Here is a 72,089-nt window from a genome sequence, read left to right as displayed (position 1 = left end):
ACAGCAGATCTAGTTCTTAACCCCATCTGGCCATAGAAGAGCTATTTGCTAGGCTGTAGGGGTGCAGAGGTCTCCATGGGGGAACAGAAAGCTATTCTTGCTTTGAGCATGCCAGGGCTTCTTGCCTTTTAAATTTTTGCCCCCTTCTACTGTGCTCTTGTTTCTTGGTTGGTCACCTTGGACAAGGTCATATTAACACTATAGTTGTTATCTCATAAACGGGAGCTGAAAGGTGCAAAATTTCAGTCCTTTAGAATGAGTTAGGATCAGGAAAGAGATGGCAAAAGAAGTTTCATCTAAAGGAAGAGAGGGAAAATAATGCTTTTCCTCTGCAAATTATCTTTCTTTAAATAAGTTGTCATATCCTTAAGTAAGTAGATTTTCCTAGTAAATGTAAAAGAGGAAGGGATTTTCTAGAGCAAAATAACTTAACATATTAGATACTTTTACATGTTCTATTCACTTAATCCCTGCAATCCTCCCAAACAAGACTTTTTCTTTTCTTTCGGTACCAGGGATTGAACTGAGGAGAGTTTAACCACTTAACTACATCCCCAGCTCTTTTGATGTTTTATTTTGAGACAGGGTCTCACAAAATTGCTTAGGGCCTCCATAAGTTGCTGAGGTTGTCCTCAAACTTGCGATCCTCCTGCCTCAGCTTCCCAAGCTGCTGGGATTCCAGGCATGTGTCACCACACCTGGCTGTAAGATATTTTTGTTTCCATTTTGCAGATAGGAAACTGAGGCTCAGACTGATTAAGTAACTTGTCAAATTACAAACAGCTACGACATAACAGAGACTAGATTTGTTTTATTCTAAAGTTCCAAACCACAAAGGAAATAAATAATTTTTTTTTAATGGAAGACTGGGAATGCTTTAAAGGAATTTGATTGATTGTCTTTTCAGTTTTGCTCAGATATTCCAGCCTGGTGTCACTGGTGGTAAATCTTTCAAGAAAGCTGAGCTACTTCGTGGATTCTCAACAGAAGAAATTTAGAGAATCACTTCTTCAACCTAGCAGGAAAGACTATTGTAAACCTACCACCACATTATCTTTACAAGTGCTCCAACATCTCTGTGCCAGCCTCCTGAGCAGTAAAAAACCTCCCCAAGCACTCCTCATATCCTTAAACAAATACTGGGAAGTTCCAAGTAAATATCCAGAAAGCAAAGGTTGAACTGAGAGCTAAACAACATTAAATTATTCAAATTTCTGAATATCAAACAAAAGAATCAGACACTGGGTAAATTAGTGGGTTGTTTACACACCAACTGGATAATTTCTAATCTAATTTGCACTGGCATTTGGAACATTGCTGACCATTTGAAATAAATAACATGTTGTCTTAGATTTCGATGATTAGAATACTTTGCAAAGATCTGTTTTATGGTACAATGCAGTCTAGCAAAGGAATATTGCTTTAGAAACAACTATGGCCAAATTGGGAATTGTTTACAGAATATACAGGGCTGACGATAATTGTGTGCAACATCAATCTTATCACAGTACAGAAAACTCAAACAAGCTTTCATGCATAGTAGCTGAAACTGAAATAAATATGATTTAGAGTGCTTTTATTCCAGAGAGTAATTGTGCACTCTGACCAGCAGTTGAGAACTATAAACAATGTTCTGGAAGTCAGAAACAAATGTTTTAATTTTAGTGAGTTTAAAAAGTTTGTGAAAGAACATCTGAATAGAACAAGACTGCACTCAAAAGCAAGAGTAGAAACTGACTACTCCCTTAGAAGGGCAGCTGTCCAGACAAGGGCTTTGAGAATTGGAAAATTGGACTCACTTCAGCCCAGTTTCCTAGTTTCTGAATCTCTGGTTTCCTCTTCTGCCAACAGAAAAGCAAGGCATGCATGAAAATAGAAAATGTGCACTTTTCAGCAAGGCTTGCAGATTTTACAGCATTCACGTATCTCAAAGTAAAGGGCATAATGGATAATGGCAGTGCTATGCCATCAAGAACAAATTTTAGTCTGTACCTGTTCCAAACTAATCTTTAAGTACCAATGAGTGGGGTACAATGAAAGTTTGCTGTAATAAGTAGGTTACTAGATATTATAATTTTACAATATTGATTTAAGAAAGGAATAATATTATGGATCAAGGGTACATAAATATACATATTTGATGTCAGATTCGAAGGTGTGGGTCTCTAGGTCAACCATGTTCTGGTCAATAAGTATTGATTAAGAAATACTATATGATTGCATCTAATACCCACTATGAAGAAGACAATGTTATTAGATCACCTTCAACCTTTTCTTTAAAGAGGAAGGGAAGGAGATGGAAACTCATCAAAGGTCAACTGTAGACCAGACACAATTCCAAGCACTCTACTTTTTTAAAAAATTTTTGTTGTTGTTGTTGTTGTTGTTGGGTTTTAGTTGTATATGGACTCAATGTCTTTATTTGTTTTTATGTGGTGCTAGAATTGAATTCAGTGCCTCACACTTGCGAGGCAAGTGCTCTACCACTGAGCTACAACTCCAGCCCAAGCAAGCAATGTACTTTTAATGTGACAATCCTTCAAGGGAGTTGTTAGGAATTTCTATTTAATGAATGAAACATGTATGAAAACAATTGCAAAATGATACAAGATAGCATATAATGAAGTCTTACATTGAACATCATCGGGTCCTGTAGTTGGTGATTCTCAAGAAGCAGTTTAGATACTTCAGAAGGGATGAGGGTATTTACTCACATGACCATCATGGAGAAGCTGGTCCCTGGAATAAACTTTTAAAAACACAGTGAAGATTAGAATAGATGAAACAATGTCTGGTTGGTCTAAGATTTGGCATGGGGAGAAAAACCACATCATCAAAAGTAAAAATTTATTAATAAAAATAATGTGTGGAACAGTGGCCATCTGAAGAGCCAATCAGATGATGGGCAGTCTTATAGGAAGAGAGAAGGTGTATTCGGGAGAGCATCAGAGAATAAAATTAGAGTAGGAGCATTGAATGCTTAAATTCTGGTTGATACAAAAACAACAGAGGAGGCAATTATAGATTCTTGAGAATAAATGATAAGATTCTGATTTCCAGCCAGGCTGCTGAGTAAACTCTTAGGCATGGAGGCAGTCCAATTTTTGTCATTATTCAGGACACATCTGCAGAAAATATGTTATGATGACATTGACGTTTTAGGAAGACTTCACTTGTGTCTGATACAGCAGAGATTAGTGCAGGAATAAAACCTGACACAGGAAGATCACGTGTTGTCCCTACAGTGGCCACAGTGGCCTGAAGTAGAGTTGCAGCAGTAGAAGAAGTGACTAGGGAAAGCTTTGGGCTAGTTGAAAGGAAGACTCTGGTGAGAGATGTAGGGTGGTATCGGGAAATCACGCAGGTGACTCTTGGATATCTTGCTAGGCAACCAAAGAGCCCCTGGCAATGTAAGTATCAGTACAGAGACAGCACATAAAATTCATCTCTGCTGCGCCAGGCCTGCAGCAGGGTTTTAACTAAGCATCTTGTCTTTGCCCACAATTCAGAGATAGATTCAGAAAGAATAGAGGGAATGGAATGTAGCATTTACTTTTCAGTACAAATATGTATCTTTCCCTAAGAGAATATGAAGGTGGGGACAGAGGGTTTACAGAGGGTGACTTCTACATGTCCATACTACCTGATTAAAGATTAACATGACTATTTGAGTCCCATTGGCCTTCAGAAGATCTCACATCAACCTATTATCAGCGACCTCACCAATACCCACCATCCTGCCTTCACGGTAGTTTTTCCACTACCATGAAAAACCAGATATTTTATTTGAGAGCAACAAAACCTACAGGGAATATTTAGTTGAGTTAAAAAATAATAGTAAATATTTAGTTGAGTTAAAAAACAATACCAAAGCAAGAATTCTGACCAAATTGAGGGTTTGATCCTCAGCAATATACTGTGTGTCTTTAAATCGGTTGCTAAAATAATGATTCAGCACTGGGAGCAGTAATCTGGCCACAAATCAGAGCCCAGTAAATGTGTGATAAATGAATAAATTGATTTTCTCATTTTCATCTTCTTTTTGCCTTATGTGTTCACTTTGTTTGAACTTCTCTAAAGGCTTCTATCACTATGGCACTCTGAAGAATAGCAGAGAATACCTAGACTTAAGATAGCTGTGAAATTTTTTTCTGTACAGTGGAGTGGAGGGAACATTTGGCTCAGGACATCTGGCCCTCGATCCAGGCTTTGCCTCAAATCATGTGTGTGACCAATCACTTCCTTTCTCTGGGTCTCCATTTTCTCGGTGGAAGAAGAGGAGGCTGGACCAGGACAGACCTCAGGCTTACTCTGCTCTAACAACCTCTGAGTCTGTGCAAGCTTGCTGAGCCAGCTCTAAGATCAGCCCTTCCCAGAGCATCTGGTTGGCTAAAATTTCTGCTCTGGCCTTAAAATATGACTTACTAGGATTTTCTTTTCATCACCTGACATGTGTCATTCAAAGGGTCTTCTGTGACAACTACAATGAATGTGGCCTCCAAACCCTTGCAAGTTCCTTAAATAAACGTAATAATTATTCTGTGACATTCATGAGTCACCCATGAATCTTACCACCCCAGGCATAGGATTTGTGATCATTATTGGTACAGCCCTTTTTACAGGAAACACCTGCCCGAGATGTAGGTCAGCCCAGCTGCTCTAAATATGAAACACTTCTACTCATGTCCCTGCAGAGACACAGATAAGCATACCAGAGTCAGCTTCCTCTTCACTCTCCCTTTGTTCTATCAGGGGCCTACCCTTTCTCCTAGAGACCCCACTATATAACTTCATCCTAGGAAAAAGAGCATCATTAACCTGTGCCCTTCCACCGAATTCTACCTTATTTAATTATCCTAGTAATATTTGGGTTTACTTTTTTTTCTTTCCCATTAAAAACAGCAACAAGTTAGTGTACATTTTTCTTGATGGGTCGTGTGATAGGAAATGTTTCCCAACATAATGGATGGCTTTAGAGCTATTTCTCACTCTATCTCCCATGACAGCCTTTTCATCCCCTCTGAACAGCTCTAGGACTAGAGAATTATGTCCCAGTAACCCTGACTCCTTGAAGCCAATTGTTTTTGTCTGGGCTCCCTTTTCTGAGACTCTGGGCTATTCAGTCCCTGCCTCTCCCCACAAGGCCTTCCTCATTCTCTTATGGCTTTAAAATATTAGCCTAGGTTCCCCTCTTCCTTTTCATTTTTCTTTTGGTACCAGGGATTGAACCTGGAGGCACTCAACCACTGAGCCATATCCCCAGTCCTTTTTAATATTTTATTCAGAGACAGGATCTTGCTGAGTTGCTTACAGCCTTGCTATTGCTGAGGCTGGCTTTGAACTCTGGATCCGGATCCTCCTGCCTCATCCTCCAAAGCCTCTGGGATTACTGGCGTGCACCACTGCACCCGGCTAGATTTCCCTCTTTCTATACATCTTCTCTTTTCAGGAAATCCAGTGTCAGACTTTAGAGTTGATACAGCTTCAATCCCCTTACAAAGCATGCTTCTGGAATTTATTCATTTTACAAATATTTATTCAAATATACTCAGTTCTGGGCCAGGTGTGAAAACATGGCAACAAGTGAACCAGTGAAGAGGAGGAGGAGCAGGAAGCGGATGTAAGACCCTTCATGAAGGAGGCAGAGTAGGGCTGAGAGAATGTACTGGGAGGAGTAGTGTCGCCTCAAGGTTCATGTCTATCTGCAACCTGTGCACGTGACCTTATTTGGAAATAGGATCTTTGCTGCCTCAAGGTTCATGTCTATCTGCAACCTATGCACATGACCTTATTTGGAAATAGCATCTTTGCTGATGCTGTCAAATCAAGATGCAGTCATAAAAACTGAATTAAAGTGGGCCCTAAATTCAGTGTGTCTAATGTCTTTATAAAAAGGAAAATTTGGACACGGAGACACACAGGGAGAAGACCATGTGACTGTGGAAGGAGGATTGGAGAACTGTCAAGTCAAGGGGTACCACGGATTGCCAGCGAAGGCTGGATGGGAGGAAGAGGACAGGGAGGATCCTCCCCTAGAGTCTTCAGAGGGAGCAGGGCCCTCCTGCCACCTTGATTTCAGACTTTGTTTTAAGCCACCAAATTTATGTTAATTTATTGCAATCACCCTAGAAAGTTGATTGGGGTTATTAAGGTGGAGGGCAAACTCCTAAGAACCTTGCCCTGGAGAACAGCAGAAGAAGAGGCTCTGAGACCAAGACACTCCCTCTGTTAGGAGGCAGGACTTATGTTATTCTAAACCATGTGGGTATCAGCATTTGGGGGAGATGAAGGTGGTGACAAGGATGGCTACTATTGTCACTAAGATAAAGAAAAAGAGAAGCAGCAGAAAAGGAGAGAGACCAAAGAAAAGTAAATTATGGAGAAAAGAATGATTTTAGAGAAAAATGACAACATCGTTATGACTTTGCATCTATGGCCAGAGTCAAAGTAGAATGAGGAAGAAAATACCCAAATTGGGCTTTGCTGGATGAAACTATTAATTATGCAAGCTGCATACCATTTATGCTTAATAACTTTGTAGCACAATAACAATTATGTGTATCAGTCAATGTTAGATTTTAATTATTGTAAATTTTACATGATGAAAGCCATCAACTTTATGTAAACAGCCTTTATAAATAATGACTTCCACCATGTGCTCATCAGCTCACAACCTAAAAACAAAAAGCAAAGACTATAGGCATATTGCTTCCTACTGCTTAAGTACAGAAAATATGGCATTGACACTCAGTGTCACTTATGGGTTTTACCACAATAATAAAGATGGGGAAAAACGTAGCATGTCATTCCACATGAAAATAAGAATGCAGCAAGTCCACGTTGATATATCCTTTTGTATATAATATTGTTTGCCCCAAATAAAAGTGTTATGTGTTCAACAGAGGAGTGTTCGACTTTCTTTGGCACCCCTCGGACACCGCGGCTGCTTGGGTTCAAACAAAGACTGTTTGTCGCCAGTGTGTGCTCTCTGGTTTGTACACCAGTCCCACATACAAAATAAGGTCTCTTTTCATGCTCCCACCAAGACTTAAGGAAAATATCCTGTGAGTGTGAATGCACAATCATGCTTAATTGTTGGAACTCAGCTGAACTTTGTCTCTCTCATTTGGAGACCATGAACACAGTCTCAAAGTTTTCCTCTCCCAAATACGCCGGATTTTTTTTTTTTGTTTAATGATCAGTCTGGGTTTAAACAAGATGCAATTTGTTTTTAGAGATATTTGAAACTAAAATAGGAAGTCTCGTTATTGGTTTATTGGTCTATAACCAGGTTCTTTCCCGTAGAGAGACGTTTTTTAACGTTTGGCGCAGAACCCAGATCCCAGGGATGGGGTGTTGGTGCCCTCTGGAGGAAAAAGGAGCAAGGTGGATGTAAAAGAATTGGAGGAAAGAAGCAGCTGGAAACAGAAGAATATTTAGGTCAGGGCTGTGCTACAGATAAATCCCAAGCATCTCAACCACAATCCGGTTGCCACCTGGGCTACAACCAAAAGATTTTTGCATTTTTTTTTACAACTCAAACACACATATCATAATATTTGTAAGAACGACCTGCTTTGCTCCTGCTTTTTATTTACAATGTGTTTCCCAAGGTGATACCATTTTGATGAAGCAGTGCCCTTCCTGGCTCACAGGTTAAGAGGGGTTTCAGATGATTCAGTCCACACTGTCACCCTGACATGATATTTGCCATGCATTCCCTGCTAGCAATGCCTGGGGATTTCAGATCTCAAGGTGCTGCTTCTGTCTTATCCTCCGTCCCCACTTCATACTCTGCCTCCATCTGACTCTGCACTTTAGCTCTTTCCTTGTTCTTCACTTCTGCCAAGTTCCTAATCATTTGTCTTGTGCTACTTTGGGCTCAGTCCAATTTTCAGCCTAATTCTGATTCCAGGAATGTGGGCTAAGAGAATTTTTTTTTTTAATGTAGGACAAGTAATAAAATTCCCCTAAAACATCCCTCGTAGAGTGTTTGTGAGGATTCAGTGAAATCATGGTTGTGACACACTCATCCAGAGGTGTCGTGATATGATTGTACTCCATAGATATTTGTCACTATTTTTAGGGACGCTTTCCTCTCTGGCTAGAAATGTCTCAACAGGGGAAATGAAGGACTAAGCTTGGGACTTAAGCTGCCCTCAGGGACACCACAGCACAGGGAAGTTTGCTGTCCTAGAAGGGACACAGGACAAGATGACAGGATGTCCATCCCTTTAAGTCCAGGCAGGGTTGAGCATGTATGTCTCCTGCACATTCAAGTCCACCTTCACCCCGTAGGTCCTGTCTCAACATGGGCTCGAGGGTTCTGCGTATGGATGCCTCTGACATCTTCTGCGGCATGTTCTGCAGCTCATCTCAACTATCTCCAACATCTGGTTCCTTGCTCACCCGCCAGAAGGAACGCCTCCCTACACATGTTGAAATGTGCTTTCCCACTGTCTCTGCTAACAAACACCTGGAGGGTTGCACATGTTAGTCATTATGTGCTATTGATTATTTTATTGATGCAATTCTGGCTTCTTAAAGAAGAGGATTTCCATGAATAAGGTTGTGTTGTTGTTTTTTTTTCCCTTAAGTAAGGCAAATTTTTTCCCCCATAAGCCTTAACTCTTCTGCAGGTTTCGACTGTTTGGATTTGGAGGCAGCACAAAGTTTGTTTTCCTCACATTGTTACTTGTAAGCGTAACTTTGCCCACTGAGTTTATTCTGTGAAATGTTATAAAAGATCCAATATCAGTGATAGTGAGAAATGTTCAATTTTCCTGGGCTTGGCCTCTCACCTCTCTATGTATATTAATCGACTGCAGATCTGACTCATTCGGAGGGCTGTATTAACAACGTTTCAGATCAGAAGAGGACAGAAAAAGGATGTTTGGGGATATTTTTGCTATGTATTAGTGATACTTGGAGGCAGCTAGCCAAGAAGAAAAGGACAGCCCCTTTTCCAGAATATTCCCAGAATCTGCCCCATCTGTTTCTCATAAAACCCACAAAAGCAACAGGATTTTTCTTTTGCCTCAAGTGGGACATTAGCTTACACAGGCATCCTTGAGGTTTAAAATACAATCAAGGGCGATTGAAATTTTAACTTATGCAATACGTGCATGGATAAGGACGTGACAATGGACCAGGGCCTGGTTTATTTTTCCAGAGAGCTAATGTTATTGTTTAATCATCTCTCTGCTTCTAACAAGCAAATGCCAAGGATCCAAGATCTCAATTTCACCCTCTAGAGTTTTTTTTCCCTGTTGCTATAGAATTCCTGTAATGGGGTCTCTTCATCACTAAAAATCAGTGATCACACATATTCCATTCTGTGGAAATGTTTTCTGAGATAAGCCTTGTTGTTCTTCAAGCTGGGTAGCCAGAAAAAAAAAAAAGAAAAAAAAAGACTAGCCAGAATCACTAGATGCCATCAATCACAGAGATTAAACAAGGCTATCAAATTCTGTTCTAATATTTTTTAAGCTGTGTTCCAAATAGACTGTTCAGTCTGCAGCCAGAGACTCTAAAATATGAACTGAATATGAAAACATTTTAACTTTCATGTTTTAATGATAAGAGTGTTGTTGGCATTAATATTTGAACATTTCAGCATACCTAGTTCTGAAAGCTATGTCATGGCAGGCTCAGAATCCACTGGCAGACTATAAATAAAATCTTTCTATAAATATACTTTATGCCAAACTACCCGCAGAATACATTTTTCATCTTCTAAGCAGATGGTATAAGAGAAAAATCATGCATGTATATGATTAATCAAACACATTTTTGCTGATAGAATTTTCATTACCCTTACCAGCATGGGTTTTGTGAAATTTCCACGTTTTATATTTTCTTTTGAGAAAAAGTTTATTTAAGGAAACGATTAATATAAATGAAGACGGAAAGATGATAGGACTTTATATGTTTGGCTTCTTTGAGGTCCAGTAGGCTGGAGATTTAAGGGCTTTTTTCCACTCCCTGCATAAAGAGAGCCAGCCAGGACTTTTTAGGCCTGTGTTTCAACCACATCCTCAGGTCCTTACCATTTTATGATCCTGGTCCCACTCCAAACCCTCAATGGTGATTTGTCCAAACTGTTCTGCTAAGATGTTGGCCTTTATCAAAGTCCCTCTTCTCTTGATGATGATCTCCAATATGTAAAATACCAAAAGCAAAGAAGACCTTACTGGGGAAATGCCATGATGAAGGGTTTGGGAATATCACAAAATAGCATTCAGGGCGGGTACTGTATAGTCCTGAGAGAGCAAGGGCTCCTCTAGGGTTAAACAATCCAGGCTCCAACCCAGTCCCCCCACTGCAGGCAAGAATGCTATTGCTCACCCCTATATCCATTCTCCTCTTTGTCCTTTACAGAATAACACACATTTTTACCAGGGCATATTGCCATCTAGATCAAAAGACTATTTTCTAGCCACCCTACTGGTTAGGTGAGGCCATGGAACTAGGTTGCAACCTGATATTAAATTTTAGCCAAAGAGATAGAAATAGGGTAAATGGCCTCTATTGTTATTGTTGTTGTTCTTCTTCTTCCTCCTCCTCCTTCCTCGCCTCCTCCTCCTCCTTTCCCTCCTCCTTCTCCTCCTCCTCCTTCTGTAATTTTTCCTGCTTCTCAGTTGCAATGTGTATAGATGGCTAGAGTGCCAGCAGCTATTTTGAACCATGAGGTAACCATGAGAATACACACAGTGGGCTCGCATGGTATGCAAAAATTTAGAACTGGAGTCCCCAAAGTCACCCAGGGGCTACTATATCAGATCCATCCTGCTTCCTGCTAAGCTTCTTTCATGTGAATAAAAGACAGACCTACATATTTTAGCATAAATGGCTATGGGATTTTGGCAAGTTGTTCTCTCAACACTTTAGTTTCCACAACTCTAAGCGAGAATAGGTTTTAGAGGATTGTTGTAGGTGTTAAATAAGATGATATATGTAAAGTACCAAGAGTAGGAACCTGAACATGGTAAGTACTGAGCAATACAAGCCTTTACCCTCATAACAGATGCCCTGACATTTGAGTATAGAACAGTCAGTTTCAATAATTGAAAAGTAACCGGGGAAGTTCCTCAGCAAGTTATTATTTTTAAATGTTCTGAAGCATGAATTTGAATCATGCCCTCTGAGAGGGTGTGAGTCATCTAGCTGTCAGGGAGGCTGGCATCTGTATCTCACCATTGTGTGGCTGTCCTTTGCTTATGCAATAATACTCATGGAATGACTCAACCTTTGTTTCTTTATGCAAACAGCCCTGGAAAAAGCCAAATTCCAGCACTAGGGACCATGATAAAGAAAATATTTAAAGACCCACTAAGGGAATAAATGAAATTTCCTAGTTAGAAAATCGATTGTGTGTGTGTGTGTGTGTGTGTGTGTGTGTGTGTGTGTACACACCAGGGATTGTACCCAAGGACATTCAACCACTGAGCCACATCCCCAACCTTTCTTATTTTTTTTTTTATTTTGAGTCAGGGTCTCACTAGGTTGCATACAGCCTCACTAAGTTGCTGAGGCTGGTTTTGAACCTGGAATCCTCCTGCTCAGTCTCCCAAGCTGCTGGTATTACTGGTGTGGGCTGCAGCACCCAGCTAAAAAATTGAAATTGTGGCTAAAGTTCTGAGCCATGACATGCACTCACCCACCATAGGCTCCATGCCAAGAGAGTTACGAACTATAGAGAACATTTCAAGTGTGACCACTTTCAAACGTCCCTAAGCATCTAAACATTAAGGGCCTGCTAGGATGTGTGATCCATAAGCAAAACCCACAGGTAATAACATGACAAAGTGAAAGAACTGAGAGGTACTAGAGCCTGCAGAATTATGACACTGGACACATTCCTTTTGCTTCAGAAAAGTGCTGAGAGAGAAGAAGAATTTTTTTTTTCCTAATTTTACCCACTGACTCTCCCAGTTCCCCAAAGACTTAAAACTTTTAACCATGAAAGACACTGAATCAACCAAAGCACGGAAGTATTAGAGAAGGGGGAAAAAATGATGAAAGGGGGTGGTTGAGAGGGGAATAATTATGATCAGACGACCTGATTCCCAGTCTAGGGTTTTAGATGGACCATGGGTAATGCTTACTAACACACATTAGAGCAGAAACTCAACCTTGGTGGTCTTGCTGGATCTTTCCATTTGCCCTTGGATGCCACCCTACTCCTTGCCCACAGAGGCTGACCTGATGGCCCACATCCAACACTCCCCTGCTCTCTGACTTCTGGTTGGATTCAGCCTTGGTGAACCCTGGCAGAAAATCAGAGGAAGAGAAAAGATTGAGATCACAGTTTTGTATTTATTCTCAGGTTCCCTTCCTGTTAGGTAGCCTTGAATTATCTGCATCTCCAGACAGAAACTTTCTACTTCTCTCAAAATAGCTACGTGACTCTCTCCATACAGGTTCTCCTCTCTTCCTTTCCCTTTGAGTCACATTTAGCAAATACCAATACCTGGTTGGCTAGTGAAATTTGAATTTCAGATAAGCAGTGGATTTTTAAATATATGTCCCACGCAGTATTTGAGTCATACTTATACTGAGATTTTTTCAGTATTTTCCTCAATTTCAAGTTTACCGGGGGCACCCTGTATTTTAGGTGGCAACTCTAGCCTCAGGGTACCGTCAGTTGCTAGCCCTGATCTCCTGCTCTACTCTGATGGTCTGCCTACACCCTGCCCACACCTTTGATATGAGTCCCTTTGTCTGTAAGCCATCCTCAAATCACCCCGACTTCAGCATGCCATCTGTTTTCCCTCAGGATCCTGATACCGTCAGCACACCTCTTAGTTAATCCCTGTCAAGGTGATTTCGTCTCAGGCACCTCTCATATGTCATTCCTTTCAGAAGATTTTCACAAAGGTTCTACAGCAGACAACCCAGTGAGTCTGACAGGAGATCTTACTCTGCAGACACACAGATGATACAGAGAAGGCAAAGCTGACATCTTTGCATGAAGCTCTAAGAGCTCGATTAGATCCTTGTGTTAATGTCTCTTACCTTGGGCTCCCCTGAAAGCAGAGTCTGAGACCAAGGTGGCTGGTTTCTGAATGTGACGTCAGAGAGTGGAAGCACAGGGTGGGGAGAGTGCCAAAAGGAAGGGGACAAAGCCCACGTGAAGAAGTGACAGTGGGTTGACTGTAGGCAATTGACGTTTGATCCCACCGAGACCTTCTGAAGACCCTTACAAGAGTGGCTCAGACCATCTACCATGGAATCAAAAAGGGAGGCCTTTGTCAAGGCTCCTGTCCTCCAGTGGTCATGAATGACCCCAAGCACTCTCTGCACTTCTGAGTTAAACATAAGGAATGCTAGACCTGTTCTGTGGATTTCTATGCTGAAAAACCAGAGAAACCTCAACACACACACACACACACACACACACACACACACTAAAAGAAAAGAAATCCTTGGCCCAGGACTTAAGTACTATCCATTGGCAACAGATTGAAGATAATAAAAACCTCCCTAGCCCTGGTTGGAGCCACAAGGAATTTGAACGAGGGACAAGTTGTCTACCACATCCAAAGGAAGGAAGGTGAGATATACTCTTACATAGAGAAGTGCCAAGACATTAGTGAATAGACTTAGAAGCTAATGTCTTACCACTGAAGATACGCCCTTCTTAAGATGGGAATCTCTGGAGGAGCTGCCTCAGTTGGTGGTGGCTGGAATTCGGACATTTCTCAGTCATGGACTGTGAGGACAGATGCTTGAGAGGAGCCAAACAACACTCTTCCATAGGACCAGGGCTTACCATTGTGTGTGGTTATAATGGCCATATCTAAATCAGCCCAGAGAAAGCTCACAAGTGGACATCCATGGGAAATTTCTGGACTTTCTGACACCAGCTATAGTTAAAGGGCATTTAGCCCAGACCTGGCACAAAAATAATTTTAAGGGCTAAAATCAATTTTGGTGCAGAGTAGAAGAATCATGACCTTATATGGTGGGCTAAGTGGTTTCTGGGTGAAACTATGGCTGTGAGTATAAAGCAGTCTATACTTCTCTGGCCTGGCAGACATTTCCTTCCAACCACATAACCAAGATCACCAACCTCAGGTTTATTTCCATGATAAACACAGGCAGAATGGGAAATCACCATCACCTGCATTTTCCCCTTGTTTTGGTAAAGTCACTAGTGAAAAAGAAATTCTCGAACTCAGTGCAAGCTGTTATCCTTGAACCCAAATCATATTCCATGGTCTAATGAGAAAATAAATCATTAAATAGTGGGCAGAAGATTTAGTGGCTAGGTATTGATAAAATAGTAAAAAGTAGAGCATTGCCAAGAAAGCATGATTTATCCATAATCATACTTCTAAGCCTGCCCAGTGGCTTGCAGTAGGGAACAAAGAAGTTTTAGTCTGATTCTCTTTCTATTTTGGGGTTGAAAGAGTGATAGCAGAAAACCCTCATATCCAAGCTCAGCATATAACTCTGCTCCCCAAATAGCAAGCTGGAACATATACTTTGTAAGTGTGTGTTAGTTCAGATTACTATCACCATGGGGATTACTCAACTTTTCACCCTGTGGCAAATAAAGAGACCTGAGCAGTACTTTAAATATTTTTGTCCTTCATGTGAAATGCGCTAGTGTGAAATACAGCTACAATAATTTGAAACTGCTCAGATAGCTTAGCTTTTCTAGCACCATCTGACAGAGACCCCCACACACTAAAATAATCCTTGAAAAATACTTATAATTAACCCTTTAAATAAAAAAAGAGGTAAGTGTGGCATTTGAGCAGCTTAAAAGTATAAAATGATGGTTCTTCTCCACTTCTTTTCACCTTCTTCCAGCATTGAGCAAAGATGAAAAGATGCATTAGCCACCAACCTACCTGACCTCAGAAGATTTGGAAAATTGAAGTCTCATTTTATCTTGCATCTTGCTCCAGAACTTGTGAGCTTTTGACCTATCAGTAGGATCACACTCAAATCACATCCCTTGAAAGAGTTTCACTTCAACCACTGTAGTTAAATGACAAGCCTACGATGATTAAGACTGCCTTCCATCCATAGAAATTTTAATTTCATCTCGCCTTCCCATTAGACCAATACGTCAGCCATAGATTGCTTTTCCTTCCAAAACTTCACAACCCATAAGGTATTTAAATGTCACAAGTGGGAGTACCTGTGCAATTGTTATGGTTTAGATGTGAGATATCCCCCCCAAAAAAGGTCTGTGTTAATGGAGGAATGTTCAGAGTTCAAGGGATTGGATTGTGAGAGCTGTAACCTAATCAGTCTGTTCTAGTTTGAGTAACTAAGTGGTAGGCAGATAGATGGAGCATGACTGGGGACATGCATGTTCTCTGCAGGCCCCCTTCTCTTCTCTTCCCTCTCCTTCTCTCTTTCCCTCCCTCTCTCCTCTCCCCCTTTCTCTCCTTCCCTCTGCTTCCTGAGCCCTCCCATGAGTTGAGCAGTTTTCTTCTGCTGGAAACTTCTCCCATGTTGTGCAGCTTCATTTGGACCCCAAGCAATGGAGTCAACCATCTATAGACTGAGACCTCTGAAACTGAACCCCAAATAAACTTTTCCTCTGCTAAGTTTTTATTTTCAGGTATTTTGGTCACAGTGATGTAAACGCTGACGAAAACAATGTTCTAAGGGCTGAGTAAGTGTCTTGAGTATGATCAACAGGACTTATCATTTCAAGATATCACAGGTATCAAACTTCCTCCAAATGATCTTATGTCACCCATATCTTGCTGAGCAATCATGAAGCTGAAATATTCAAATTATTTGGCTTCCCTATGATCTGCACTGCTATATTTCTTTATAAGCCTAAAACTATACAATAACAAAAATGACAGAGAAATTCATCAATTGAGGACTTTGGTGAAAAGGAGAGGAGTGATTTGTGGGTAAACAACTATCAGATAGAATTGGAGCTGCAGTTAAAATAATTTTTGACTTATGAATAATTGATTTCACTTGACAAGTGTTGAAAGAATTCTGAGATTGATAATGCCCTGGTTTATGGTCAGTGAGGACAGGGTATTAATCTGAGAAGCAACTCTTAACTTCCTTAACCAAATATCTGACTCCGGGGACGCAGTGAGTGATTAGAATAAGCTGTGAAGGTTGTGACCATGTGCCTTGCTTTCCTGCTGCATGGTGACCACAGAAGGGGTCAAGGGATGGGGGACCAAGAAGGAACTGGTAAACTGAAATTCACTTATGACTTCTAGCCTCAGCTACGTAGAAGAGCTTGGAAATTGTCACCACCATTTTTGTGACAAGAAGAAAAAACAAATTGAAAATCAATGACTTTTCTTGGACCTCTCTGGGAGCCAAGGTTGCAGAGCAAACGACAGCCTTGAAATCTGAAGAGATGGGGCCTGCAGAGAAACACAGTCAAGATCTGCTTTCCTGGAATGAAAGCTACTGGAGCCATAAACTGGCAAATACATTTAAATGGACATTTTGATGGACTGCAGGAGGCTGAGTGTGGAGTGAGATGAGAGTGAGAAATTCCTGGAGACCATGGTCTTACAGAGGACCCACAACTTCATGAGCTTTCCTGGGAGGAACCATAATAGGGCTCCTGATAAAGATCTGAGAAAGATGCCCTCTAGGCTCACGGAGAGAGGACAAGTCCTTTAGTGAAACACACCAGAGCCTTCTCCATACAAAGACCAACTCTGCAAGGAAAATGACTTTGCCTGTCTTATCCCAGCTTCAACAAGGTCATTCCTCCCATCCCAGCCCCATCTAGCCTCTCTAACTGTGTAAGTCAGAGTTCTCCACAGGAACAGCACTAGTAGAATATATATAATTATAACAGGGGATTAATTGGACAGGCTCACACATCTGAGGCTACATAGTCCCACAATGCCCATCTGCAGGTTGCAGTAGACTTTCAGTCCAAGAGACCAGATAACTCAGAACAAGAGGGGCAATTGTGCAGCCCCAGTTCAAGGCCAAAGGCCTGGAAGCTCGATGGAGTTTGAATGGTACAAGTTCATGTCCAAAAGCTGAAGAATCTGGAGTTTGATGTTCATGGGCAAAAACAGAAGAAAATAAAATGCCCTTGTTCATGAAGAGTCAAGGATGTGCATACATGTGAGCTGTTTCCTCCTTCAGCTTTTTGACCCACTCAGGCCTCCATCCTGTTGGACTGTGTTACCCACATTCAGGGAAGGTCTTCCCCTCTAGTTCACTGACACATATTCCAGTCATCTCTGGAAACACTCACAGACACACCCACAAGTGTGCTGTGCCAATTTTCTAGGTATCTCTCAATACAGTCATGTTGACAACCAGGATTAACTATCACACCTCCTCACCTACAGGGTAAAAGACAGAGTCAACAGAGGCCAAAACTTCAAGGAAATATATTGGAAAGAGCAGAATTCAGGGGAAAAAGAACTATAGCTAAGAAAAACACCTGTGAAGATCACAGATCTAAGACTCGGTATTCACTAGAATACAGTTAATTAGATTATGCCACACCTTGCCACAACAAAGTATTATAGCAGAAGTTTACCACTGAAAGAGCAGTAAGTCACCATTTCTTCCTGAGGAGGGGTACTTAGGGAAGGCCAAAGTACCTGAGCATAGAACAGCCTCACGGTCTCTCTGCGCCTGAATCCTATCACAGCAGCAGATACTGGTCAAACATCTCCATCCAATCCTGGATCGTGTTTATAATTGGTCTTGTTCATTAACAAAACCATGACTCATTGGCAGCTACCCATACATAATGTGTCTCTGTAGGAGGTTCTGACACTTAGAACATATCATGAAATAAGTTGTATTAGCAGAGAGTAAAAGCAGAGCAATGCCTGGCAAGCTTACCCCTTCTCATGTTCTGTAAATGGGCTATGACTTCCCAGGTATAGAATTTCAGACATAATGTTGCTGGCCACTCTATGACTCTAACAGCTTTCCATGGTATTAGTGGACTTTCTTAGATGAATCATTGAATAACTTCCTTCCTCTCCTTGCCAAAGATCACCTTGAGTCTCAGGAGGCACCTGGAAGACTAACCAGTATTCTGGTCATATATATGGTTCAATTATTGGTCTAATTTGCTGACTTTAGCAGTCCAAAGTGGTTCATCATAGAAGGTTCTAAAGAGGTCTTTTTAGAGTTGCATTAGCAAGATGCTATGATTCAGTATAAGTCACTTATATTTATGCATTGCTCAGGTAGAGCCACTGTCTGACCTGAAGTCCCAAATGTGACAGTAATGGTAACTTTAGTGCTCCCACATGACAAAAGTACTGTTAAAGCCCCTAAAAGAACCTTCAGAAGGGGTTTCCTAGCTTTATATATATGCACAATGCCCAATCCAATTGGTTAGGATTCTCTCAGTTGCAAGCACCTAAATTCAACTCAAACTAGCTTAAAACAGTTGGGAAATGTATTGGTTTCTGTTACTAGGAGGTTGGGTATATAACTTTTTTTTTTTCAGAAATGACTAAATCTTAAATTCAGCCTTTACATCTAGGCCTGTTTTCTGAAATTTCTTTATTTCTTTTTCTTTCTCTCTCCCTTATCTCTGATTCTCTTTCTAAGCAATCTCTCTCTCTCTCTCTCTCTCTCTCTCTCTCTCTCTCTCTCTCTCTCTCTCTCTCTCTCTCTCTCTCCAATGTGGCAGGGAAAGTGGTCACTGTAACACCAACCCTATAACATTCTGGTACTAAAGCTCCAGCAGAAATGAAAAATTTGCTCTTCTAGAAACTCATATAACATCTCAGGTAAGGACCTGCGTGACTGTGTTTGCAATCTTTGGACCAATTACTGTTTCTAGAAGGAGGGGTACAAAGACTGCCCATCTCTGTAGCAAGAGAGTATTGTGATCAATTAGCACCCCTCAGAATGAGAAGGAACAAATCTCACAAAAAGAAAAAAAAAAGATAGGAGTCATTGCTAGAAAAGGATGAAGACATCTTGGGATGACAAAGACAGCAGATACTCCCTCCATCCCACCCTTGGATTTCCCAGCATGCACATTTATACAGTACTTGCAATTTCAAAGGTATCTTCACCTGAGGGTTTGATTTGCTTGTCAATAAAGAGAGAGAACCTGAATATATCCAAGTTCAACATTTCTAGGTCTTATACATTGCCCTGACTAAGTCCAGATACAGTTTCTCACAACCTAGAACTAAGTGAAAACATTATCCGTCCTTAACATTCCCCATATAAAATAATAGAAGAGACAGAATAAAAATGGCATGGTGGAAAACTGTCATTTGGTAATCAGAGAAGAGGAAAGAATATAAATTTTATATTCCATAGCCTACTGAAAAGAAATCAGAAGAATGGATGCCCCAGGGCTGGAGGGCTTTCAGAGGAAGCCCATGCCACCCTTAGTCCTACTTAACAGGGAGATTATTCCCTGGCCATGGAACACCAGGGTTCCCTTATAGAGGAATATTTTAGGGGCTCTTTGACAGCCCAATATCCCAGAAACCCAGAGATTATCTTAAATGTTGAGACAGCCCAGGTCCCTTTCTGTATGTGGAATTTCTAAAACAGCATAACTCCTTAAAATTCTAGTAATTTTTTAATGAAATCAACTCTAAGAAAACTCCATTAGCTTGGAACCAATGCCAGAAATCTTGGCCAGTCACAATTTGTAAACCTGAATCCTGATTTTCAAGTTTCTGTCTCTTAGCAACAAACCTTGTTCCTCTGCCCACGCTCCTGGACTCCATTTTGTGTGTCAATCTTGCTCACTGTGTGAAGACTATATAAAACAATAAATTGAGGTGGTGAGGCAGAGTTAATCAGCACCTATGCCCCCCTTCTGGTTCCAGGTCATATCCCAGTGGGTGAGGTCTTTACATTAGAGTAATTGTTACCTTTGTTTAGTGGAGTAGCACAGAGCAGCAAGTATTTGGGAAGCATTCCCACATTCTCTGGCCTTTCTCTGGTTCGATATAATCTCACATCTTTATACTAAATTGAGAATGGGACAGATATTTTGACATTTGCAGTTCTACAAACATGTAATTATCTTACCCTTAGTGCTCTTGGCTTTCTGGCTATCAACAGATATGTGCTATTTTCTGTTTTTAACTCACCAACCTGTCCCTTTCTTCCATGGCAATAGTAAAGATGGCAAAAGTTGGAATCACTCTCCATCATTTTAATATATATTTTTTAAAGCAAATCTCCTGAGGTTCTAGACTTGGTAAAATTATTGTCTAAAATCCCAAAGGTGATCATGATCCAGCCTCTGTGCTACAGCCCAGCAAATATTCCATCTTTCCAGCCTGGGACGGGGGACTTCTCATAGTTCCTTGTAATTCTACACTGTAGAGTCTGTCATTGACAATACTCTGTTTCAAGACACCAGTTTCTATGTTGGCCAAACCCCTTTTTCTTGCAAGTGAAAGAAATCTAATGTGAACGAGCCTAAACAAAAAGGAGAATTAGGCCATGTACTTTGGGTAGGGTGGATCACAAGGGAACCTGAACTAAAATGAGGTTCTCAGGTCTGCACCTCTTAGCTCCATTTCCCTCTGAGTGTTGCTCTTATTCTATTGTGATAAATGGCCTCTCCCCTGGCAACCAGAAACGCATGTACCCCAAGTGCAGACATCTAGCAGAAAAACACCTTTCCCCCAGCTTCTGGTTATCATCCCACAACAGGTGTCTGGTTGGTCCTTTCATGTGCTCAACTCATGGACTCATCCCTATTTCCAGGGGAATGGGTCACAGTAAAGTGGCAGGACTGAGTCATTTATCCTTATGTGGCTGGGGGATGGGTGAAAGAGGGGTTGTGCTGACAACCCTCACCCTATCACCACATGGAATAAGATGGAATCATTCTCCAAAAGAGAGTGGGTGCTGTTTGCTAGAAAAGGCAGGGAGAAAATATAGGGAGAAGGGATACTGAACCACCCACTATACTGAATTTCCTCAGGCTGGTTCCTAATCTGGTGCACGCATTGACTTGACTGAGAACTTGAGGTTTACAGTTCACATATCAATGAGAGAGAGAGAGAGAGAGAGAGAGAGAGAGAGAGAGAGAGAGAGAGAGACAGAGAGAGACAGACAGAGTCAGAGACAGAAGGAGGGAGACAGAAAGAGATAGAAAATAAAGAAAGGAAAGAAGAAAAAAATAAAATAGGTCATGTTACTTACAAAAATGCCTAATGCAGATATTTGTCCATGAAACCAGTAGGAAAAGACCATGAGCCAATGGGGCATTTAGCCAGAACTTCCAACCCAGCCTCTTGCTCTTCTCAGGGGTGGCCTTCCCTCTGAATGTCATGTTAGATAAACACAGAAACTGCATGACTGTATTCCCCAGTCACTTTTATAGGAATCCTAGAACTGATCCTTAGGCCTGATGTTCTGGTTGTATCTGCAGGGCCTGAGTTTATAAGGTAAAACCTCTTCTTTCAACAATCTATACTAGGTTAGTATTTTTTTAGTACAATCAAGTTGATCAGACTATCATACTGGAGAAATCTCAGGCAGAGGAAAAACTCTATTATAGCAAAAAGTATGCAATGGGCATGGTGGATGGGGCACATGGTCCGGACCCAGGAAGGAGCTGGGGGTGTGAGAGATACCTTAGGAGAGTGGTTCAGAACTGAAAGTGTGGAGAATACCACTTCCTGTGGCTCCTGAACATTCCTGGGGAAGCAGGCTTGAAGCTGAAAGGAATTAGGGGCAAAAATAAAACAATGAATTTCTCATTGAAGTCACTAAGTGCTCAGTTGCTTTAAGGCTTTTTTTTTAATGCCTATTTTATTGATTGTGATTTTGAAATGAAGAAAATATACTCTGTGGGAGGTTAGCATGTTATTATCTTTTATATAATTGACATCCTAAATCTTCACAGAATTGTATTTAAAACACAGGAGGCTTTACAGAGCATTTAATCCAGTGGTTTTCACACTTTCTTTTTTTTTTTTTCATCAATGAAACTTTCTTTTCCCTCCAAATACATTCTTTACAAGAAATTCTCATCAGTAAGCTGAAGCCAGTCATTCAACAAAAAAATACTAACTAAGCAGTGAAATTGAGCCACAATCAAATTTCATCAAAGGTGCTCTTGTTGAAGCCCAAGTGGACCCTAACAGTTCCAGGGACCCACCTGTCACCTCCTGATGCAGACTCTGGGGCCCCCTGGAGACTCTAGCAACAGTCCAAAAGACTGATTTAGTTTTATTCTATCATTGAGAAGGAGGAGGAATCTGAGGTCTAGGAGTAAACCATTCATGAAGGCGCTTCACTGTTAACAGAATGTTGAGTCACGTTGGTAATTTTCCTCCGTTGCTTTCCAACAGAAAGAACAGCAGAAGTTAGCCACTGCCCACCCGCAACAAAAACCTATTTCTCTTCCAGGTGCCTTCAAAATTCTTTTGCTTCAAACAGAGGAACACAATCTTTTCATCTCTCTCTCTCTTTTTATTGTTTTTGTTCTTGGTACTCTCTTCGTATTTCATTTAAAAAAAAAAAATCTAAGTGGGAGGTGGAGAGCAGACTTCGGTTGGCAGAACTAAGAAAGCAAATAATTGTCCCTGGGGTGCAGCAGAAACCCCGGGGTAGAGAAGGAGCAGGTGCAGAAACGTGATTATGGTAAAATTATCAGGAAAGAAAGCCTAAAAGCTGAAGGTCCAGAGAAGAAAAAGCCACTTGCTGAGGATGCCACATAGATAACCAGAGTGACATGGAAGGAAGAAAAGCACATCAAAAAGGGATAAATTGTAGAAGCCATGGGATGACTGGGGAAAAAAAATGTATAGTAAATAAGTTCTCATAGGAACATATTTCTTCATGGATATATTCTTGTTTTGCAACTCTTATGACTGAAGAAGCTCTTAGGATACAACTCTTGGTCAAACCAAAGGCCAGTCTGTGTCATTGAAATGGAAGGCAACATCCTTGTAAAACAGCATGTGTTAAGTACTCTGATATATGCTGGGACATATCAAAGGGGTGGGGATAAAGGACCAAGAATTAAAAACCCTGCCTTCAGGAGCTCTCAGCTGCAAGAAGAGAAAGAGCCCCAAAAGAAACAAATATAATACTGACTCATTTGTTTGACCACTGTGAGCTCAGCACCTCTTCTGAGCCAGGCACTGGGCTGGACAACTGGAAATACAGGCCAGCAACAAAAATGTTTCTTCAACTCCTGGCAAGTACAACATGTGGGGAGAGAGCCAAGCAAATAATTGCACAAGCAATTGTAAAATTGCCTCTGCTCCGGGATATGAAGATGAGTCCCAGGGAGCTATGAGAGCCTAAAGTGGGGGATTTGATCTAGTCCTAGAGCCCAGGGAAGGCTTCCCAGCTGAGATCTGCAAGGAGACTATGGATCAACTGAGCAAAGAGACTGAGAAAATGCCTTAACGGCAGCTTTCCCAGCTGAGATCTGCAAGGAGACTATGGATCAACTGAGCAAAGAGACCGAGAAAATGCCTTAACGGGTCAGGAAGTGAGGGGGAGTCTGAGTGCAAGACTGGTTAAGTGGATGAGACTTATACAGGAAACTGTGAGCCACATGGAGGTTTGTTTTTATTCTAAGGGTAATGGGGAGGTATACAACATTGATGAAGCACTCTGGAAGCTGTTCTAGGTCAGGTTTTTTTGTTGCTGTGACTAAAAGAGTTGACCAGAACAACTTTAGAGGAAGAAAAGTTTATTTGAGGGCTCACAATTTCAGAGGTCTCAGTCCATAGACAGCTGGCTCCATTCCTCTGGGCTCAAGGTGAGGCTGAACATCATGGAGGAAGAGTGTGGCAGAGGGAAGTGGCTCACATAATTATCAGAAAGCAGAGAGAGAGAGATGCTCTACTCACCAAATACAAAACATATACCCCAAACTCTTCTCCCCCATGTCCACCCTTCTCTAGCCATAAACTACCAGCCTTCAGTTACCACCCAGTTAATCCCATCAGGGGGGGTTGATTCACTGATTGGGTTAAGGCTCTCATAACCCAATCATTTCTCCTCTGAACCTTCTTGCATTGTCTCACACATGAGCTTTTGGGGGACACCTCACATCCAAATCATAATAGAAGCACATTATGTTAGAAGCCCTATGGGCAAAGAAAGGATGTAATTAACTCTTCCTAAAAGGTGAAGAAGTTTGAAAATGCTACTGAGATGATCTGAGCTCTGTCAAATGAGTGGGTATTTTTCTAGGCAGTAATACTGGGTAAAGTCAATCCAGGCAATGCCAATGATGTGGGAAAAAGTGAACAAAGGAAAATAAAACTTGGCCGTGACTAGAAAACATGAGCAGGAAATACCATGTTCTGATTGGGATGGCAGATGGTGGTGGATATTTGGGGATACTGAAGAAGGCAGAGTTAGGAATGATATCAATAGATCAAACTTGGGCAATAAAGGTGTACGTCAGAAATAAAGAAGAGAAGGGGGAAAGAAACAGATATAGAGGTTAACAAAACCTTCATTTGGCTCAGAAGCATTGAACTACAATCTCAATTTTCTTTTTAATTTTTTTAAAGAGAGAGTGAGAGAGGGAGAGAGAGAGAGAATTTTAATATTTATTTTTTAGTTATCTTTATTTTTTAGTTATCAACAGACACAACATCCTTGTTTGTATGTGGTGCTGAGGATCGAACCCGGGCCGCGCGCATGCCAGGCGAGCGTGCTACTGCTTGAGCCACATCCCCAGCCCAGAATCTCAATTTTCTTATACCTGCCAAGAACTCCTTCCCTCCAAGGACAGTCAGGTAGGAAAAAAAAAATGCCTCTCATCAGAACTAGAGGGTGGCACTCTGAGAATCTGGTTCTGGCCAAGGCAAGAGGTCTTCAAAATGTCAAGTTCCCATCAGGCTGCATCCTCCTTTCTGGACCATACAGCTCTGTTCTTTCAAACCCTTTGCCTTCATCCCAATATTTGGTTGCCCAGATCCTTGTCTAGGCTTCTTGCACCTATATTATGTGGACTCTGCCTTCTGACTTTCATTTTTAAGTTTCCCATTCTGGGTTTTCAGTCCTCAGCTTGATTTCCAAAGTCCCTTTGCCTGTCATCTCCTAACTGTCCAATCTGATCTTTTTGGGGTTCTTTGAACTCTTGGATCCACAGGTACCATATGGATCCTTTTGAGGCTTTCTCCATTACGACTCCAGCCGATTTTCCTATTCAAATTTTCCTAGTCCATTTTCCACTTTTCCCATCGAGGACCCTGTCAGATGATGCTATGCACAACTCCTTTGAAATAAAATAAGTGCCACAGTGTGTTCTTAGTACTTTCCAAGGATTCTACTGCTACCCTCTCTGACCCATATTAGCCCATTCACCTCTGTCCTTTAAACGGTTCAAGGAAATGTAACTCTTAAAACATTGCAAACATAAATCATTACCATGCACTAGTCTCCCCAGAATCTAGCTAATGACTGAATAAAACAAAACAAAAACTGATGCTGGTGTACATTTCTCCATATCAGCTTCACGATTCTGGGAAATCACATTCACTTGAATACTTTCTTTTTCAAGTAAAATGGGGCCCTGTCAGAGTTTGCAAGATGGCATAGGTAACATGCTCAGAAAATGGCTGCTGCACAATAAGTGCTCATTTTTAAAAAGTCGCTATTATAAAATACTTGGGCAATGAAAATACATTTATTTGTGCTATTTCATTTTGTATTTTCCTGGGATTAGGTTGCATGCAATTGGCCAATGCATGCAACAAACAAGAAGTAAATAATTTAGATCAGAAGTCAACAAACTTTTTCTGTAAAAGGCTAGATAGGAAGTACTTTAGGCTTTGGAGGCAATATAGTCTCTGTTCCTACTCTGCAATACTGCCTTTATAAGAGATAATCAGCAACAGGAAAGAGTAAAAAAAAAATATGCCTGGTTATGGTCCAGTAAACTTTATCTACAAAAACAGATGACAAGTCAGAGTTTTCTGATCTCTGATATACTAAATTCTGTGTGACTTATAATGAGGTCATATCTCAATAAAACCATAGTATTTAAAACACCTAACAGCTAAGCAACACAGTACACTGTAGAGTGTTGGTTGTTTACCCCTGTGATTGCGTGGCTGAATGGAGCTGCAGTTCACTACCAATACCTGACTTCATGAGATAGTATCATGTCATGAGCCCAGGAAAAGATTAAAATTCAAAAATTGATGTATGATTTCTGCTAAATGCATATCACTTTTGCACCACTTTTGTAATGTTAAAAATTATATGTTAAACCATCATAAGTTGGGGATCATCTGTAGATGGTCACCTGTGATATAATGTTGACTAATTTACTTTTTTATTTTGTCAACTATTTACTGAGAACCTACTATGCTGGGTGCTAACAATACAATAGTAAGACAAATGGATTTAGTTCCTGCTCCATAGAGATGACAGCTAAGTGGAGGAGGTGGATGTAAATCAAATAAGCACCCATATAAATATAAAGTTACAAAAATGATCAGAGCTATAAAGGAAAGATGTCTGAGGCTGTGAGACTATTTGACAAGGAATCTGCTTGTTAATTTGTATGTTTGATGGAAGTTGCTTAGAGAAATATCTCTAAGGAAATATTGCTTGAGCTGAGATCTGAAGCATCAGAAAAAGTAATTGGATTGAAGAAGCTTTAGAAGGGCTTCCCAGACAGAGGACACTACCTGTGCAAAGTCCTTTGATAGGAGAAGACACGGAATATCCCAAGAACTGAAGAATACTGTTATGGCCAAAGCACTTGTAATGGTTTAAGATATGATAAAGGAGACTGGCAGGGACCTTGATTAGAATGATGGCTGTTAGTCTCAGTGCAAGGGAGAGTCAATAACAAGTCTTAGAACATGATCATATTTGCATGCTGAAAAAAAATCATACTTCAGCTTAGGTGTTGAAAATGAAATAGAGATGGATATGCAACATCAGAGAATATTCCAGTCTTAACTAGCCCATTCTTTCAAAAGAGGGATATTGGTTAATTGGGTGATTTATAAGTAAAAATTGCTTTTATGCATCATGGAAAAGTCATCAAAACTCTTTCTGGTCTGTGGAAAATGAAGGGAAAAAAATGAGTTTTTGAACTTTATCAGTGCCAGCCTTTTGATCTTCTCAATGTTTCTCTTTCAGTGGCAAAATGCAGATGAATTTACATAAAAGTTTATTTACACACAGTTCTGGTGACCTATGACTCAACTTGTTTTTCATCTTGACTTTATTTTCCACTCGTGAAACATTTTTGCTCAGAGAATCAATTGGTTGCAATGAAATGCAACTCCTGTTTGAAAAATGCATGAATCAAAACTATCTGAAGCAAATTAAGCATTTTCAAAGATTAAAAATCAATAATCCAACTAGTGGGTTGGTTACCTGTAAAATGGGGTTAAATAAAAAATAATAATCTCTTTGGGCTCATTAATTTGTTTATGTTCCTTATCATAGCACCACAAATATAAAAGGTCTAGATGGATACTTCTCAACAGTGGGTGGTTTTTGCTTCCCTGGGGAACATTTTTGATTCTTACAGCTTTGGGGAAGGGGAAAGCAGATTGTATTGGCATGTAGCATGGAGAGAATATGACACACACAACCGACCTCCCCACCCACCAGCAAAGAAGAGTTATCCAAACTGAACTGTTAACAGGATTGAGAAACCCTGGTCTAGAATAATGTTAATCTACAAACTTCCTTCAACTTTATTTGCTCCGAGTGATCTCTCTCTTCTCTTTCTCCTTCTCCTCTTCTTGTTCTTTCTTTTCCTCCTTTCTCCTTTCTTTCTCTTCTCTCTTTCCTCTTCTCAACTTCCCCCTCCACTTCCTCCTCCTCCTCCTCCTCCTCCTCCTCCTCCTCCTCCCACTCCTGTTTTCCTCCCTTCTCTCTCTCTTCCCTTGCACAGTGCATAACCTGACCCCTGTGGGTGCCTCTCTTTACACACCCATTGCACCTGATCTTCTCCTTCCCATGACTCAATCTTGCCTTCAGTAAAGCATATTAAACTAAAGTCTACTAAAATATTGACTGACTGAGAAGAATAGCTCTTAGAGTTGCAGTTTTGTGCAGAAAGTTTTCCTATCAAGGATATATTCCAGAAATACATTTGGAGGGGGATCTTAGAATCTAATGCAGAAATGCCTTCCACTGTGCCTAGCCAACCAGCTAGACTCTCCTGGAATACTCTCAATGAACTTGGTTTCTGAGCCTGCCTATCTCATTTCAATGAAGTTCCAACTGTTATAAAGTTCCTCTAAAGTTTGAACCAAGATTTGGAGCCTTAGTTGATGACCAATTTGTAATCTGAAGTGAGATTTCTTGCCTTTTTAAGAAGTCATAAGATATCTCTTGGACACAGAATAGAAGCAGTGATTCTGGTATATAATTAGAATCTATAAATGATTGGCTCAGCTCCAATCACAGTGACTTGTGTCTTCAGAATGTCAATCATTATCTGTCACTTGACTCACTTCTCTTCCTGTATTCATCTCTGTCCCCTCTCCTTCAACAAGCAGCCTCCTCAATCCCATCCCCACCCAGTACTGAGAAGTGAACTTAGGAGTGCTCTACCACTGAGCTATATCCCTACCCCTTTTATTTATTATTTTGAGATGGGGTCTCACTAAGTTACCTGGGTTGGCCTCAAACTTGAGATCCTCCTGCCTCAGCCTCCCAACAAGCTGGATTTACAGATGAGCACTGCTGCATTGGACAAGCAAGCAGCCTCCTAAACATATAAATTTAATCTTGTCTTTTTAATGTCATTTATTAAAAATAGTCTTCAGGGACTGGGGATGTGGCTCAAGTGGTAGCATGCTTTCCTAGCATGCATGAGGCACTAGGTTCGATTCTCGGCACCACATAAAAATAAAATAAAGATATTGTGTCCACCTAAAACTAAAAAATAAATATTTTTTTAAAATAAACTTTAATGGCTTCCAAAGATGATGTTTAAAATCTTAATTGGTTTATGAGACCCTTTATAATCTCTCTCTGCTCTGTCACCTACACTTCATCAGTTTTATTTTGTGCCATTCTTCCTCCTCAATCCAGCCACACTGTATTCTCTCAGTCCCTGGAACATACTATGCTTTTTTTTCTGGTAAAGGCACTTCTTGTGGGTCCTTCCCTCTGCATGGGATGGTCTTCCCTTTACCTAACTTCTATTTACTCTTCAAGTCTCAACTGGGACAAAATATCTCAAAGAAAAATTTCCAACCAGACCATGTGTATAACGTTAGAAAAATGGAGACTATTGAATTACTTCTGTATTATCATTCACTTCTCCATCAGACTAAAAAGCAAATCATGAGTAGGTCTTCAAAAAGAACCTTGAATTTCAGGCTGTTGCAAACATGTTTAATCTTTTTATTTGTAACCCCATATCTGTCATGGATCTAATGTTTCCTCAAAGAAAAGAAGGGACTTTGGCAAACTTTGCACAGGATTCTGGAATCTCTCTGTAACATTGTACAGTGAACCACATTTATAAATCCAGTTCAAAGTCCTTCTGCCTTTAATATTAACCTTGCAATATGTTCACCTTGTGCCCTATCTCATATTCTTCTGGATCCTCTTTAGCCTCATGGTAGCAACCAGTTGGTGCACCATAACCACTCACATATTTCAAACTTCTGGCCCTGGAATTTCTATGATATATCATTGGACACCTGATGGGAGCCTACATGGACCCATGAATGTGCAACTCAGAAGTAAAAGGAATTTAGCACCCTCTAAGGAAACTCTTAGTCAGTGGTGGATGGAATTCGTATTTTCCTACCAGCCCAGTAGTCTCTTGGGAAGACTATTCCAGAAAACATTCTATCTCTTCTTCAGAAAGTCTTGATGGATCAAGCCCTAACCGCCTACAGGGATGACCAAACCAATGATGTGTCCTTGAATCATCTTTCCCTCTTTCCCTTTTTTCTAAATCCATTACATATGCCCTCAGAGACCACTTCCAAAATAAGCTACCTGCACATAAACCTTTATCCTGGACTTGTCATTTTGAAGGAAACCCAGACTAAAACAATGATTTTGAATGTTGTAGGTGTCTCCAGCTGTTTAATCACACAGCAAATAAATCTCAATTATTTCCAGAAATCCTAGAACTACCTGTGGTAAATTAAATGATGACTCTCCAGATCTGACCACATCCTAATCTCTGAACATGGTAAAAGAGACTTTGCAGATGTGATTAAGGTAAGGATCTTGAGTTAGAGAAATAATTTTGGGTTACCTAAGTGGTTCCTGAATATAATCACAAGTCCTATGAGAAAGGCAAGAGAGTCAGAGTCAGAAAGAAGGTCATGTGATCTTGGAAGCAGAGCCTAGAGTAATGTACTTAGAACAGGAGGAGGGGGCCACATGCCAATGAATGGTGGATACCACCAGAAGCTCAGAAAGGTAAAGAAATGGATTCTTCCTGGGGACTACAAAAGGAAACTCAACTTTAGCCAAGTGAAACTGACTTTGAATTTCTGATTTCCAGAAAGGGGGCGGGGGGGTGCACACGTGCCAGGGATAGAACCCAGGGCACTTACCAACTAAGCCACATCCTCAGCCATTTTTATTTTTTATTTTGAGACATGGTCCTGCTAAGTTGCTTAGGGCCTTACAAAATTGCTGAGACTGGCTTTGAACTTGTGGTCCACCTTCCTCAGCCTCCTGAGATACTGGGATTACAAGCACGCACCATCCTACCCCATTTGATTTCCAAAACTCTTAAGAGAATAAAGGTGTGTTGTTTTAAGCCACAATATTTGTGATAATTAGTTACACCAGTAATGGTAAACTAACATATCACCTCATTCTTGGATGATCTTTAGCTTCATGCTCATAGTATAAGGGACAGTACTCCACATATCCCCCTCAATACAGGCTGGGGTTCCAAGACATTAGCTCCAGCACAACTGAATTCTTGACAGTAGGGCAGATTAAACATATTGTAAGTGAAACAACTGAATGCCTCTGTTAATAAAGATAACATAGCTTCTAATATTTATAAAAGCAGGTGCTCACTATAAGTCAAGTTCTCTGTTAACCACTTCTCCATTCCTCCACAATCTTCCCAACAACCCTATAATATTGATGCCTCTACTATTCAGTATGGTGGGTGTTTCCTGGTGATTCTCTAGATCTACTCTCCTTCCTTCCCTCCCTTTTCTCTTCCCTGGAAGTTGGTCCCCATGGAGTGCCTCAGTTAACTCCTTTGATTTCTGGCTACTAAAGTTGGGTTTGGCCAATGGGAGGCAAAAACAGGAGGTGAGGAGGGTAAGAGGGGTGGTGGGGAGAGCTCTCTATCTTACCTCCATCCACATTGTCACAGGTTAACTGTGTCCCTCTCCTAAGGTCACAGAGCACTTCAGATAATGCCTACATAGAGCTTTCTCACAGGATCCCTGCTCCTCCTACCCCCAAACATTGTCCCATCACTTGTTGCTTTTCTGGAATTCTGCTTACACTTCAGTAAATAGCCTTTGATTAAACACTCCTTTAAAACCTTAGTTTCTATGTGCCATTTAATTTCTGTGAGGACCCTGCCTAATCATCTCCATTTTACAGCTAAGGAAATTACAGCTCAGAGTGGCCAACTGAAACATTTCAGCCAAGTATAAAATAACCAATGCATGAGAAAAATAACAGGTTTCATCTGCTTCTTCTGTGGTAGGAACCATTGCTGATGTCTTCTCAAATCTAAATGAGAGAATCAAATTCATTGCTGTTAATGTTGGTTCTATTGATCCCTTGCACATTTGATCTGCTTGCATTTTTATGAAGTCTATCTCCCTTAAATGTTTCAGTCTCCTTTTGTAGGTGCACTTTCTGGTATTTTTAATAATATATGCAAATTTTGTGAAAACATATTATTTCCTATCTGACTTTGATCATCTTAACACCACATTTTCCTGTTACACAAACATTTTATAGTGTGGTTTGTCCTCAAAGACCAAGTCAATTGAGAGGAAATGTTTCTGAGAGGTGTCTGAGTTATATGTGGCCACTTTTTGATGAACTTTGCAATTCTAACATCTGTGTCCTAAATTAAGAAGAAGATGGGCATTTCTCCAGAGATGAACCAATTCATCAAGAACCCATCTTGCATATAATATAAAACTTTAATAATCCAACCTTACAGAGGGGTTGGCCAGGCTGAAACATGTTGTTTAAAGAAATGCAATTTGATGGCTGTGAAATACAAACAAGAACTTGAACTAGGTAAATAGAATGTGGCCAAACATAGTTCCCAGGAAATCTGCTTGAATGAACAGCTAAGAAAGATTTATAATTGGTGTATCAATTATTTCTATGGGAGTGGATGTTTTTATGATGCTTGAGGGTACTTAAAAAGTTTGTTCTCATAAGTAATTTAAACATTCCTCTTGAAATACTGTTTGCACTATTAATTTATTTAGCAAATTAATCACAGAATCATAACATTTTAGAGCTGAAAGAGGCCTCAGAGAAAATCTAGTGCAACTCTTTTTTTGCAGTTTCTTGGATCACTCTTAGCTCCATGCCAACAGTACAATGGCTAGTCCTCCACACACCCTGTCAATCCTGCTCAAATCCCTGAGACACTGGCTTCAGCACAACTGGCTCACTCTTTCCTGCAGAAGAAGTTCAAACGTGTCATAAAGTCATGCAATGCAACACTCCTCTCAGTGATCCCCCCAGCAGAAGCTTTGTTCAGATCTACTCTTTTCTACCTACCTTTTCCATCAGTCTCCTTCACAGTCTCTTCTGCTGTAAGGCTCAGAGGAGGAACAATTCATTGTCAGGCTTCACCCATCTTCTTCCCATCTGCACTCTTTCAAATTCCCATTCCACTTGATCTTACCAAGGTCACTAATAACAAAGCTCAAGACACACGTGACTAGACCTTTCCTTGGTAGCATCTGGAGTGCTTGCTGACTCCCTTCTTGAAGCTCTTCCTCCTTGGGCTTCTATTGCAGCAGTTTCCTCCTGGTTTAACCTCAGCACTTTGACTATTTCTTCCCAGTCTCTTTTCTAGAGTTTGTGTCTGTGGTCATATTCCCTTCCAATTCTACATTTCTTTACTGGAAATCAGAGTCACTCATGCCACTTCCTCGTTACCTATAGGTTGTTTGCTCTCATAGTTTCTGGTCCACATCTTTCTCCTGAGCTCCTAACCACCTACTGATACCTTTTGGAATCGCACAGGCCATCCAAACTCCACAGATATAAAACAGATCTATTCTTTCCCCAAATGTGTTCCCCACACATATCTTTCTTTCTGTGAATAGTAATATCATTTACACAGGTGTCCCAACAGGAAACATGACATTGCTCTTAAGACAGAATCCAAACTCCCTAGTATACCATATAAGAAAAACACACTGATCTAGTTGCTTCCTAGTGCAACAGCTTCATCTCTTCTAACTCCTGTGGGTCCTTACACCTACTGCAGCTAGACTCTCCTTCCCAGAACTCTCAGATGAGCTTTGGTTCATGTCCCAAGACTCAGTTCAAGCACTATACCCTTTTAAAGCTTTTTCTCATCCAATTTCCCCCTCTCTGGAAGATTCAAGCATTCCCTGTGTGCCTCAAAGACTGCTTGTATGCCTCTACTTGTGACTCTTTGTTACATATATTTATTCCCATGCCTCTTTTTCTCTACCAGACAGAAGTACCTTCAGGTCAGACATCATGACTAGTTCATTTTGATGTGCACTGGATTTAATGTGGAGATATATATATATATATATATATATATATATATATATATAAAATAGATATTCAAAATATATTTATGAAAAGACTGAACTAAATGAGTGAATGGATCAATGAGCAGATGTAATTGAAGTTTTAAAGATCTGAAGTTGCTACTACAGGTTCCCCCCTAGTAAGGATTTTGTTCCTAGAGGTTCTAAAAGTCAGTAGCCCAATGGTACCAGAATTAACTTGGGGTTGGGGCTGAGAGGAGGACAGGGGAAATATGGTGACTAAATCAATTTTGGTAAAGAGAAAGTTTTTAAAAGGTCAAAGAAGGATTCAGAAAAATATGATTGGAACCAGATTATGGTGAACTTGAATGCCAGGATAAAGTGTTGGGATGCTGAAGATTCAATATAGGCTCATAAACAGAAGAGTAGCAGGTATCTTGTCAATTCATGAACAGCAAAAGCAATAAAAATGAAAACCATATTCCAGGAATTTTAACATGGCCTCATTGTGCAGGAGGAAGTAAAGACCAGCAGAGGAAAAGGTGGGGTTAATGGACCAGTTTATAAGCCCTTTATACAAAGCCTACTGTCATTGGAAATAGGAAGAAAAAGGATGAGCCAGGTCAAATCAACAATCGTGTTAAAGAAATTAAAGTTTTCTTAAGTAAAGTGAATTGGGCTAAATAATCAGCTTTAAAAATAGAAGATGTTCAAAACTATTCCTTCCCTGATGTCTCCTTTTGAAGACAGATACTTTGCTGAAAGTGAATTGGCTCTGTGACTCTATTTACATAACATCTTCTCTGTGGTTTCTTTTCTTTGGCTACTGAGTTCTGGAGACAGACATCTCTTCGTGCTGAAAATCACAACCCTGGTAGCAGGGAGTAGATAGAGGAAGGATGTAGGTAGGGGAAAAACAAAAGCGCATTATTTCCCTATCTGATGTCTTTAATCTAGTCAGGCTAGACATGTGGGAAGAAACAAGCTGAGTGACAAAAGATGCCAAGAAATGACAGACTCAAAAGAGGGGATTTCACAGAACCAACAGCCCAGGGAAAGACGAAGCCTGTTGTGATTAAGTTGAGGAAATGATCTGTCTCTGTTCATTCTATGTTGCGCTGGGATGGAGCTCCACATGTCCATGACCCCTTGCCCATGGTTTAGCCAAATATTCTGAGATCAGTAATACCCCAAATATTCTGTTAGTCACATCAGTCTGTTTGCTTTCTTTCAAATCACCTTGAAGACCTAAAACAACCATCACTACTGAAGTCAGAGTTCTGGCAGCAGTAACACTTGCTGGGCAGCTCACACCGTCCATAAGATGTAGGCATGTCTACTTTATATTTTATCCTCGGGGTATTTAGATGTGTCACATGGCTTTACTTGATTTGTCAAAACTCTTGTATAAAAATGTATGAAAGCATCTGTCACCTGATGATATTTAATATATGGGTCCTAGGTAAGAAATATAAGTATAAGACATCCTGAAATCTAAACTGAAGAAACAAACGTCTTCACCATCTTGTTCCCCAGATCAAGTCTTCTATAGATTTCTTCCATGAAGCAGCAGGATAAGTCATCTAAAATAAAATCAACAAAAGTTTTGAGATTCTCCTGCAGAGAAAGGAGGAGGCAGCACACATGATTAACTTTGTCCAGTTGAATTGAGAGTTTCTGAATGATTAAGAAGCTGGAACTTGACTAAGCCAGAAACCGTGCGGCCTCTAACAGAAACCCTTGCAAAAGAAAACAACAAACTTGCAGATGAAGCAAACAGATGATTTCTGTAATTTTATAACTAGGACCAGAACTCCAACTTTTTTCCTCAGCTCTGGATAAAGTCCCTGAACCTAAACCATGCTGGGACAAGGGGATAAAATGTGTTTTCAGTGATTCCTTAGACAGGGAATAATTATGTGTTGAAACCAAGTCCCCTGATTTATTTTAACAATGCTTCCATTTCATTCAGGAGAATGTGAGGGGAGTGAGTTTTAAATTGTTTGCTTTGCCAGTATACCTGGTTTTTAGCTTGCGACATTTTTCCAATGAGAAGGAAAGAACACAATTCTCACTAGAGGAAAGGGTACTAACCTTTCAATGCATCTGCCATAAGCTAGGCCCTGTTGGGTCCTTTCATATACATTCTCACCTTCAGAACTAGCAACAATAATGATGGAATATGTTGGCATGGCTACCCTTGACCTAGAAGTTCAACATGCTCCTAAGTGTGAAATATTTTAAACAGATCACACCATTGTCAAGGTTTTCAAGGTTCACCAATTTTGTAGCATGTTTCAGCACTTCATTCCTTTTTTGATTACCTTGACTTTAGATGAATCCCTCAGTTGCGAAAGATAGCTGCTGCAGCCATCGAATATCCTGTCCCATTGAATTCTTATTAACATTTATAAGTAATGGTTTTGTTATAATCCCTGCAGTCCCCAAGTAAGGACAACCATACTGTAATTTTTCTTTTTAGGAGACTCACAACAGTTTACATTTTACAACATCTTTTTGAGCTCTCTGGTCAATTGATGCATGAATATACAACCCATTTATAACTGAGAGGTAAAATGACCCAAAGATCACAAACCTGACTAGTTGACACAGAAGATGGGACAGATTAAAAGTCAATTTGTCCTAAGTCGTATGGGTCCTGTGTCTTTGTTCTTGTTTTGTTTTGTTTTGCCAAACTGTTTGCTTATTTTGCTGCCTCAAAAATACACATAGTTCTAATTCATGGGAATTTAGGCTTCCTTGTTTGACTCTTTTGGTCTTATTATCTTACCCTAATGGTGAAGAATTAGGTTGAGTAATCAGATCAAGATTAGGCACATCATTTCTACCTAACTTTTGGATTTGTTCTCATTCCTTCACTGGGTAATATGATCAAAGAAACACTCACAGTGTTGGAAATAACCTTGTTCAACGTCTTTTTAAGAGATCTATCAAGGTTGGAGGTCAGCAGCACAACTGGGGTAAAAGACTAGAGGACAAGGTTTGTTTCTAGCTTTGTAAATCTCCATTCTGCCACTTCCTAGCTGAGGAAAATTGCAAAGCTATTTTATCTACCCAAGCCACTTCCTCATACAGGTGTGAATATTAAGTGAGCTAATAAGTGCACATTGCCAAAAACTACACTTGTACATAGTTTGTTTATTAAGTATTAATTGCTGTCCTTTTCAGGCACAGCTTTTAGGTTTGGGGCTTCAAGAGGTCCCTCCCAGGTAGTTGACCAGGACCTATAGTTCCCAGTTGCTTCCTCCACTTCCAGAGCAAGAATGCCGGTGGGGACTCAGGTCCTAGAATTGTGCCCTTTGGTGAGCTATGACCTGGGTTCAGTGGTCACTGTGCTAGGATTAACCAGGGATTTCCTTAATCCAGGAGACACTTCACTGAGTCCTGAAGCCAGTACTCATCCCAATCTTTACTATGATTGTTCCACACTGAGAAGCTCAGGGTAGACCTCTGGGAAGTATTTTGAATAGAAAATAAAAGTTTATTGTTCTCACTTTATGGTTCCCAAGGGCAAAAATGAACCAAGAATGTAGCTTGAACTCCCACTTAGGCCCTAAACACATTACACTATCATATACAACTGGCTTCTTGTAATTGAATCATATTACTTACAGTCACAGATTTCCCACCACAAAATATTGTCTTAATTTTAACTAACATGCTTACTCCTCAAAAATCTAACATAAAACTTTCCGTACTACCCAAATATCTGAGTTAAGGAAACACATAAGCTCCATCTTGCAGTAATGCTTATTCCAAACTTCTTCTCTTTTCATATGTTATTGGCCCAGAGTAATCTTCTATTTTGCTACTTTCCCAGATATGGATCTCACGGATTCAGAAGCATATGTTCCTCATCTTACAATCCCTTACCCCTCACTGGCAGGTTTGCTGCTCTCCTACTGGCTCCCCCTAAATCTCCCCAAGGTTGTTCCAGCAATTACCGCAAAACTATCCTTTTCAATGTCTTTGCTTCAGTCATTGGGAAGAAAAAAAGAAAAAGACAAACCTATTCATAGGTTGTGACAATTAATTATTTAACCTTTGGGGTGCCTGCTGCATGTAAAAACTGAACTAGATTCTGTGACTTTATAGATTACCTAATGCAAACTACTGAATGTTGCTAAGCTTGCTTTTTTTTTTCTTTTTTTAAATTTATTTCTTACATACATGATAATATTGGAATGCATTACATTCATAATTATCCATTTACAGCACAATTTTTCATAACTCTGTATATAAAGTATGTTCACACCAAATTATGCAACTATACATGAGCTCTCTTATTTTTTTTGGCATACAATTTTTAATATAGGAGATAGAAATGGTACCTGTTACATAGGGTGATTTTGAGTACAGCTGCTCCTCAACTTATGATGAAATGACATCCTGAAAAAAAAATCAAAAGTTGAAAATATCCTAAGTTGAAAGTTCACTGAATACACCTACCCTACTGAACATCCTGACTTAGCGATACCATGTACACAGATGCCCCAGCCATCAGGGAGCTGTGGCTATTGGCCCTGCCCAACATCACAAGAGAGTATCATAAAGCATGTCACTGATTTAGGAAAACATCAAAATTCAAAATCTGAAGTACAGTTTCTACTATCATATCATCATAAAGTTGAAAAACAAGTGGAACAATCATAAACTGGGGCCTATCCATATTAAGATAGATAATACAAAGGGCTCGTCATGGTGTCTAACACACATAAATAATCATCCAGTAATAACTGTTGTTGTTCATCATTAGGCAATGGACAATATAAAGATATCTAAGACATATTCCCTACTCTCTGGGTACTTGGAGGATACATGGGATTTATAAAATGTAAGCATGCAATAAGACAATAAGCCAAAGTCAGGTGCAGTGGCTCACACCTGTAATCTCAGCTATTCAGGAGACTGAGGCAGGAGGACCACAAATCCGAGGCCAGCCTGAGCAACTTTGCAAGACCTTGTCTCAAAATGAAAATGGCTGGAAATGTAGCTCGGTGGTAGAGCACTTATCTCGCATGCATAGGCCCTAGGTTCATTCCTCTGAACCACAAACACACAAACACACACACACACACACACAAAGACAAGATAAGAACTATCTAAATAAGTATATGATGCCATTGTTTGTCTGATGAGCTTAGGACAAAATAGTGTGAGTTAGAATACAGTCTAGAAAGACTTCAGAAGAAGATTGATAGAGAAGTAAGGAGCTGGGCTTTGACAGATGAATTGTACTTAGTGGTGAGCAAAGATGAGCACTGCAGATAGAGAAAAAACAATAAGCAACATGCAGAGGTAGGAAGATGCAAGTGTCTAAAGACCATGAATACATGTTACACGGAAACCTCATGTCAATGTAGATTGCAGCCAGATTGTGACAAGCAGTAAGCAGAAATGTATACTGTAGTTAGACATGAGGTTTAAACCACAACGTTTTGAAAGTTTAATATGGTAGCACAATATGGAATGGGTTTAGGAGAAAGAGACTACAACAGAAAGAATATATCATTGCAATAGGCTCAAGTTAAGGTGAGGTACAGAACTTGGTTAATTCTCTGGAGGTCAAAAAGGGAGCCAGATCTGAAAGATAATTGAAGGGAAAAGATGTATTCTGATCTAACAGGTAAGGGCAAGGTGGAGGGAGGGTGTTTGTAAGAAGAGGACACAGAATATTTTAATACCAGGAGGCAGAAAGAATGGGTACAGTATCAATACTGAAATATGAAAGTCATCCAGTCATTCATTCAACATACACTCGATACCCAAAACCACGTACCAGGCCATGGAGATCCAGAGATGAGCACAATAGTCCCTGCCTTCCAGGAAATAGCAGTCTAGTCAGAAGGAGAAACTAGCTTGGAGAAGAGAGATGAGTATTTACCCATAAATTGATAGATCTGAAAAAAAAATTAAATGTCACCTAGAGTAATTCTCACCTGAGACAAACTTTAAAGATGAGAAACTGAAGTCCAAAGGCTGTGTGTGGTTGTGAAAATTCACACCTTTAGTTACTGTGAGCCCAGAATTCTTTGTGTCACACCTGCTATGGTCTGTCCATGCATAACACTCCCTGTCGGGAACGTGTATGTGACATTTAATCATGCATTGCTTTGGGACATTGTTCACAGGGTATCCAACTAGGGAATGGAGACACATGGCATATTGCAAACCATGAGGGAAAACAAACTAATACTAACTCATTTCTATGCTCTGGTGCCTTTTTGCCCTCAAAAGAATCTGAGTTACTTCCAAGATCCATGCACCCTGATGTCTGCAAAAATGAGGACAAGGTCCACCATCCCTTCACATGGAACCTGCCTCTGTCCTTTCCACACTGCCTATATCCAAACTTTCTTGAAGTCACGTCACTCTGTCTCCTCAATATTGTTCAATAAGTTACTTCATTTATACACTATCACCAATCATTCCCTTAATTCAGGTGCTCACTTTAGTTGCCTCCTAGTTATTTTCCTCTCCAAATAACTCATCTATTCACTCTGCCATTAAACAGCCAAAATTTCTTACCTCTCCACTTGAAAACCACCAAAGTTTCTACATTGTCTATAGGATAGTGTCCAATCTCCTTAGTAGGACTGGAAATTCTTTTCTTCCAAAAGTTCCTCTCCACTCCTTTCTAGATGCTCTATACCCCCCCCAAAAAAAAAAAACCTGCTTGCCATTATCTAAACACACCAAGATCTCTTGTCTCCCTATACTTTGGCACATGTGTTTCCTTTGCCCTTTTTCTCCTTCTTGCTTTTGGAATACCCATTCATCCTTCAATGCCCATCTCAAAAATCATCTTCCATGAATAATTTTATTAATTGCCTGTATTTATATCACACTATGACAAAAAAAGAGGATATAATGCCATATTCAGAGATATACACTATATAGTAAAGTAAAAAAAAATCAAATTGGCAAATGAGAGAAAAGTAGGATGCAGCCAGGGGCAGTGTCCAGTCACAAAGAGCTTTTAAAGCTATTTATAGTCACTCACCTAAGCCTCTGGGGCCTTTGGGGGCTTATATGTCTTACTCCTACCCTAGGCAGTGAGCCTTGCAGATAAGAAATTTATCTTCATTATTTCTGTATCTCCAGTTTCTCAAATGGTGTCTGGCATCTGTTAAACACTGAAGAAGTGGTTCTTGAATGAATGAGCACATGAACAGATAAGTGTAATCATCTTTATGCCCCACTCCCTATACCGAATAATTCATGTATAATGTGTGAAGTGATAGAAAGAAATTCTGAAAAATGCCCAGTTACTTACAGATATGGTCATCCTCTATGGGGAAAATAGATAAATCGTTGGAAATACATTGAATAGTTGAACATATTCTCCATGTAAGAATGCCACAAATAAAAAATGCTTGGCGTATTTATAAAGTCTTTTCTTCCTCTTCACTCTCACAGGGGCAATCCCCTTCTTCCCCATCAATTGATATTTCAATGGGGGAGATACAAAAAACATGATGTAAAAATGGGAAAATGGGAAATCCCAAATTGAAGTAAAATCTAAACAGATTATCCCTTTTGTAAGTTATCAAAGGGTAAAAGATGAAAATAGTATCTTAAGATATCAGTGATTTCCACAGTGCACATGGGGGACTTAAGGACTTTCTCAAATATTAAGGAAGCAAATTGTGAATGGTTGACTCTCAGGCTTTAAAAAGTACACAATCATACAAAAAGAAAAAAAAGACATGTGCTTTGGCATACAGAATATTGTCTTCTCACCCACCTGAGCAAAATGAACAGATGATTTATCATCCAGTACATATTTTTTTTAATGCTGAAATTAAAATCCTAGGAACTGGACTAAAGACTTTTTTAAGTTGTAGAGATAGAAGAGACTTCAGAAATCATTTTTTTAAAATGAGGTGATGGGGTTCAAGTCATGCTACCCCAAAACAGGGGTAGCATAGTCAGCACTTGAGAAAACAGCAGATGCAGGAAGGCCATTCTCTGAATTTCTCTTTTCCTCTGAAGTGGGTCACAAGACTCTCATTGGAGAGGTGCCCTCTCTATACCTGGAGGAAAGAAGTATCATTATCTCCAAAGACATAGGGACACAGATAAGAATATGAACAGGCCCTGTTTATTACTCATAGGACCCGCGCCCTTTGTCCAATTGTGCTTGCCCACTAGTGCCCACTCTTCATCAAACCTGAGCATAAAAATGCATTTTCCCCTTTCTTTTTATTTATTTAATTTTCTTCTCCTTCTCCTTCTCCTTCTTCTTCTTTGCAGGGAGGAGTACCAGGGATTGAACCCAGGGGCACTTAACTACTGAGCCACATTTCCACCTTATTTATTTATTTTTAAATTATCCCCCTTTCTTTGGCTCTTCATTTCTAAAGACTCCCACATCAGGTAAAACACGCTAAATAAATTTGAACGTTTTCCTCTCATTAATTTGTTTTTGCTAATAAGGGCCTCAGCTGTGAACATACCAATGGGTGAGAAAAGAAATCTTTTCTCCCCTACAGAGGAAACTGAGACCTCAAGTGTATTTGACTAGTTGTGAAATGACTGTGAAAAGATAACTGCACAGACAAAAGGTAATCTGCTTTGAGATGTAAGAAAAATTACATGTAAAGATTTCAACTAAATGGGATTGGGTATGATTGGGATGAGATGAAGAGGCCTGGTCTTCAACAACCCCAGGCTTCAGTCCCGTATCTCCTACAGCACACCCCCTGTCCCCTCTCCCTGAGTACAGAGAGGCTGGAGAACATGAAGAGGGTAGGATAAAGAAACTGGAAGGCTCAGCTCTAGGGACAACTATGGAAAAATGAATAGATGTGGGAAAATGAAGAAATCCGAGGTGCAAAAGTCAAAAACCTCATGATAATTATGAGAACAGAAAATGTACTAATTTTAGGCAAATTATTAGGGAAAACTTTTATAGCTACATTGTAAACTTTCTTTCAAGCATGTAATTAAAAAACCTGTCCTAATCTTTTTTTTTATTTTCTTAAGAACATGTCATTCTAAAATTCACATTTGTCTTTTTTTTTTTAAGATTCATATGTTAATTTGATCTACAGCAACACTTAAGTACCATTTCTTCAGAAAAGCAAATTATACTATGGAAAAAAGTGCTTAGCAAGAGCTTCTGTTTTGTTCTTTGCGGGGGTGGAAGAGTTTCTAGATTATAGACATCAGAACAGAGTCTCATTATCTGCGCTGAGCATTGTGTCCTACCTTTGCTGTGCTGTGAGTAAAAATGGCTCCTAAATGGCCCCGATAGTCAGCGGCAGTTCAAGGTGCCTTTTAGAGCACAGCAGGAAGAGCTTGAGCTGGGTGGGATGCTTGACAATGTCATACTCAGTACTTTTAGACACCAGCCTTTGCTCTTGGTGAAAAAGATAATAAAAGGAGGGAAAAACCCAAATGACTTCAAATAAGCCTAGACTTCAAACATCTAAAGACTTAAAAGGCTGCTAGTTTGAGTTAAGGATCTTTTGTGGGTTGAGCTTGATTTAGTTAATGCCCCACCCCTGACTTCCCAATAATGCACTTAAAAAAGAGAAATTGAAATTATCTTTTGGAACTCATGTAAAGGGGAAAAAAATGAGTCTATTTGACCTTAAGGTAAAGAAAAGGCTTGCCAATTGTCTTCAAGAATAAAATAGGATATTATGTGAGGATTGATTGTCCTGTCCTAGAGGTATTTAGTAATAGTGTAAGCTATTTGCATTAATGACTAAAGGAATTAGTTTGAATTTAAACAAATAAAAAAATGCATTCTAGTGAGAACTATTGGAAATCATAACCAACTGCAGCTGCCATGATCAAAACCATTGTTCCAATGACCTCACCAGGAACTGCAAACACAACAGGAGTGAGCAAGCCCAGAACTCACAGGGAAGAGATGGCAGAATGGAAATGGAGTTTTGAACTGTGATTTGCAGCCTTCCAGCTTCCATGTCCCAGAGCAGGAACAAGATGTGAACTTAGAACTCAGAGAGTTTAGTACCCAGCACTGGTACTAGAACCCTCTAAACCATAGGGCAAAAAACTACAACCTGCCAGCCAGACATTTTATTGAATAAAGTGTCATTGGAACATAGCATCATTCGTTCATTTCCGTATTGTCTATTGGTAATTTCATGCTACAATGATGGAGACAAATAGCTGCCATGGAGAATATATCATTCATAAGCCCTTAAATATACATGTAGCCCTTTATAGAGAAAGTTTGCCAACCCTTGTTTTAATAGTTTTATTATTTGTACAGCCCTCTTTCCTTCATTCTCAATACAGAGTTAATGTCAAATTTTATTAGTTAAACCTTTATAAATTGTAATTCTTTTCTGCTTTTTTCCCCCAACATTACCTCAACATGACCGTCTCTTCTTACCTGTTTTCAGTCTATTAACATACTGCTACCAGGCTATTCTATGAAAAACTCAAGTCAGGAAATGCTTCTGACCTGCTAAAATATCTCCAATGCTCCTATCACTTGGTTAAAAAAAAAAAAATTAAATCTAGAGCTCTTGCCATTGTTTGACCCCAGGTTACATTTCCAAACTCATTTTCCACCAGTTTCATGCACATTCAAGTCACTGATTTCTGGTAAACCCTACATTTCCCTATCTGTGTGATTTTTTGCACTGACTCCTCTAATTTGAGAGAATGAAAAAGAAATTCTAATTCCATATCTGAGATAAAAAAAAAAACAACAGTGAAATAATCTCCCAATGAGAGATTTTAAAATGGAGATCAAAATCTTAGGTTTATTAAAAGACTATATTGATCCTCTCTACTGAACTATTGCCCATTCATGTCCTAGTTAGACCTGGTTCAAGGGAATAACTTGGATCTGCAAAATAAAGCACTATTAACAACCTTGACCTCACATTGATAGAGAAAGTAATAGAGATTAACATCCCAGTGCTTAGATCAGCTCCATCAAATAGATCAACATGAACCAATGATTATCTCCTACTAGTTGGTAGGGGTAAAGTAAAAAAGATGGGTGAATGACAAGATGTTAGTTAAGGACCATCACATTAGAGAGAGAGAGAGAGAGAGAGAGAGAGAGAGAGAGAGAGGATTGACAGGGATAGTGGGTACAACTTCCCAAGCACTTTCCATCAGTTTTTCTCATATCCTTTAGAATTAACTATAAAGTTTATTAACCAGAGTGTGACCAGCCTCTGCAAGACAGATCAGCTGTTCATGGAGACAGTCTTATTCTCACCTTCAAGGTGCTTCCTCAATCCACCCACTGCTTTGGCTTCCTCCTGTGACTACCGACTTGAAGCATGAAATTGCTCCCAGACTGTACGCTAATTAGATTAACTCCAAATCTGTGCTATTTTCAAACCTGAGAATTTGATCCGTCTTCTATTTCCCAGCCCAAACTATACTGTCCAATATAACTCACAAGAGGTTATGCAATGTGATTAAATGGCAACAGTAATGTATTCCACTAATAAATTTCCAACAACATAAACATGCCCGAAATTTGCATATAAACTCCCTCGCACTGTGAAATTCCCAGAAGAAACTGAAGTCCAGAGATTAAATTCTCCTTCAAGTTAAAGTCCAAATAATTTAACATGCAAAAGAATTAATATCCTTAATTTTTCCTTCCCACATTATTATTCCACATAGGCTCAGCTAAAGAACTTAGGCTCAAATATTCAATAGCTTGGATTCCTTCAATTACTGCTGCCTAGAATTTTTTTTTTAATTGTAGTCAGACACCGTATCTTTATTTTATTTATTTATTATTATGTGGTGCTGAGGATCTAACCCAGCACCTTGCACATGTTAAGCGAGCCTTCTACCACTGAGCCACAACCCCAGCCCCTGCCTGAGATTTTTGTCATTGAAAGAAGCATAATTTCTTTTGTTCCCCACATTAAAAGAATCCAAAGACATACCAAGATCACTACGGCAGCAGCACTATGCACATACACTTAGAGATCAAGACAAACCCCAGGTCTTAGAGAGGTCATCTAAGGCAAAACTGTCAAATGAACACAATGGTTAGTCTACACCTACATGAATGTGGCCAAAGACAGTAGCAATGAGCCAGGGGTACTGCAGAAAGAAGGGTAAACAAAGAGGAAAAAAATCTCAATTTTAGTCTTGCCAAGATGCCAGTCAGCTGATGATAATAATTTAAAGTTTGTGACCATAAACTTAAATCCAACTGTGAGAATATTTTCATAAAATATTGTTACATCTGAGGGAAAATTTAGGGCATATTCTCTTTTTTTCACAAAGAGGTATTGAATATATGTTAGGCTTCTTGGAAAGTTTAGAAATTTACATTGATTACTGCACAAGTCACAGGTCTTATTTCCATTTCTCCTTCCAAGTTGGTTGTTTCCCTGGTATCATCCTGAATGTGGTTTTCTATTAAGACCCTAATTTCCATGCTTTCTTTTGAGCATGTATTTTCAGTTCTATGACACAATGTCTGTTATCCCTTATCTCATGAAGCAAAATTCCATAGGCCTATGAATCCTGTTTCCTAGAACACATACTTTCCTACTCCCTACATTTTCTTCTGCTGGAATTTCAACTCAGCAGATCACTAAACTGAAGCTCCTATAAAGACTTAGAACATCTTTCTTCTAGAAATCTAGAAAAAGCTGATTGCTCTGTCTCCTGAAAGCACTCGCTGAAAAGCACCTTCAGATTTAAGTAGCTTTTCATTCTGCTCATATTTTTATGCAATGATGTATTTCAGGGGCTCATGTTTTTTCCCTGTTCGGTTTCTTCTGTTACCATAGCTTAATTGTGATTCCAAAAATGAATCCCAATGTTTAAGTGGATATTTCCTTATTTATCACAAATATTTCCTTATTTATCACAACTACCATGATGTTAGTACCTGAGCGTCTTCTTTCCTTTTACTTTCTCTTAGCTTTTTAGCATGGAGGTTTTGACATGCTTGTTTTAAATGATACCAGAGAAAAAAGCAAAATCAACAGGTTGTCAGGCTGCTCAAAACTCACTGCTCATGCTTCACCTACGTGATTTGGATAATCCCAGCTTCTGGAGACATTCACTTATCAAACCAATATATAACCAAGTTCCCAATTAAATCTACTACCTTTCTACCTAGCTCTCCTTTAATAGATCTCGTCTTTCCAGGGTCTGGCAAGATGGCATCTTAATTTCATCATAATTTCACAATCCTAGGTATTTGATACCTGCTCACTCCATTAAAACCATGCTGCTTCAAATTATCTAATGATTCATTCATTATTCTATTTTGATCTATTAACAAATAAAATGCCTTCCCCTGCCCAGTGTCCCATTTAGGAACAATCTGACCCAGATCTGCCTGCTTTTCTTTTTTTATAAGTCTTTCCCTCTTCCATGTCATCATCCCCCAGGATGTCAGCATTTCCCTGACGGAAATATCTTGCCTCCTCCTGCTGAATTAGATGGTCTCCCTCTATAGTCTTCATTAATCCATTTGTTTCATTTCAAAAAGGAAGACCAAGGCATATTTTCTAAACCACTTCAGCTCCTTCTGAATTTCTTAAGAACATCATATTCCTAGAGGCAGAATGTCAGAGGAGGACACATTTTTTTAATAGACTTCTTAGCCTTTGAGTTTGCAATAATTTCAGCGACTTATTTCTCAACAAAACATGTGATGAAATAATCTCTTTCCAATAAGAATAATCATTTCCTCTTTTTTATTTTTTAATCCTAACTTGTTATATATGATAGCAGAATGCATTATAATTCATATTACACATATAGAGCGCAATTTTTCTCTGATTATTTACAAAGTATATTCACATCATTCGTGTCTTCATACATGCACTTAGGGTAATGATGTCCATCTCATTCCACCATCTTTTTTACCCCCTTGCTACCTCCCTTCTCCTCCCTCCCCTTTGTCCTATCTAGAGTTCATCTAATCTTCCCATGCTCCCCCTCCCAACTCTACTATGAATCAACCCTCCTTATATTAGAGAAAACCTTTGGCATTTGTTTTGAGGGGATTGGCTAACTTCACTTAGCATTATGTTCTCCAACTCCATCCATTTACCTGCATAAATTAGGATTTTGAGGATTGGGACATCTAAATAGTATATTACAGCTGTGTTATATATTCTTTTTTTCTTTTATTCTACCAATTTCTACTATTTTAACATCTTTTATTTTTCTTAATATAAATGTGTGTTTGTTTTATGTACTCTACTGTCTTCCCACTTACTTGTCTACCCCAAATTACTTCTTCTCCCTTCTCCTATTACTAATCTTCCTCTTTAGATTTCTCTTTCACACTTCCTAAGATATAACAACTCTATATCCTCACCTCCTACCTCCTCAGCATATCATCCTACTCCTCACCCTCAGTTCTTTGTCCACCATCAGAAACTGTAAACCCTTTTACAAACCTACTGAGTATATTGTACATAATAATTGAATTCACCATTTCTGTACATTCAGACCAAACTGTAAATGTCTTAATCGCAAACATTTGTTTTCAGGGTGTATACTGTTTATATTGGGATCTGATAATATTGTCCTTCACCTCAAAGGAGAGGTATTGGATCCCTATAGGGGTTCTATAAGCCTATAGGGTAAAAATGATAATGCCTTGGATCTACAGTGCTAGCAGGGAAGAAACACAAGCAATATGAAAAGACAAGAGAAGAAAGTACCTCAAACATATTAAGATACTACATTATTAGAATCCATGGCCAGCACAGCAGAACAGAAGATATGACAGAGAAGGAGTTCAGGATGTACATCGTTAAAATGTTCTGCGAAGTAAAGGATGATATAAAAGAACAAATACAGGCAGCAAAAGCTCATTTTAACAAAGAGCTACATAAACAAATAAAAGAAGCAAAAGATTACTTTAATAGGGAGACAGGGTTCTAAAAAATCCAAACAGAAATCCTTAAAATGAAAAAAAATAATCTAAATTAAAAGTTCAATTGAAAGCATCACCAACAGATTAGACCACTTTGAAGACAGAATCTCAAACAATGAATACAAAATATATAATCTTGAAAAGAATGTAGATAACACAGTGAAAACAGTAGGAAACCATGAGAAGAATATTCCAGAATATGGAATAGCATAAAATGACCTGATTTAAGAGTTATTGGAATAGAGGAAGGAATAGAGTTCCTCTTCTTTTAACAGCATCATTTAAGTTTAATTTATATGCAATACATTCACAAATTTTTAGTGTTTAGCTTGGTGAGTTTTGGCAAATGTATGCAATAATGTAGCCACCATTGAAATTATGATACAGCATATTTCTGTAACCTCATCAAAGTTTCTCAGGATCTTCCCTCTACTCTTGGCTCTAGGAAATCATTGATGTGATTTCTGACACTATAGTTTTGCCTTTCCTAGGATATCATATAAATGTAATTACATTGCATATCATCTTTCATGTCTTGTTTCTTTCATTGAGCCAAATGTTTTTGATATACATTTATGTAATTTCATAAAATTAGTTATTTGTTCATTTGTATTGCTGAGTAGTATTCCATTGTATAGATTTTTTTCATAATTACTTTATTCATTCGCCAGCTGGTGGGAGATTTGGATTGTTTTCAGTTTTTAATTATTATGAATAATGCTATTGAGAACATTTGCACACAAGTTTTTGCATAAACATTTTCATTTCTTTTGGAAAGTCTTAGGAGTGAAATTACTAGGTTGTAGGCTAAAACTATGTTTAACTTCATAATTATTGGCCAAACTGTTTTCCAAAATGGCATTGCCATTTTGCATTCTCATTAGCAGTGTGTGAAAGTTTCAGTTATTCTACAAGTGGCTACACCTTAATCTTAATCTACACCTATACTAGTGATTAAGTAATACTATATTGTGATTTTAATTTGTATTGCCCTGATAAATAGTGATGCTAAACTCCTTTTTCCTTGCTTATGGGCTATATATTTATATATTTTTTAGTGAAGTGCCTGTTAAATCTTCTTATTTTAATTAGTATTTTTCTTGTAATTATTGAGTTATAAGAATTGCTTATATATTCTGGTTACAAGAATTGTCAGACACATGAATTACAAATATTTTCTATGAGTATGTGACTTGAATTTTCATTTTAATAATAGTTTTCAAAGAATAAAGTCCATTGTATTCAGTCTAAAATGTGGCATTTTTTTCATAATTTATACTTACTTCAGTTAATTTCTCAGTCAGAACTGAGGATTTGTCATGATCCATGTTTACTAAAACACAAAATTTGGAATTTTTCATCCATAGGCTTCAATCTTCACATATTATTTTGCTCAAAAATGCCTATCACCTATCACTTCAGTGAAAGAAGAATAAATAATATGTGGGTCAAAGGCTAGATGTTACTGTAATCAAGTTTTCTACACATAAAATCATATAGAAAGTGGAGTAATTGTTTCCTCCTAACCTCCTCCACCTGGAATATCCCATCAACATACATATACACTGATACTCCATATTTCCTCCTGTCAAAGTCCTACTCATTATTTAAGGCTCAATTCACATATGACTTATTAATTTGGATCCCTACCTCTCTTGTATCTCCCAGCCTGCCAACTATTCAATGCATAATTTGCACCTAGCCTGGGTCCTTACTATGTTCTATATTATGTATTTTATCTCTACTAAGCTGTAGCACCTTGAAGGCACTAATCAAGAGTTACATTTTTTTTATTCCCTATAGTACCTATTGGAATGCTTTGCATGCACTATTAAGGAGACTTACTTTTTCCTTGAATAAATAAGGCAATGGAAGGAAGGAGTAAGGAAGAAGTATACATGGAGCTTACCTATGGAGGAAGGTTTGTTTTGTGTTACTCTACAATGAGAATTGGAATCTAAAAGTGATCTTACACGGAAACAAACCTCAGTTCAACATGAGCTTACCAATATTTAGAGTTTTTATAGTGGAATGTGGCCTCATATGACAGTGACTCTCTGTTACTGTGCTCAAGCAAAAGTTAAATGACTCTTTCAACATTACTTTAGAAACAATTCTGACATTGACTAAGAGGTTAGATTAGCCTAGATGACACATTTAATTTCTTCCTACTTAAACATCTATGTCACCTGTTGACTGTGTACACTCTTGATTGTCCTAGATTTGGTTCTATTTTTATTTTCTGTCTCTCTTGCCTCAAAGCTGGAGTGATCCCCAAACTGTACTGATGGGTTCTGTTCTCCTCCCTATTTGTCCCCATATATACAACATTTATCTTCACCGTTATCTTTCAGTTACTCAGAATGACCCAGAATATTTCATCACCAGGTACATGATAAGCAAGTAGGCATAAAGAACAGCTTGTCAGGAAATAGTAAAACAGAAGTAATTATTTATGATCAAACTGTTAGTGCATTTCCACCTGGACCAGGAGCTAATTCAAACCCATGGTGGGCCCAGAGCATGAAGATGGGCCACATTACTATTGGTGGTTCAGTAAGTAAATTATACCTGCTGGAGTTGTGCTGTGAGAATTAAAGTAGTTCTGATAAGGACGAATTAAGGTTCTGAAGCTTTAGTGACTGACAGAAAGCATTTCTTTCACTCCACACTTACCAGAAGAAACCCTAGGCTAAGGGTTGTGATAATTGCATAATTATTATAGCTCTTGCTGGAGTTATAATAATTTCAAAATTCTCAAATACAAGGAGTAGTGGACCTATGATAACTTGAAGGATTTCGTCTAAAGTGAAAAGATAGGTTCATTCCCACACACACTTTCATTTAAAATAAAAAGTTATTAGTCACCGCTTCTCATGTGTGGCAAAAAAAAAAAAAAACAACTTGGTGGAGGAAGGAGGAAGGAGTTTCCATCAGTGTCTGATACGTCAAGGCAGAGTGCAGAGTTGAAGGATATTGGCCGGGTAGAACAGGGAGGCTAAGGGGTGGGGGGCAAGTTTTAGTGAAGAACAAGAAGTTTCTTCTCCCACAGTTGGTTCTCTAGAATCTTTCCCTGTTTCCTTTCTTTATCTTCCTCACAGTCTCTCCTTGAGGCTAGAGGAAGGTGGGAGATAAAGAGGAGAATGGATGTTTAGGGAGGATATAAGGTTTTGTAGATTTGGATTAGGTTAAAAAAAAAAAAAGCTAGTAGAGAAAGAGGTATACGATATTTTCTAGCCCATTTCTGATTCTCACTAGGAAAGCAACCACAGAGAAGGAAATCATTTCTCATCTTTGAGCCATTTATGAAGTTGGGCTGGGGATTCTCGAGGAGACAGTGGTTAGGACTACTCTGGCTGAGTTTTATAAATGCTTTTCCTTGATTGATCAGATTCAATGTCTCAGACCTTGCTTTCTCTCATGTACACTTGATTATTCTAGACAGTAAAAAAAAAAAAAAATCTGGATGGTTAGATTTCTGTAGCACTTTGCTTGAAATCCAGAATTCAACATAATTGTTCATTATGATAAAAAGAGTGGGATTAGGTAGGGAGGAAAAGAGTAGAGAGGCAGACTGATTATTTTAAATCATTTTTTTTTTTGATCCTCACATATCAAAAGGATTTGCCCTCAAAGCCTTGTTTGGGAAGAGTTAGACTGGATCCAAGCTCCAACTGGAAAGCAGTCAGTGGTTCCCATATTTCTTGTGTTCATTCACTTGGATTTCTTTCGGTTAAGAGTGCTTCCCAGAAATATCTATTTTTCTTGACTATTGCAAGGAAATAAATTCAGACACCATAGCATTTAATATATACCATGGGGTAGAAAAAAATAGAAGACACCCACCCTGATTTCCATTAGATAGGAAACCCTGACCCAAAATAATTAAATTAAGCCTAGCCTACTTCCCACATTAATAAAGCAAGCAAGCATTAAAAGCCAATGTTGACTTCTCTTAGGATTTTGGCAAGCTCTGCCAGATTAAGCAAGGGAAAAAAAAAAAAAAAACTTACTTCAAAGTGATGGGAACCCAGTGACACCAAAGGCCAGACAGGCTCCTGACTAAGTAAGGCAATTGAGTCTTTTCTTAACATGGGTTCAGACTGTATTGACTCTCCAGTACAGTTATTCTTCAGGTACTTGTTTTCTTTATTAACTAGCAGATAAATCACTGGGTCTGTAGCTCCTTTTGGTAAAAGAAACGAAAAAGCAACTGGAATTGAAGGAGTCAAATTCAGTGTCACCCATTGCTCTAAAGCCCATACTCCCTGCCCTCCTTCTGTTCCAGCATCTGCACAATGAGGAGCAGTGAGCTTCAGCCACCCAATGGACTGAAGTCTAAAGCTCTGCTCATGACTGTAGGATTGGGACTCAAAGCATGGCGCACTGGACAGGAAAAGATTGTAAAGAAGATAATAACGAGGTCTTTCCCAAGGAAGGATGTAAAGTTTCAGAACAAGAGACTGAGAGAAGGAGGTAGTGAATCTTAAGTACAGAAACCATTATTGGTAGTGGGAGGGAGGACTCACAGGAATTCCTCATCCCCTTCAAAGCTCCAGTTCCCAGGTGGCTTTCTTTTGGAACTCCAGGTATAATGTAGTAGGCAATGTCATTTGTTATAAATCAAACACAGGGTGAGAAGGGCAGTACTTCCCAGGGTGTTCTGACAGAATGATCACATATATTCAGGAGCATGAGTGTGGAAGGGGGTCTGAGGGGCATATTAAGAGAAAGCCTGATGGTTAGGGAACTGGGTAGGATGAAAAGGGCCCTCAAAATACAACCAGCTCCTAATCCCTGGAACCTGTGGATTTTAACTTCTATGGCAAAAGAGACTTTGCAGATGTGATTTGCTAAAAATTGTGAAATGGAGAGACACTTTAGGACTAGACAGTAAGCCCTACATGTAATCCCAAATGCTGTTCCAAGAGGAAGGCAGAGATTTCACTATAGAAGGAGAGAAAGCAATGTGTCTAAGGAAGTGGAGACTTGAATGACTTGCCACAGACTTGGTAGCCACCAGAAAGTAAGAAAGGAAGAAAATGGAGCCTCAAGAAAGACTGGCCCTGCCAACACCTTAGCTTCAGCTTGGTGAAACTCACTTTAGAATTCTGGACTCCAGAACTGTAAGAGAATAATGTGTGTGTTTTGTTTTGTTTCCTTTGAATATCAAGGATTGAACTCAGGGGCACTCAGCCACTGAACCACATCCCCAGCCGTATTTTGTATTTTATTTAGAGATGGGGTCTCACTGAGTTGCTTAGTGCCTCACTTTTGCTGAGGGTGACTTTGAACTCACAATCTTCTTGTCTCAGCCTCCCGAGCTGCTGGGAAAATGTGTGTGTTTTTTAAGCAACACAAATCACCAAGTTCGCAGTCATTTTTTATAGCAGTCATAGGAAACCAATATAGGAACGATATGAATAGCAAGGGAAAGAGCACACTAATTTATTAGCTGTTTCTAATAGGAAAATGTGGGAGGAACGGAAAGAGGTCTACAGACTGCTAAGGAAAGGTGTTAGAAAAAAAACTAAGAAGGGGGTGCTTTTCAAGCACTGCCTCCAAGTATAGAAGGGGTATTGATAATAACAAAAAAAGTTTCTTTTTATCGTAACATAAAGCCTTTTGCTTTTTGTGGTACTGGGGAATAGAACCCAGGCCAGGCATGCTAGGCAAGTGCTTTACCAATGAGCTGCATCTCATCCCATGTTATTTTGTATTTTGAGTCAGGATCTCACTAAATTGTAAATGCTGTCCTTGAACTTGCAGTTCTCCTGCCTCACCTACCCAAGTCACTGGGATTACAGGTGTGCACTGTCACCACTCCTGGCTTGTAATGAAGTGTTTTGCTGTGCTTTCAGGATGACACCCATCCTTGCTTTGGCATGTTTAAAAAAAATAAACACATGAAAAAATAAAGTCTTCAATTAAAATTTATTTCTGACAAAATGTTACTTCTTGAATGTAATTCTGAATGGACTTAAAGGCATCTGGATTTTCTACTGGGGATTTTGCAGGAATTTATGTGACATTTTGAGCTGCCTCAAAGAAGCATTTTCTCCTCACTATTGAAATAATAATGCAAAAGGAATGCCACATTCATTAGACACAACCTGCAATTGTTTTGGATTATTACCAGGAACCCAAAAGAAAATAATAAAGAGAGAACAAGTAGAAGTCACATTTTAGGATTCAGGATTTTTGTCAAAGAACTGTACTTGGATGCTCTTATACTATTTATTACCACTGAAGAAGAAATCTTCTTCCATATGAAGCCAGAATTCATTTTTAACCCTCCTCAACAGTCAGATACCCTTTTATAAGGAGAAAAAAAAAAAAGAGCAGACAACTGTGGTTTACTTGAAGGTTTTTCCCAATTCTACCCTCAGAGACTTGATTGCCCAGTGAAACTGCCTGACCACAGCTTCTACATTCTTAAAAATGAAAAAAGAAAAGAAAAATCATAGGAACACTATGCTAAGGAACCCAAGGGAGAAGGGATGGGTCAGAGTCCCTGAAATGACACAAGAATGGATAGACTTTGAAAGACTGAGAAAGTCGAGTCCACAAGGACTGGTAGTAGAGGTTATTTATAGATGTGATCACAGACTGTCTCACTGCCTTGGACAGAACATATGGCAAGGTGACGAATACTTAAGATTCATACACTGAATTCATAAGCACTAATCAACAAGGTAGAGAGAGAAATAAAACATGGCATGGAGTGAGAGACATGCAAGCATAGCTTTGCTTTTCTGTGACAGAAGACAGTGCTTTCACCATCTTCCTCAGAACACAGACCCTGGAGGAGGAGATTAAAAGTTGATACTGATACATTCATCCTTCTGGAAAATTTCAAATTCCTCAGCTATGCTTTTCATAGAACAAAGGTTGACTAACAAGTAGGTTGAGTAACAGCCTGTCTTCTGTGACACCAGAGGACATCTCATCTACCCACTTTAAAAAAGGGGGAAAAATGGAGTTGGTTGATGTGGGATGAGGACTTGAATCACCCAAGGAAAAGCTGGTTTCCTCTTGTGAAGCATGTGAACTTAATGAAAAATAACATAGAGAACATTATTCATCAGGATGCAAGTTGCTCATTAAACAAGAGGTCAGACCCTGCGAGGACTCCATGTCCCAGGGAAGTGAATATAGGAGGGAGACGACAGAGTAGGTCACATTTTGGTGTGACTCAGTGATGGAATTGAAAAGGTTAAGTGAAAAGTATTGTTAATGGATAGAAAGATCATATATATATATATATATATATATATATATGCAAATATATTTTATAATATATTTATATATATACTTGTAGACACACACACATATATACACATATTTCCATCTATATTTATATTTATACCTTTATCTATGCCATAGTTTCCAAAAATGTGCAAGGAGTCAGTGAATCAAGAAGAAAGGATGAAGCACCAGGGTTTATAAACTATTTCCCCTAAACCTGAAGAAGCAAAAGGAGGGTTTCCATTTGAGCTCCTCCAGACATAGTAAGACAAGGATTCCAGGGTAAGTAGTTCATGAGACAGAGGAAGAAAGGAAGTTAGGAAGAAGAGGAAAGTTAGGAACTGAGTCAGAGAAGGAACAGCTAGTAATAAATAGGGCAAGATCAATTCCCACTGTAGGCACTGGGCACTTAACACCATATGAATGCTCTGCAGGCTGATATAAAGCACAAGCCATAGGACTGGGTGCCCTGGGCCAGGGACTGAACTGTGCGCTCCAGCAGGGCTCACAGCACAGCATAAGGAGGGTATCCTCATGGAAGAATGACCCAATTAAGGGTGTGAGAGCCCCAAAAGGGTGAAAAAGGCATTCATGGAGCAGGGAAGCCCACTGTGGAGAGTCAAAGCCCAACAAAGAGACAAAAGAGGATTGGACAGCCTGGAGTGAAAAGGGAGAGCCTCAGCAGAGAGAGGAGATAGCTATTCTGTGTGGAGTGGGTGGGAGGGTGAGAGCCAGCTTTCATATCAGGGATGAATCACATAAATAAATTCACCAAGGATCTAAAATTCAGGTTTCTCACTGTCAGAAGTACAAGTTAAAAAAAAAAGAGATTAGTCTAGGTGACACTATGGTGTTATATTGGAATTAATGTCGGGGGTATAAATCATGGATTTATAGGATTCATACATACACAGGAATGAGTACAAATATATATATAGTGTGTGTGTGTGTGTGAAAATATATATATATATATATTTGCACATGTATATATACTTGTAGACACACACACACATATATACACATATTTCCATCTATATTTATATTTATACCTTTATCTATCCATCTAGGTATCTATCTAGATAGATACATATCCCCAGCTCTGTCCACTGACTGGCCTTGGAGAAAGAAAATTCCATTAGCAATGACTAATCCCTAAATATTAGATTCTAAAATCATTTTCCATTCAAAGAAACCAGGGCTGCTGGAGAAACAGCTGATCCGATGTTGGGACAGAGAGAATTTAAGCTGAGGATGGAAAATATTGTTCTATAAAAAGGGAAGGAAATCCTAAAAGAATGATGGAGATATAGCATAAAGACACAAGACCCAGTGTGACTGGGCTCCCACTGGTTAAGGATAAGACAATTTCAGCATCAAAACATCATAATGATAGGAGCAAAATTCTACTCATCAAATAACATAGGAGACCATGACACCATGAAGATATAAATGAACACATGGATAACTTGAAATTTTGAAGAACAGAAGATATACAAAGGTTCAACCTACTTTCCAACAAAGTATTTATTAACTGTAAAGGAGAAAAGAGTTGCTTTACAATGAAGAAGTTTGACAGACACTACTTTAGTCAAGTAATTAAAATGAACATTTACAGTTATGCAACAAATAAAAACTGTGAATTGCTTGGTGAAATACAATTAAAAAAGCACAATATCATTTCTGTGTTCTTTCTGACAAAGGTGAATTACCTTATTTTGATCAGGAAGAAACATCAGACTGACCCAAACAAAGGATATTCTATGAAATAACTGCTTGTAATCCTCATAAAAGCCAAGGCCACAAAGTCTAGATGGAGGAGCTGTCCAGACTGAAGGACACTACAGAGACATGGCTACTAAACACAGGTGGAGATCCTGAGCAGGATCTTTGACTACAAAATACATAATGAAGACAAAGGGAAAATCTCAAATACAATCTGGGAATGAGATGGTAGCAATGTATCAATGTTAAAATTCCAATATTGATGACTACATCATAGTCTTGGAGGACAGTGTTCTTTTTTGCAGGAATACATACTTTTCAGAGATGATAAGACATTAGATTCAAAAACTTGCTCAGGAAAAGAGCAGTCCTTTTACTGTACTTCTATTTTGTGAATTTGGATTCTTTCAAATTTTAGAAAGAAGATGAAAAAAGTGGCTGTCCCACTCATTGCACAAGGTCATTCAAGAACAAGGTCAAATTTGCAAGCGCCAGCAAAAATCATCATTTCTCTGCCCCAGCAAAATACTGTGAGGTATTTTCAGGTGCTGTGTATTAAAGTTTATTCTTTAATTCTTACTAGTGCTAAGATCTACTTAATAAATGGCTCTTCTTAAAACCAGTTTTTATTTCACAGAAATTTCATCCTTTAACAATTCATTTTGAAATGTTCGATGTTGGGATGAGGATGTTTTGAGGCACACCTTGGGACAGCCAAACAAAGCCATGAAGGCTGTCCTCCCCACCCTCACCCCCAACCACTAGTTCAGGGAACACCTCTGCAAACCAGCCAGGTGGCCAAGCCAGCTAAAAACAGAGAACACTATACTTGATTTAAATTATAAGTTCAGTACTATACTGTACACATCCAGCATTACACACGCTTAACACAATATAAGTATGCATAATGACATATCAAGTCTCACTTTAAAAGTAAACCAGAAGCAGGGAACAACAAATTTAAAACTACGAAATGTCCTCATTTTCCATCAAGTTAAAATGTTTGTTATATACACACTGGCTGCTTCAGAAGCCTTCGGCATGTGGGCAGAAAGTGGAGAAAATATTCCAGCTAAGAATAATCCCATGTTACAGGTATTTAAGAATCTTTTTAGCCAAATCAAAGAAGATTATCTTAAAAGCCCAGGGCCTGTTTCCAGGCTGAATGGTTGTAGAAGGAGCTGTCCCCTCACCCATGTGTTCTTCTTCATGGGTTCTGGAGGTACCAAGCTGGAGGAGATCTATTCTGATTCCCAGGGTGACTTCAGTCTCTGGGGTAAAGCAGCTGGCCATCTCTGGTTCAGTGGAGGCTCAACCCTGGAACTCCGCCCAGGTCCAGAGGGCTGCTCTAGACTCAGGGGAACTATTCTAACCTGTCAAGCCCAGAGGCAGCATGGCTGAAATTTGACAGCAGCCTCCTGGAACTGTAGCTTTCAGGCTTAGTGGATAATTCAGTCCTCCCCAGGAGAATACTTGCCAATTAAACACGGTTGGTTGGTTTGTTTGCAATTTTTATATGATCCACAAAAATGGCCAAGCTTGTGATTAATAGCACCATGAAAACACAGATAATGGTAGAAAACAGGATGATAAAATGAAGTTGCTTTTGATTCTGGGCCTGTTTCCTACCACGAATATCAACATAAAACCCATTTTAAATGAATTTGGGGAACTAAGATGTTTTTCTAGAGCAAAAATCTTCTGGTAGGAGAATATAAGCCAAGGATATAATTTATCAATATTCTCCCTACAAGATAAATATATATTATTGTATATATGTGTGTATATATACAATTTTATTAAGCAGAAGAGGAAAAAAAAGGTCAACATAGCTCCTATTCAGAATGGTGCAAGCTGTCAAGTTCGCATGTAGACATATTTTTAAAAAGAAAACTGAGGGAAAAAGAAGACATCTTATCTCTTGATAGAGTGATCAATTCAGGCCCAGAAATTAGAGGAGAGTACTGTATAGGTACTAATATATTGGTGACAGTATAGTATACATCAACATCCGGGAAATAAAACAGCTACAGTTGTGAAGAATCTCCCTCTACCATCTGATTTCAAAAGGAATGCTCATGCCTACAGAAAGAAAAGGTAGTCTGTTCACAAAAATGAGGTCAGATGCTGGCCCTTGGCTGCCCATTAGCTTTGCAGATTAATACCCTTGGCATCTTTAATTTTTTTTTTTTTTTTGTAGATGTGTTTGTTTTACTGGCTGGTGCATTTTAGGAGCAGAAGCAGAGAGACAGGGACTCTATCCCAGTGAGGTCTGTTTGTTGAGCCCACATGAGCGAGGCCTTCTATAAGGCTAGTTGCAAGAGGGTGTTTGTTTTGAGAGAACCCAACAAGAGTGAGGCAGTCTGTTAAAAATCGCTATCCACTGATAGAGTCACTGGTCCAGATTGAACAAAACATCAGCAGGAGATGTAAGTCACAAAACCCGTCAGATTTTCTGTGGTCTAGGAATTGAAGGCATCTCGTACTTCCAAGTTGCAGGGAACTGGTCAATGTGGTTCATGCCTGGATACCAGAGAGTGGCAGAAATTATGGGGTCACATCTGTAACAAAAATTAAGCATAAATTCTTTAAAAGTATATGCCATTTCCCTTCAACGGGTTTCCCCCCTTTTCCTCTCATACCCTAATCCACACACAGAGACACACACCATCTGAATTCTTCCCTATATTTCAAGACCCAGCACCAGTTCCTCATTTTTAAGTTTTACTTTTCGCACTCTCAAGGCCTTTAAGACATTGTCTTAACTCTTCATTCTAGCTGCTGCTGGCAGGGAGGGGGCCACCTTCCTGAATGTCCCTACTCCAATGCAATAGCCCCACTGTGCACCTTCCTGCTTCTCTGCTTTTTCTGAAGACTTGAGAACAGGCTCATCCCAAGCACTGGGCACATCTCAGGGATGAGGGAGAGCAAATGGCCCTAGCAGGCAGCTCCAATCCAGTGGTGACTGAATGAGTAGATAAATGCCCCACATGCTGTCCTCAGGAGAACAATTCTGGAGGGGGCCCTCTGTACATTTTGCAGAAATGTGGTGAAGTCAAGCCTCTGTGATCTATAGCTGAGACCTTGGAAATGCATCTCCGACCACCCGGTTGCCTTTTTTCCTTGCTGTCTCATTCCCTTCTCTGCCACACCACTGCTTTTCCTGGGATCACCTCCCAAGTAAACTACTGGCAACCCAAGTCCCCATCTCATCGTCTGCTGCCAGGGACCCAAAGAAAGACAGAACACATGATTATGAATACAATGATTGGGATAATTTTTTTCAGTTGCAAAATAATAAAACAAAACTCTTTGCAACTATCAAAGCTATGGTATTAACTGCCTAGGGAACCAAACAAGTTATTGAACACTGTGGGCCTCAATTTCTGTTATCTAAAAAAAAGGAGGAGTGGACTAACTGTGCATTTTTAGCTCTCTTTACTGCTAAAGTTCCATGACAACAGAAATTATGTCTCTGCCTTCAATACGGCCCTTCACCACTAAGTGTAGCAAAAATGCAGTGACTTCTTTTTCCTTACATACTTCACATCATTCCAGCCTCAAAGATGTAAGACATACAAATTTTCCACAATGGAAGCTCCAGACTTTCTGGATGTTCCTCAAACTAGGCAGCACTCAGTTCTAAATCTCAAAAGAATTGGGGCTGGGGTTGTGGCTCAGTGGTGGAGTGCTCACCTAGCATGCATGGGGCACTGGGGTTGATCCGCAGCACCACATAAATATAAAATAAAGATATTGTGTCCACCTAAAAAAAAAACTAAAAAATAAATATTTAAAAAATAATAGGTCACTTCCACCTAACATTTCTGAAGCAATTCAAGGTTCCTAGACTTGCTTTCTCTTTACATAGAAACAACAATATCTTCATTAATTTCTCTTAATCCCATCTCCTACAGCATCAGTCCAGATCTCTCTTGCTAATCTCAGTGCAAGATTTTCAAACATCAGTGTAGTCCCCACAGCACCATATTCAGGTACTGTCACTTAACTCACACTCAAATATTCATCACATGATTTAATAAATTTTTCAACAAGGAAGATTTAGAATCCTTCCAGGTTTTTTTGAAATAACAATTGGGTAATTGCTTCAATGAAGTTGTGGCTTGTGAACTTTTTATTTGGTTACTTACTTTTAATAGAAATATAGCTTGTGTTTAATATATTGAAAATAATATTCTGCAGAGGGCATCAATTCCATTGAGGTGAAAACCCACATTTTTACAGAAAATATTAGGCCTTAGGGATATCTACCTTTCCTTTAAAAAATTAAAATTCCAGGCTTAATATAAACAACCCTCTTCTCTCCCCACATCTCCAGGTGGAGCTGTACCTGCAAGTCTTGGTTTCTTCGCCGCGTTCACGGCTGCCATGAACATATAGTCACTATTAGGGTCATGCACACTGGATCCATACTTCTGAAAGAAAAAGTCAGAAACATGGTTCATCATCTGCTCTTTGCCATCTTCATGCCTATTTTCTATTCTTTGTTGAAGAGGTATGTGACAAAATTCCTGGCTGAAAGTTAAACATAGTAATACCAAAAAGGCTCTAATACAAAGAGTTTTCTGCCCAATTTTCTTCCTCATCTTTGCTCTTTATTATTCCTTCCCCAGTAAACTTTGGATTGTGGCACTTTCTCTTCTTCTTTCTTCTTTCCTCCTTTTCAGATTCTGTTCTGACACAGATACGCACACCATCTGACCGACAATCACACCCTGTATGCCCTGGACCTCTAACACACGTGCACAATATGCAGAATGGCATAGGTTCTTTGATTCAGAGCCTACGATGTAAAAGACTAAAAAGGATGTCCTACAGACATTCTTAATGGGTTTGGGGTTTTTGTTGTTGTTGTTGTTGTTGTTGTTAGTTAGTTAGTTCGTTCGTTTGTTTATTTTGCCATTGTTTATTTCTCCAAATAGCTTTTCAGCACTTTTCATTAAAAGCAAGGAGTCTAGTAACTTGCCAGGGAAAGAAGCTAGAATTTCCTTTTCAGTGACTACTAGCACATTATAATATTTTCTCACTGGTATTCTTCACTTACCAGTTATGTGAGACTTTCAACTAATTGTTTCGCCTTTTCCCTGAGTCTTAGGAAGCTCAGATACAAATTTGTAACCCACCTTTAGTAATTTTAAAAATCAGAGACATCTATTTTTTAGTTTTAACCTCCTTCCTAATCTATTGTCTTCCATAGACTCCAATTTCTATCTTTTTAATAATAATAATAATAATAATAACAACAACATATCTCTATAAGCTACTGAGTCCTTTTGGAATAAAGTGAGCTACAAAATAAACAAATAACCTCTGTTCCAAGTTCTTATTAGTTTCATTAGTAGGTATATCTCAGGGAAAAGGACCTGTCAAACCTTTTGATCAAATAACTCTGGCAAAGAGCAATGTGTATTTTCTGGCAAAGAGCAATATATATTTTATAAATAACCACTCAGGAAAGCATATGCAAGAAGAGATAGAAATTGCTCACCTTTTTTGTAAACCGAAAAATAAAATAGCATCCCAAAGTGTACACTATCACAAAAGCTGCACATCCAATGGGTAACCAGAACTTCAGCTGGCAACAAAGCTGTGATTCTGGGTTGGAAAGAGACACATTGATTAAAAAACAAATAAACACAACCTCCAAGAATCAAATCTCTTTCAGTGCTGAATCTCTAGTTCTTTCATAGAATTTAAAGGAGCTGTTAGTCCAATAAAGCTTTGCTTCATTACCATCAAGAAACTCAGTAAATGGTAGCCAATATCACCTCAGTATTATAGCAAGGATCCAGAAACTAATACCTTAAAAACTACAAATATATGTTTATAAATGTAGTCAATACTGTATTTTATAAAAGAGTAAGTAGGAAAAGTAATGCTACAGAACTATGATTTTTCAATCATCGCACTTCGTTCCACAAACCCAGCAGCACAAAACCACTTTAAACCTTTGATTAATAGGTAATCACAATTAAGACATGAATTGAGGTATTGCCTTAAATTGTTCTGTTTTTCATTGGCATATGTATTTTAAAGACAACATGACCTAATTCTAAGTCAACAGTGTTAACAGTCTATGTGATTAAACTACATATTACCAGTAAATGCCAATTATAATTAATAATAAGTCATATCATATATGTCATCAAAAATGATATGCCCTTAACTACACCTAAATTAACTCCAACAGAAAAGGTACTTGCTTAATTGTTTTCATTAATGAGAAAAATTGTCAGAATGTATATGTCCTCTTAAGCCCCAAACATAAAAGCAATGTCTTACCATAAATATGCAAATATTCTCTGCTAAGAATCTTTTCTTCAAAAGGAGGAGGATCAAAAATTGATAGGTTGCAGACATAGTAGCTGCCATGAGAACTGTCCAAGTTATTCAGAAAAAAGGAGACACTGTTGTTGGATAACTGAGATTGGCAGAATTTCATGTTATTAATGGACTCCACGTTTCCACTTGTCTTTATCTTAGTGAGTTCACAGAGTACTTGCCTCCCCTTCAGTAACTCCATTTTAAACTGCTGGACTTTCTTAGGGTACTTGCATAAAATTTGTACACCTCCATTGTGAAATGTAAACATATCAAAATTGGCAGAATCATCCATTTCTCCTGGATAAAAAGAAAGAAAACAAAGCAAAAGTGATATTTTGTGAATATATTGCCCTAATAATTATATCTAATCATAAAAGTAATCTCTTGTCTTCATAAAGTCACCTCTATTGCACCAAAATGAAAGATTTTCATGTAGAGGCAAATACAGAAAAGAATATAACAAAAGGTGACAGTGTGACCTTCCCAAAAAACCTAATTAGAACTGTGCTTCTCTGATATGAATAAGTGATGTGTAAAACATTAAGTATTAAATAACACATGTAAATAGACTAAATCAAACAACATGAACCCTCACAACGGAGACCGATGGTAAACTAATCAATATGCAGTGATACACCATAATTTATGCTAGGAATGGAGAACTATACAGATATGTGGTTGGGATGGGATAGGTTATAATTTTGACTAGAGGATCAGAAATGCCCATTCAAAGAAATGACTTTTTCAAAATAGAAATTGTAACCTGGAGAGCTGTTGAACAAAGAGAGATTAGGAGAAAGACGCTGTTTAAGAGAAAAACACTTTTAAAAGCACAAAATATCCAAAGCTAAAATTGAACAATTATGTATAAATAGATACTTACATTATACCCTCCAACTGCAGAATAAAAGAACAGATCAATTATGTTCAAATGACACCCAGAAATGAATAATAAAGGTAAGGTTTCAGATTTTTGCTTACTTTCTCACTTTTTAAGTAAACTTTAAGCTCAAAAGAACCAAAGTTCTTTTTGTGAGCTACATGGGTATCACAGGAGGAGAAAACTGAAATGACTTTAGACTGGTTGCAGATTCTGAGCTACTAGTTCTTAAGTTCTTTTTTTACTTTTTCTGATTCTTGTATTTTTATTTTTTAAAAAAAATTTTAATTTGTTTTAATTAGTTACACACAACAGGAAAATGCATTTATGCATTTTGATATATCATACATAGATGGGATACAATTTCTCACTTTTCTGAGTGTACACGTTGTAGAATCACATAGGTCATGCAGTCACATATATACATACAGTAATAATGTCTGTTTCGTTCTACTATCTTTCCTATCCCCAAATCCCCTGCCATCCCCTCCCATCACTTTCCTCTACCTAATCTAAGGTAAGGCTATTCTTCCTTAGTGCCTCCTGCCTTATTATGAATTAGCATCTGCATATTAGAGAAAACATTCAGCCTTTAGTTTTGTGGGATTGGCTTATTTTGCTTAGCATGATATTTTCCAACTCCAATCATTAACTAGCAAATTCCATAATTTACTCTTTAAAGCTGAGTAATATTCAATTGTATTTTTAAAAATATGATAAAGTTTCATTCTGATATTGAAAAAAAATTATTAGCATGATAATTTTTACTGACATTTTGAAACTTTTTTTAAGATTAAATAAGTACAAAAATTTTAAGGAAAAAAATCCCAATTCTCCAGTGAAATAGAAATACTATTTGTATTTTTTTGCTCTTTGTCTTCCAGATACATGCTTATTTTACACAGCAAATATTATTTTGTGTTCTGCTATTGTCATTTAATGGCATATCATGAACATTTGATTTTTTTATGTAACTGTTTTAATTTTCTTTTTAAATGATTACATGATGTTCCATCATGTTACTCTATCATAACCTAATGAAACTAATTCACTAAGGTGGGATAACAGGGGATTTTCAGCATTTAGCTTTTATGTAAATATTATGGTGTTTGGTCAAAACATTTAAATATATTATGATAACAGTGCATCTTTTTATATAGCTTTCTTAATCAAGTGTTCCAATTTGCACTAAGACCAGTATCACTCAGGAGGATCCATTTGCTACACCTCTTCTTGCACTGATTGCCTCAATTTCATTTAAAGTTCACCACAATTATTTATTTTCCTTAATATATCTAGGCTTAAACTTATACCCCTTGTATTTCTAGGGAATAGATTTTCAGACTGGGGATTTGATTATGAAAAAAAGCACAAATGTTCCAGTTTTCAGTTATGGAACAGATTATTCAACAAAAAATAACCAAAAATCCTGAAAAATGTCTAAAAATAATATTTAAAGGATTAAATAGTTGACCAAAAGAGGAAAAAAATAACAAGATAAATTTGAAAAGAGATCCAGAACCCAGAAAAAGGAATAGAACTTAGAAGTTGCACTTCGCTCTGAAAGCTTTTGTTGTTCTTCCAAGTTCAAATTTCTTTTATATGTGTTTTATCTTGTAGGATCTGCAAAGTGAGGAATCTAGCAGACTTTATCCTCAATAATCTTGGTCCCCAAAGAGTTACATACTTGAAGTAAAGGAAATCAGAAGTAAACAAACTCTCATGAGGAGTTTATTCCACCTTCAAGTCACTTCAATATTCCAGAAAACCTCAGTCCTTGAATTTGATTTGAGGAGATACTTAACTTTTATTACCACAGGTTTTAAAAGCAAAATCGCAATCTATTCTAAGAAAAAGATTTAAACACTATAAATAACATTTAAATATAATGACAAGAAATCTATTTTTAAAAAGCAAAACACACAAGGAATAAGGCAACAATAGGAACAACAAGCTGAAATAAGACAGTTGAGCTTGTTATGTTAAAGGAAATAAATGACAAACTCATAATAATATCAGCAGAACACAAGAAAAAATTTTAAGTTGACTAATTTGAAAGAACCAACTAGAACTGTTAAAAACATGGCACAAACTGAGATTAAAAACTCAATGAAGAGTTTAAAAGCATATTAGACAAGGATATAGAGAGAATTGAAGAACTAAAAGATAGCTCAGAATGCACTCACAATCCACAGATACAAGAATCCCAATGAATCACAAGCAAACTATATTTACACCTACATATATCTTAATGAGAATCCTAAAAGAGGCTAGAGGAAAAAAAAATGACTTATTACTTTCAAAGAAGCAACTGTTACACTGTCAAGTGAAATCTCAGCATCAGCAACAAAAGCCATGATGCAGTGGAATTACATATTATATTTTCAATGTGCTGAAAGAAACTACCTGTCAACCTAGAACATTCTCTCTAGGAGGACAGTAAAGGTATTTGCAACTTGAAACTTTGATGGTGAAGCATGAGTGTTGAGACTTCTTGCATAATCACTAAAAGAACAAAACTAGAATTTATACCCTAAATAAGTATCACAAAACTCAGCCTAATAGTTTTGTCTAAAGTTGGGAGGGGTGGATTAGAATGATAAAGGAAACACACAGAGGTGAAAAGCCTTCTGTGTGTGGGCAATGTTTTATTTTTTGGCCTGTGATTATTATAGGGAGTGGGATAATATGCTTTACCATTATTTATTAAATTGTGCATTTATGTTTTGGTCACATTTCTATATAGACATTTTGTTTTACAATAAAAAGTCAAGTATATGGAGAGGAAATAATCCTTGTTTCAATTTTTTAAACAGAAGGAACAAATTAATCAAAAAGGAAAGAACTGACAGCAGAAGATAGCAGCAGTCTACATTAGATAAAAATGAAGGGCATTTTGCTTGAGGATTTATTTGTCCTAGAGTGAATTTTGTTGTACAATTGTTATTTTGATGCTTTTTCTCTACCATCTACTGCAGAAGATAAGATCAGCAGACTGGTTCTCTTGAAATTGTTCAGAGCAAATTTCCCAGAGACTTTAGGATGGCAGCAAGTAAACCACAAAGAGGTCTTGGGGCAAAGGTGTCTGCTGCCACTGTATACACAAAGGAACATAGATGCATTGTGTTCTGTTTTTGAATATAACTTGGTCAGCAGTTTTTCCCCCTTTTGTGCAGACTCTGTGAGCTACCACACAACATAAGTTGAAATGTAATGGTGGATGTACAATGCACTGTTTCTCAAGGAAACCAAAAACAAATTCTGGTCTAGCAAGGCTCTGTGACTAGGGTCCCTCTCTAAACTTCAGTCTCTTCATCTGTGAAATAGGAAATAAAATGGAAATATCTTTCCAAAAGTTACTTTCTCTGGATCATAAGAGCATACCCTCCTGAGATTGCAAAAAAACCAAGAAAGCTAAAACATTGCAGTTGGGTGAGTTCTCCTTAGAGGAGGCCATATTCCCATAATCTTGTCTTTAAATGGAATATTCTAAGAAGTCAGGAAAATTAAAATGAATGCAACTACATTTCTTACCACAAAAGTATTTAGAAGGGCCAGGAAGGGTTTCATTTTTTCTTGAATGATACTATCAAGTTGTGTGCCATTGACATCAAGTAGGGATTCCAACTTGCCACTTCTACTTGGCACTCTTAACTATTCCTTTTATCATGTTTTGCTACAAAACCACCTGAGTCACCTTTTCACTATGTCTGTAGTCTGTAGCAGTTAAGACGGCTGACCCAGGTTTCTCCATGACCAATGCTTAAGCTTTCTATCTGGAAGTCATTTGGTGACTCCAAGTCTGCAATTTGAAGGTTTTCAACCATGGTAATAAATCCATTACTTCAAAATTATGTTGATGCCTATAGAGCAGATATGTTCAAATACCAAACCACAAATAATTCTCCTCAGTCTTTGATAGCATTTTGTAAAAATAATATCAAAAGGAGAGCATTATAACAACAATGATTAACAATTAGTGAATAGACAACTTATGGGAAATCTGAATATGTTCATGTATTATAACTGCAGAAATAGCTAGAATTGTTTCTTCACCCCTTTTGATGTTCTGATCTTTGAGCCTAATATTCAACCTGGAGAATTGGTATAATTTTAATATCCAGTGTCTGCTTTGACTGGTTGGATATCAAATCTGTCTGGTTAATTGCTCTGCTATACCAGTAGTTAAAGCTTTATGAGTGTCATCCTCTTTGAGCTCTTTCTTCTTGCCATTTTTAAAATTTCTCTCATATTTACATTTTCTTCACAAACAGTCTCTTAATATAAAATTATTTTCCAAAATATCCTCTCTTACACTATCTTTGAGATGCTCATCACTTTTCCTGAGATACCACCTTCACCTCCAATACACACTGTCCATGTTTCCATCCTGCAGACACCCCCACTTTCACTCTCCTCATTTCCTGTAATATGAGTCAACAGTTCCCAGCATCAAATACAGTCAAACCTGGAGAACTTAGAAATCACACAGAAAGTCTTGTGTACAGATAACTGAAGGCCCAGACAGAATAAATTATTTGTCTGAGGTTGTACAACTTCTTGGGTGCATGAAAGGTTTTTGGTTCTGTTCACAAAGTATTGCTAGCAGCAATGAAATAGAAGTGTAATAGAAGCAGGAAGCCATGTAAACCTAGAGAGCAGTTGCTGATAACTGAGTGTTAAAGGACCACTGCTAAAAATCTGTCAACAGAAAGGCCTAATTTTCTGTTCCTCTGTTTTATGTCCAACAGAATTGATCCATTTCTCCATCTCAGCTACAATTGGTTCAAATCACCGTCATCTCTCTGGTACTGCAAGAGCTCACTAATTTTTCTGCTTTCACTCTTGCCCATTTATAATCCATTCACCAAGAGAAACCAAAATGATCTTCGGATATAGGGGATGAGATAATATCACTGCCTTGCTTACATATCTTCTAGGACCTCCCCATATCACATTGAATAAAACCTACCCCCTGAACCTGTTTCCCCATGACTTCCAATTTCCATCCTACCTCTCTACTGCCCGTTTCTACCAGTCACTCAGCACACTGCAGTCCCACTGCCCTTCTGTTTTTACTCCACAAACACGTGAAGATGGTTTTTAGGGCTTTGAGATGAAATATTTACTCTGATCTTTATATGACTGCTTCTTTCTCTTTATTAAAAAATAAGGGTACTTCTTCAGCAACCACTGGGCACCCAACGCACCTAAGTCACTTTCTATCATATTACCTGAGAGAGAAAATATTTACCATTGTCTGAAATTATGTGGTTTATTTGTGTGTTTACTCATTTATTGTCTGGCTACTTCACTATAATGTAAGGATAAAATCAGGGACCTTGTTGAGCATTCAACCATCGATTCCAAATATCTACAGTAGTACTTGTTAGACAGTAAGTTCCAATAAATATGTATTAGATGGAAGGATGGATGGATGGATGGATGGATGGATGGATGGATGGATGGATGGATGGGCAATGCATATACAGATCTCTGAGACATTATAAATATAAGGAGATAAAGCATGAAATATAGAATATAAGAACTTAAAGAACTCTTAGAAATGATCAAGTTGAAACTTTTATTTTATATTCTCCATTTATATTTATTAAGTAGAACTGGGGTCACAACTCTGAGCATCTTGCCCAGGATTGAAAAACTCATCGCTGGAATGTTATCCCAAGGTTAGATATACCATTTTCTTTTCTTCTAGAAACAAATTCATGAAGATATACAATCATGTGTACAAGTCACCACCCCAACTGGGATGTCATATTCTAATAAAAATCATCTGTTTGAGCTTTAAAGAAAATACTCACTAGGCTTATAAAATCTTGTTTAGCTGATTGATGGTTCTCTTGGCTCATTGATGTCTGTAGAGGAGAGGGCAAGTTCAAATCTAGTTGATTTTTTAGATCCTCAACATGCACAGTAGTTAGGCTTGCCCAACGTATGACCAGAACAGTGAGCCCTGGACCAGTGGTTGTTCTGATACTCCCAGATGTTTATTTACAGCATGCTAGTGATTTTCAAGGTAAACACCACACTACATCTTTTAGCACTTGATATATAGTCAGAAACACAAACAGAAAGATGTTATCTTCTATCCTGGGAATGAGTCTGAAAACCTGACTGCTATATGTAAGATATCTGTTCACTTTCAGTTAGCACACCTAACGTATTCTCAGAGAATAAGTACTATATTTTCTTAATCACATTGAGTACCATGTCCAATAGGGTATACTCTTCTCAATAGAGGCTCCACCTGTTGATGGCTACTATGATTTTTATCATACTGTTTTGGACATCAATCGACTAATGTTTTCAAGAGTAAAATTGGAATTTTTGTATTGGTTGAGATTTTTAGGTTTTCAAATTTTCCAAAGATAAGAACCTTTGTATCTCTTTTTTGGGGGCGCTATCAAGAAAATTTCAGAAGAAAGATCATTTATCTGAGAATTGTACCATGGCTTAAGAATCAATTTGCAAGGTGATTATTTTATTATCTAAAGTATTTCTTTTATCTCACCAATATTGTGAAGACTCTATAAGCAGCTGTATTACCCTTAGTTGATAATCCTTTGGAGAAAACATTTGGAGAACCTACACAATGCAGAGGGTGCAAAACAGATCAGCAATGTGATTTTATTCTCTTTAACTCAGACTGCTAACCACAAACCTCTACAAAGGTCTCAGAGTGATAGAAAGATAAGATCTCCTGAGTTTGCAATTATTGATAGTGCTTATTAAACACATTTTCTGTAATCAAACAATGATAAGCCTCAGTTTGGTACAGCATGAGAATGTTAGGCAAGATACAAAGTTCTTAAAATTACCATGCTTATATTACATTTTTGTCACATTTGATATCTTTCAAAGAAATTCAGGCATTGCAAAAATGTGATTCCCACACTTTGTTTCCACCTTTCATAAGCACAAAATCACTTCATATGAGTTTACTGACTAACACTTTTAGAATCTCGGTTCGTAGATTTTTATATATGCAACTTTTCTATACTTATATTGCAATTCAAAGACATTCATATTCTAAAGAGATGATTGAGTTCAAGGAGGTTGAGAGGGTATGCAAGATAAATTCAATCTAATTTAAATTTCTAACATTTAGAGGGGAAAAAAAGCCAAGAAATGTGAAGAAAAGTGAAAACAGAGCCAAAAAAGCCAAAAGAACACACACACACACACACACACACACACACACACACACACAAAATGTGTAAATTGTTTTTTACTCTCTAAAGAACTCCACATGGGGCATAAAACAACCCTCGGTTCTCTAGCCATGTGTAATAAGAAAAATGAAAGATCCATTTTCTCCTCCTTTAAAGTTATTTTCTCTGTGAAAATCGAAAAATCCCAAAGGTGTTATAAAACT

The 72,089-nt window shown here is 38.6% G+C and overlaps 1 protein-coding gene across 1 annotated transcript; it reads right to left on the bottom strand.

Moving 5' to 3' along the window:
- Positions 1-59,208: 59,208 nt before the first annotated feature.
- Icos (inducible T cell costimulator) lies at positions 59,209-64,105 on the bottom strand. The gene is made up of 4 exons (XM_078016406.1): positions 63,772-64,105; positions 62,978-63,084; positions 61,820-61,904; positions 59,209-60,029 (listed from the first exon to the last, which is right to left on the bottom strand). Exons 1-4 carry the CDS (start codon positions 64,103-64,105, stop codon positions 60,016-60,018), a joined length of 540 nt encoding a protein of 179 aa, XP_077872532.1. The 3' UTR covers positions 59,209-60,015.
- Positions 64,106-72,089: the final 7,984 nt, after the last annotated feature.

Source organism: Ictidomys tridecemlineatus, chromosome 7, assembly GCF_052094955.1.
Source record: "Ictidomys tridecemlineatus isolate mIctTri1 chromosome 7, mIctTri1.hap1, whole genome shotgun sequence".
Classification (NCBI taxonomy): Eukaryota; Metazoa; Chordata; class Mammalia; order Rodentia; family Sciuridae; genus Ictidomys; species Ictidomys tridecemlineatus.
The sequence above is the reverse complement of the archived record's forward strand: the minus strand, read 5'-3'. Positions and strand labels throughout refer to the sequence as shown.

Excerpts from the sequence above, each read along its gene's own strand:
- Icos (XM_078016406.1), bottom strand. The coding sequence starts at position 64,105 with ATGGATGATTCTGCCAATTTTGATATGTTTACATTTCACAATGGAGGT. Across the intron at positions 63,085-63,771 it reads AGAATATTTGCATATTTATG|AATCACAGCTTTGTTGCCAG; the intron begins GTAAGACATTGC and ends TTTCCAACCCAG. Across the intron at positions 61,905-62,977 it reads TTTTTCGGTTTACAAAAAAG|AAGTATGGATCCAGTGTGCA; the intron begins GTGAGCAATTTC and ends TTTTTCTTTCAG.